Here is a 72,089-nt window from a genome sequence, read left to right on the forward strand (position 1 = left end):
GCTTTCTTTCTGTCTCATCAATGTGATTCTAAAACTGAGATTAATAAAACTACATGGTGATAAAAAAAACCCAATGCTTTTTCAACAATTACCCGGGGACACATATGCAATATAATATTGAAGGTTTATTCCCTGAGGCCTGATTCAGTTAATAATATTCTAGCATTGTACATCATTGCACTAAAGTGAAATGCCCAGCAATGGGATATTTTCCATCATATACCTATTGACACGCCCTCCTTTAAAAAAATATGCAGGATTATGTTTGTGCAGTCTAAAATGAGTCATCCCAATACTTTGAATGCACAAATATAGTTTCCAAATATGCTGCTAACTGGCCTAAGCCTCCCTGATAATCCAGATATATAGACTGAAATAATTACCTAAAAAAGAAAAAAATGCTGAAGATTCAAAACGGCAAATAAACCAAAGGTAGCTTTTCACTATAGAATTAATGAAGTTTGACACAACTTTGACTGCCATGGCTCAGTGCCATGGAATCCTGGGATGTGTAGTTTGGTGAGGCAGCTGCACTCTGGCAGAAAAGGTTAAAGATCTTGTAAAACTACAACTCCCGGGATTCCATAGTATAGAGCCACAACAGTTAATGTGGTGTGATACTGCATTAATTCTACAGTGTAGCTATTTGCTTTTGACTCTAATACTTTATACTAATTTTGGTAATATTATTCATTGTGTGATGTTAAAATCAATACTTCCAGTGGTGTCCATAACCTAATGTAAATCATAGTTTATTTTAATATTCCCTCCTCTGTGGTAATGCTTGGCAGGATTTCTAGTGGACTTTATTTTAACGTGTATCCTATAATTTCCCTGCTTCTTTAATGCATGGGAATTCATTTCATTTGAGACAAGAGAGCCATTAGATGGCACTCTGTGTAAAGTTGAAGAAATTACTTTGCAAGGCTAGTACAATCTCAGTTACTTGGACAAAGCTGAGCAGGGGAAAACCAGTCAAATAAATGTGTCAGCAAATGAAAGGAGGGGGGAGTTGTTGTATTTTTGTCCTTTTTAAACAGGCTGTCTCTTCAAAGTAGATTTTAGATATCATATTTGGAGCCAAGCATTTGCTCCATTTGTAAGGAAATAAAATCAATTAAGAAAACAAAGGAAAGGGTAGGAGGGAACAAAATCAAAAGGATGCTGATGAAAATGCTTATTCTAAGAAGACTGGATCTCTTCACTCTAGATATTTTCCTCTGAAATTTGACAGCTACCAGGATGGGAAATGTGAGATTCATACTGAATGCCAAAAATAAAACAGACTGAACTGGGAATTCTATAATCCTAGAATTGAAAGCGACCCCAAGGACCATCCAGTCCAGTCCTGTTCTGCCACGCAGAAAAACACAATCAAAACACTCCTGACAGAGGCTGTCTTAAAAGCCTCCAAGGAAGGAAACTCCACCAAACTCCAAGGCAACGGATTCCACTGGTTCTCAATGGGCTCTGTTTCCATCCTCCCCTCTTACTGGGGCATGTGCCCATACTAGCATGAGCAGGCACTGAAGGCCAGTATTATAACTAAAAGGGAGACAGTATTAATTCAGTCCTTTCCTGCCTTTCTCCCAGCTCAAGACCCATGGTAGCTTATAACAGTCTGAAGGAAAATTCAGCTAAAATCCTCTCTAGTTAAAAAGTGCATAATTAAAACACTAAAGCATATTCCACAGCCTGAGAACTGCAAATGAGTCTGGTTTCTCTAGTGTCCTCCCCAAGCATGTCTGTGATGGTGGTTTCTCTGACGACCCTTTGCATATCTCCATTAAGACTATCTTAAATATACAGTCAAGGAATGGCTCATGAAGTGTGTCATAGCCTCCAATTCCCTGTCATAGCTCCCAGATGCTGCTGATCACAGTAAGTGTGCAACATAGTGGAAAAAAGCAAGCTTGGTTACAATGGTGAGTTCTGTATAGACAGAGAAGAGTTCAACAATATGACTGCTCATTCTCTATAATATGCATCTCGAAGTATTGTTTTTGCATGTTCTTTCTGAACTGAAGTGAATCTGTCCTAGAATTTCCTTTACTCCACTGAGGTTCTGTAACTGACATGCAAACGTTTCTCAATAGACTTGTCAAAACTTCCCAAAGTTATGTCTGAAAAGTGCTGGTCTGAAAAACCCAAATGAGCTGTTGGCTGTTGTGACTCTCTTTCAAGTACTTTTGTTTTATGGCTCCATCATACAACACAACTGTGGTGCTTTGATTCAATTTCAACTGCCATGACAACATGTAATCCAATCCAATCTTGAGATCTGCAGTTGAGGATGGGATATTCCTAGACTTGGAAGATCTAAAGATGATAGTGCACACACTGGTAACTCAAGGTTGGGCTTCTGCAATGCATTGTACATTGAGCTACCTCTGTATCACGTTTGGAAACTTCAATTAGTACAAATATAGCAGCCAGTTTGGTGACAGGTACCCACAGGAGTGAACACATCACACCAATATTAAAATCACACCACTGGTTAACAATTAGCTTCTGGAAAAAATACAAGGTGTTGGTTATTACCTTTAAAGCGCTACGTAATTTGGGTTCCTGGTTACCTGGGAGCATGTCCCCTCCCGTATAATCTTTCCTGTACACACTCATGTCCTTTGTGAGACATTTAATTCTAACAGCCAAAATTTCACTGGCAACTGTGACCCAGTAGATCTTTTGTCAGCCACTCCATAACTAACATCTTTATTAATGATTTAGATGAAGTGTTAGAAGGCATGATCATCAAGTTTGCAGATAACACCAACTTGGGAGGGATAGCTTATACTCCAGAAGACAGGAGCAGAATTCAAAATGATCTTAATAGATTAGAGAGATGGGCCAAAACTAACAAAATTAAGTTCAACAGGGACAAATGCAAGATACTTCACTTAGGCAGAAAAAAATGGAATGCAAAGATACTGAATGGGGGATGCCTGGCTCGACAGGAGTACGTGTGAAAAAGATCTTGGAGTCCTCATGGACAACAAGTTAAACATGAGCCAACAATGTGATGCGGCAGCGAAAAAAGCCAATGGGATTTTGGCCTGCATAAAAAGGAGTATAGTGTCTAGATCTGTGGAAATCATGCTACCCCTCTATTCTGCCTTGGTCAGACCACACCTGGGATGCTGTGTACAATTCTGGGCACCACAATTGAAAGGAGAGGTTGACAAGCTGGAAAGCATCCAGAAGAGGTTGACTAAAATTTATTATTTATTTATTTACAGTATTTATATTCCGCCCTTCTCACCCCGAAGGGGACTCAGGGCGGATCACATTATAACACACATAGGGCAAACATTCAATGCCCATAAACACATCAAACAGAGACAGAGAGAGACACGCAGAGGCAAGTTAACCTTCTTCTGAGGGGATGTTCGATTCTGGCCACAGGGGGGAGCAGCTGCTTCATCCACACTGACGGCACTTCCTCATACCAGGTCTTAAATTAGTTAATCTTGCCTCCCCACTTTTTATAAGTGGTACCTTATCTCCTACTTGATAGATGCAACTATCTTTCGGGTTGCTAGGTCAGCAACGAGCAGGGGCTATTTTTTATTTTTAATTGACGGGTGCTCACCCCGCCACGGGCTGGCCTCGAACTCATGACCTCATGGTCAGAGTGATTTAAGGCAGCTGCTCAACAGCTGCGCCACAGCCCGGCCCAGATCAAGAGTCTGGAGAACAAGACCTATGATGAGCGGCTTAAAGAACTAGGCATGTTGATGATGATGGCCATGTATAAATATGTGAGGGGAAGTCATAGGGAGGAGGGAGCAAGCTTGTTTTCCTTTGTGTTGGAAACTAGGATGCAGAACAATGGCTTCAGACTACAATAAAGAAGATTCCACCTGAACATGAGGAAGAACTTTGTCAATGTGAGAGCTGTTCAGCAGTGGAACTCTCTGCCCTAGAGTGTGGTGGAGGCTCCTTCTTTGGAGGCTTTAAAGCAGAGGCTGGATGGCCATCTCTTAAGGGTGCTTTGAATGCAATTTTCCTTCATCTTGGCTGGGGGGTTGGACTGGATGGCCCATGAGGTCTCTTCCAACTCTATGATTCTGTGTGGAATGACCTGCTGGAAGAGATTTAGCAGTAAATCGTGCTGTATGAATTTTTAAAAAAATTAAATACCTATCTCTTCCAGCAGACTACCCAATCAAATTTAAATTACAAATATTAAATTGGCATTTGGCATTAATGGTTTAAATCTTATGTATTTTAATCTTTGGGTTTTAAATAGGGGCCAGACTGTGGCGCAGGCTGGTTAGTAGCCAGCTGCAATAAATCACTCTGACCAAGAGGTCATAAGTTCAAGGCCAGCCCATGTCGGAGTGAGCACCAGATAATTAAAATAAAAAATAGCCCTTCTTGTTGTTGACCTAAGCAACGCGAAAGATATTTGCATCTATCAAGTAGGAAATTTAGGTACCACTTATGTAGGGAGGCTAATTTAACTAATTTACGACACCATAAAAATTGGGTTGTTGTATGTCTTTCGGGCTGTGTGGCCATGTTCCAGAAGCATTCTCTCCTGACGTTTCGCCCACATCTATGGCAGGCATCCTCAGAGGTTGTGAGGTATGGATAAACTAAGTAAGGAAAGGAAAGAATATATATCTGTGTCCAAGGTGTGGCAAGAGTCCTTTGTCACTGGGAGCCAGCATTAATGTTTCTGTTAATCACCCTAATTAGCATTGGAGATGTTTTGTCCCTTGCCTGGGGGCATCCTTTGTTCAGTCAAGCCTTCATTGTGTTGGTTCCCATCTACTGTTTTGATTTTGGAGTTTTGTAATACTGGTAGCCAGATTTTGTTCATTTTCATGGTTTCTTCCTTTCTGTTAAAGTTGTCCACATGCTTGTGGATTTCAATGGCTTCATTGAAATCCACAAGCATGTGGACAACTTTAACAGAAAGGAAGAAACCATGAAAATGAACAAAATCTGGCTACCAGTATTACAAAACTCCAAAATCAAAACAGTAGATGGGAACCAACACAATGAAGGCTTGACTGAACAAAGGATGCCCCCAGGCAAGGGACAAAACATCTCCAATGCTAATTAGGGTGATTAACAGAAACATTAATGCTGGCTCCCAGTGACAAAGGACTCTTGCCACACCTTGGACACAGATATATATTCTTTCCTTTCCTTACTTAGTTTATCCATACCTCACAACCTCTGAGGATGCCTGCCATAGATGTGGGCGAAACGTCAGGAGAGAATGCTTCTGGAACATGGCCACACAGCCCGAAAGACATACAACAACCCTGTGATCCCGGCCATGAAAGCCTTCGACAAACCATAAAAATTATCCAGCAGCATTTAGAATGAGGAAGTATCTGTGTCACAGTAGATAATGAAGCAGCTGCTCCCCTGTGGCTGGAATCGAGCATACCCTCAGGAAGCTGGAAGCTGGAGAAGGTTAAATTGTGTCTGTGTCTGTTTTTGTCTCTTTCACTATGTTCATATGGCATTGAATGTTTGCCATGTATGTGCATTGTTATCCGCCCTGAGTCCCCTTCAGGGTGAGAAGGGAGGAATATAAATACTGTAAATAAATAAATAGTTCATCTGTTTTTAGTTGCAATTGTATATTGATTCTTTGTTGTATTCTGCCTTGAACCTTGGAAATGGTAAGAAATGTATTATTATTATTATTATTATTAGAATTGGAATTAGAATTTTCTAGTGTCTCAGCCAATATAGTGAAATGGCTTCAAACTACAGGAAAGGAGATTCCACCTGAACATCAGGAAGAACTTTCTGACTATGAGAGCTGTTCGGCAGTGGAACTCTTCCGTGGAGTCTGGTGGAGGCTCCTTCTTTGGAAGCTTTTAAACAGAGGCTGGATGGCCATCTGTCAGGGGTACTTTGAATGAGATTTTCCTGCTTCTTGCAGGGGGCTGGACTGGATGGCCTGTAAGGTCTCTTCCAACTCTACAATTCTATGATTCTATGAAAGAACTTCAGTGCTAGTGTGTTCAATACACAAAGATTCAGAGGCAGACTTTTCAGAGTAAAGCTTTAGGCATGGATGGTTGGATATGAAGTATAATTTCTCTTATGTGTAAGTTAGGGGGGGGGGGATTTAGTTGTTTCCATTCTGTATATGAATTGGCAAATTTTGGTAAATTCTTATCAAAACTAATGTGAAGTGAATTTCTTGCCCATTCCTAAACATTGCTGGCAAAGATGAGAAGGCTGACAGAAAGAAGGTCTACCGACCTTAATTCAGTACCACAAACATCACTAAAATAAACAGGGGTTCAAGTTTGTTTCTGCTTTGAATATCCCAGTAGCACATATAGTGGAGAGCACACCAGTACATAAGGTTATGCAGATATTGGTCAGACTAATATTCATTAATCAGGATTGTACAAAGAGACGTTTGGAGCCCACAGAAGCCTATCAAGATCTTAGGACCTCATCAGATGGCCGGCGGCAGGCGGTGGTAGGTGGTTGGCAGGTGCTGAGAGGTGGCAGATATTGTGGATTATTTGCCTTGATATTTTGAGCTATATAGCTTTGTGAAAGGGCTCTGAACTGCTACTATCAAATTGCTCATAGATCTTGTATCCTTTTTTGCATTCACATTATCTGTATTGAACTGGATTATCTGTGTCTATACTGCCAGATAATCCAGTTCAAAGCAGATAATCTGGATTTTATACAGCTGTGTAGAAGGGATCTCACTTCCTGTTGTCTCACCCCCATTCTTAACAATGAGTCATTTGTAAGTTGGATGTTTGTAACTCGGGGACTGCCTGTACATTGATACTGGCCAACACTTATTTTGCTACCTCAAATGTTAGCCCTGTTTCTGGGTATATTTGACCTGCTGATTCTAAAAATGTCACCATTTTCCCCTGTCAGCATTAGTTTTTGAGATACCAAACATATGTTATATAGTAGTCATTGTCTGCTTGCCCATGGAAGATCATGATAACCATATCTAAGAAACTAGAATGGATGTGGTCTATTGAATGCAATGTTTTGAATCAGCACCCCAAGTAAACCCAGGAACAGGCCTTAAAACCAACAATTTTTTTGTTGGGCTGTGTAATAATTGTAACCATTGCTTTTCACATATGGCCATTACAAAGAATAAAGCAAATATCATAATCTTATATCAGAAACTTACATAAAGACTTACTCTTATTCTGAGCCATCTTCATCACAAAGCAGATTGGAGTCAAGCCGTACTGGCATATAATGTGATACAATGTTCCAGAAAGTGGTAAAGTGAAGCAAAGAGGACGGCAGAGGGGTGGAGCAGCCTTAAATAGCCTGCAGCTTCGTCCCTGTCATTAGATTGTGGCTGGTTAATTCAACCGACCCTCCCAAGCCAGTGCTCCTTCATGGGGCCCTTCAAATGCCCCCCACACCTTAGGGTTTGCCTACCAATTGCGGGTGGGCCAATGTGATACAATGTTCCAAAAAGTAGTAAATTCAGAATAATGACATGCCACTAACCTACTTAGTAGAGCGATGCTATGCATTTGATGCTTTCAAAAGGCCCGTATTCTCATAAGAATCAAGGCAAAAAAAGAACTGCTCCTGTACTTTTGTAGTGCAGTATATATGTATAGTAGGGCATCCTTTGCACACAAACAAGGCAGATATTTGGATATAGACAAAGAAAAGGCTGCTGTCATCACTTTGACAACAGGCATCTGTTGATACTACTTTGTATGCCACTCCTTGGAGAGTAGCTTTACACACAATGGGTTTACAGATGTTTACAAGCTCAGTTCTTTTCAGATTTTCATTTTCCCATTCTGTCCCAATGCCATATTGAACTGAGATCTCTTTTTAATCTGCACAAATATTTGGTAGATAATTGTGTACGTACTTCAAAATAATCTACGAAATCCGCAGTTTATACATTTTCTTTAAATGTGCACATTTGTATGCAATCTATAAAAGTTATGCATAGTTTAGAGCTTTTTCCTCTACAGAATAAAGCATGGCAAAGTACTTCCCCATAATCAATTCCCTCCCATAAGTGAACAGGCTGGCTACCTCTCTGATTTTCTTTTGCCAAATGAAGACCTTTTTATTTAAATCTGTATTTGGCACTCATTGGTTGTGCAGAATAGTTTTTCTAATGGAATATATATTGTGCATTTTTGTCTTAACTGTCATGCCTTTGAAATGATGTTATACTGTTTTAAATTATAAGTGCTTTAATATATTGTTATTCTGTGCCTTGGAGGCATTTTCAACCTTGGATGACCTTAGGGCAAACTTATTGGGGGGGGGGGATTGTTGGCAAGAATTGTTCAGAAGACATGTTTCTTTGCCTTTCCCTGTTGTTTAAAGAATGTGACTTGTCAAAGGCCACTGAATAGGTTTCATGGCTGGGAGGGGTCCCTAGAGTTATAGTCCAAAACTCAAATCACCACACCATAGACTTCCTTTTCCCCGTGCAGTTGATACCAGTAAAGTAAGTTGTAGGCTGGGGTAGGATTGTGCCAATAGTGTTACAATAATAATTAAGTAGTGATCAGGAGTACATACCAGTTTGTTGTTCTCAACTGTCATTAAGTCACCTTTAGACTTATGACACCCTATGAATGAGATCTCCACATCTCTGCTCAGATTTTACAGATGTAGAATTGTAGCTTCCTTAGTTGAATCTTTCCATCTGAAATTGAGCATTTCTCTTTTCCTACTGTCTTACAAAACATTATTGTATTTTCTAGTGAGCCACATCTTCACATGATATTCCAAAGTACAGTTACAATTGAATAAATTGAGGTACCTGTTCCATATTCATGGTAATCAGTTAGTCACAATTGTAAGACAATTGATGCAGTCATAACTTTCCCATCCCATGGGACGGGCTGTGGTGCAGCTGGTTAGTAGCCAGCTGCAATAAATCACTATGACCAAGAGGTCATGAGTTCGAAACCAGCCCGTGTCGGAGTGAGCACCCAAACATTAAAAAATAGCCCTGCTCGTTGTTGTCTTAAGCAACCTGAAAGATAGTTGCATCTATCAAGTAGGAAATTTAGGTACCGCTTATGCGGGGATGCTAATTTAACTAATTTATGACACCATAAAAAATCATCCAGCAGCGTTTGGAATGAGGAAGTATCCATGAAAAACTTGGTGTCACAGTGGATAATGAAGCAGCTGCTCCACCTGTGGCTGGAATCGAGCATATCCTCAGTAAGCTGGAGAATATTAAATTGCCTCTGTGTCTCTGTCTCTATGTTCATATGCCATTAAATGTTTGCCATATATGTGTACATTGTGATCCGCCCTGAGTTCCCTTCGGGGTGAGAAGGGCGGAATATACACACTGTAAATAAATAAATAAATCCCTGCTACTTTGTAGGGTAGAAGAAGATCCATTCTGTTGGTTAGTGTAGCACATGTAAGTCATGTTTCCATCAGGTTTATGGCTAGATCAGTGGTTCCCAACCAGTGGGTACCCAGATATTTTAGCCTTCAACTCCCAGAAATCCTATCAGCTGGTAAACTGGCTGGGATTTCTGGTAGCTGTAGGCCAAAACACCTGGGGACCAACAGGTTTGAGAACCACTGGGCTAGATTATGTCCAATGCTGGCCAAAAAAAAAAAAACCATGAAAATGAGCATGCTGTGTATATTATTTCCTAGGGCATCAAACTGCTGTGTCTTTGCAAGAATTTATTTGCGGTTTGGCTAGATTCCAAAAGTAGGACTTGGGGAGTCACATTTCGTCAATTATGACTATAAACAGCAGTTATGATATCCATCTTAGACTATATTAAATGCTGAAGAAGATGCCTATCATTGATGCCATGGCCGTTGTCATGTGCTGGGACTCTCCCGGTAACAAGGGCTGAGGTTTATCAAACAAGCACAGGTTAAACCAAGACCATATTTACTTGAATGGAAAACTAAACCCTTGAGTCTTTCAAATGTCTGACTAACAAAACAGAATTGCAGCACACAACTGGAATAACATAAATCAAGTTCAAGGGTTCAATTAATGCAGACAATACTACAAAGCCAGGTCAGGAACAAGAACAAACAGTAACCAAGTTTGAAGTACAAAAGTCAGATGCCAAGAGTTTACTTGTCAGAGTTCCTAAAGCAAGCCCAAAGGCCCAATCTGAAATTCAAGTCCATAAATCAAGTCAGAAAGTTAGTCCAGAGTTCAGAGCCAATGTTTCAGAATGTAACAAGGTTTCAGGATACAACAAGATCCAAAATAGGTTTACAAGAACAAGGTTAGGGTCCAAAATTTTAACTCGGGTAATAGCCAAGATCCAGGACAACAGTACCAAAGTACAATGTTATCTGCTACTGAAGAGCTATCTCTTCCAGACCCCTTTTTATTCTCAGCTGCTGCTCATTTCAGAAACCCTTCCCAGATAATCTGAAGCCTGTGAAGCTTTACTTGGGCAGGAGGTCAGGTTAACCCCTTCCAAGGCCCTAGCAGCAGCCAAGCTAGACCTGGCTCTGTCCTGGTGAAGTGCTTAGGTTCAGGAAGTTTGAATGTGGTAACTAACTTCACATTGAAATGCAAACTGAATAAATATTTAATATATTCCTAAACACACCCAAAGCAAACAAATGCTGTTTTTAAAGAAGGTATCTGGGTTTTGGGATAAATATTCCAGTTTTGCCCTCATGCTCCCCTCAAAGCACTTGAAATAGTGTTTTTCAAGTGATGGTTAAACAAACAGATGGCTCTGTCAAGCTAAATTTTGTTCAGGTTCTCATTTTGCCACTATATGTATTTTTGTGAGCATCCTTCAAAAATCTACATATTTTGGATCCATCCTTAATGATATGTATTTTGTGGATATATTTTCAAAAGTATGTGCTTGTGAAAGGGATTATTTTTGTATGCCATTTACCAAATATGTGAAAATTCCATTTTCCTCAACTTCTGCAACAATATTTAAATATTTCCTCAACTTCTGCAACAAGTGTCCTCTTTGTATTGCAGAATTGCCCAGTTACTTCCCATTCCTTCCAGCTGTCATTTCCTAACCATTTGGTCAATTAGTGAAAACTGCAGCTGGATTTCAGCTCCCAAGCCATGGAGACCTTGGACAAAATGTCTTCTTCAGACGTCTATGAAATCCTTAGAGGTTGTCCTGGCTGCAACAGACAAAAACAGCAGTTATTATATGCAATTGGAGATTACTGTTCTCATTTCCCATGATTTCTTAGAGCCATAGGAGAAATTAAAATGAAACGCAGCTCAATGACCCAGCTTCTCAACATGGAGAAGGAGCACAGCAGTTATCAGCTCAGCATGTAACTAGTGTTCTCCAATTTTCCAATATTAAATGAAATCGGTTATTTTGACACACTGAGACACAATATAAAAGTAATAGTAAAATTATTTATATTAAAAATCAATTTGGTTAAAGAACTTGTGTTTTTTGTACAAATTATCTTTTTTCCAAAAACGAACTTGGCTTTGGAAAGTGACAAGTAGGAGTTGCAGAAAATATAATCGCAGGCAGTGGGGAGAAAATGTTTGAAATTCTTCATTCTTGCATGCTAAAATGAAATAAAATACTGATAAATCAGAGCAGTCATTCCATGTGTACTGGATGTTGTTGTATAGCTTCTATTCTGGGTTTCCCACAGGTGTCAGATCCCACTTCTCTGGGATCCTAGTATTTCTTCTTATTTCATGCTTTAGGGTGCATATTTTGACAGAGGCAATATTTTGTGGGTATATTGTCTTTGACAGGCATGGTGTGCACTGATCATACTGACTGCATGTATCATATTTCACTCCCTTTTGTGACACAATATTGTGACCACGCAGACAATTGAGTAAATTGCTGCCTTGACATCTGCTGTGCCAGTGTAGTGGTTCATGGGCTGAACTACATTTCTGAAGTATGACTACACGGCTTCCTCTAAGAAATAGTAGTGTTTACAAGCCTCCGGATGGATCAGCAATGCCATATATGCCATTCGGCTGCACACAAAACAACCTGCTGTTTTCAGAAATCTGTTAGTACTGAAAATGGTGAGTAGCATTTTGTAAATACAGACCTACATCTCTTGTGGCTTTGCTAAAATGAAAATGACAGGTTGCAGATGGGAAACTTGCTCTTCCTTCACACTGCAGCAGGGATGGAAGATAGGAAGGCAGCATGCTGCAAGTCAAATGATCACTCTCTGAAGAACCTATTTCTGCTGAATGGGAAAAGAACAGGTCACAGCAAGAAGTCTTCTCACCTTTATTTTCTATAAAATAGATGACACAACAGGAGCTTTGGCTTTACTGAAATAAGCTAGAAACGTAATTGCAGTGTCATCTTCATACTTGTGGTAGGATCAGACTAGTTTTCTGGTGCTTTTGCTGGACCATTTTCTGAAGACACGGGAGAAACAAAGGATGGAGTCTTTTTATCTGCTTTATAACCTATTAAAGTATCTAACACTGCTTCTGGCATTGTACTTGATTAGAGATGCCAACCTGCCCAAATGTTTGGTTGCAGGAAACATATATACCACTGTTGAAACAGCTTTACTGACTCCCTCAGTCTGTTTCCAGGCAGAATTCAGAGTACTGTTTGTAATCTTTAAAGTTTTACTCAGCTTTCTCTGATCCATACTATTTAAAATACTGTATCTCTCTGTATGACTCTGTCTGAATTTTAAGATTTTTTTTTTGGGGGGGGGGGCATTTTCTCAATTGCAGACACATTTGACAGAAACAAAAAAGAAAGACATCTTAATGGCTGTTTCCAGATTTTCAATTTTCTTCCAACAGAAGGTTCAATTGGCATCTTCCCTCCTTTTCTTCCATTAGGAAGTAAATACCTTTTTGTTCAGGAAAACCTTTGGCTTGTAATTTATGTGACATATGGGGCTTTTCACATGGTTGTATTATATTTTAATTGCATTTTATAATGTTTTAACTGTCTTTTTAGCTAAACTGTTAATCTTTCACTTTCGTATAAGCATATATATTTTTAGCTATACCGAGTTTTCTGATGCTTATAAGCCATCTTGGATTTTGTATAAGGAGAAAGGCAGGATATAAATTAAATAAATAAAAATAGGTAGCTAGACAGACAGATGTTTAAGATTAGTCTAGTGTGATTCAAAACGGTGGTCCATCAATCAAGGTGGTGGTCCAACAAGTTCTTCTAGGTTTACATTATCTTGGAAATGAAGGGGAAATTTCAAAATTTTCATTAACAAAAGCCTGCTTAATAACAAAATATATATTGGTTTGGAACAGAATAAGTGCATATTATATTTATACATGCTTATCACAAGTCCCACTCAATTCAGCTGCTTTATACCCATCTCAGGAAGCCTTTAAAAATGACAAAACAATAGCTTCAGCATAAGGCTAAAGATATGGAAATATTGCTGTCTTCATTTTGTTATGTTTCTCCAGATCCCACTTCCATTTTATTTCCACCTTTGGACTGCAATGTTTTCATCAAGAGTGTTTTGTCACATGCAAACTTGTATTTTGTTGCACTTTGTCTACTGTATACCATTTATTTTCCTTTGTGTTTTTCCTCCATTGACTAATGTGTGCATTTGCCATAGATATGTGTTTTGATCTGTGGACATTTAATGAGATATAATTCAAGAGGGGAAAGGGGGTGGGAATCTTCTGGTAGCATTTTTTCCTCCTCTGATGAGAAACCAAAAGACATCAACATTCTTTCATAAATTATCTTTCAGAGAATAAATTGGATAGATAATACATTTTTCCCAGGGTACATGAAAACAAGGTCAGGCCAACAACTATAAAAAACATGACTAGAAGAAACAACTTCTTCTTCTTCTTCTTCTTCTTCTTCTTCTTCTTCTTCCTAAATGATATTGCTGCAGCAATTGTCCTGAAACTTAGCTTACTATAGTATGAGAATGCTTTATTTCAGTGACAGCATGCTTCTAAATTACCTGTTGCTTAGATACAAGAGTCAGTGGATGCTATTGCCCCCATGTCCTATTTATGGGGTACAGGAGGGCATCTCAAAATCAGGATGTTAGATTAGACATGCCTTTAGCCTGATACTGTTGGGATCTTCGTAAATTGATTGCACATTTATCTTGTAAATCGCCTAGAGCATCGTGGATGGAGGGCGATTAATAAGTAATTAAATGATGATGATGATGATGATGATTTAGTGTGGAGAATATCACTATTTTTTTCTTTTAAAAAACTCCAATTGATAATCTGAAACTAATTAATAATATAATTCTATTTATGTTCTCTGGAAATGTACTGAATTTTCACTGGACTTTCCTTATCAGTAAATCTGCACTAGTTTGGCTGAATATTGCTAATTTCACATCAATCTCTTTCATAGCTGAATGGGATTTTCACTGTGTCTTACTCTGCATACCAAACACACATGCACACACACAGTGCCACTTGAGACTGACAAACTGTCTGTAAATGTCAAAAATTTATACACCTACGCTACATAACTATTCAAGTATGGCAACTTTTCCCCCGACTCCACTGAAACAAAAGATGTTACTACTATGAGTCATTGGCATTCTTACAAGTAAACATCTTGTATTGTATCTCTTCTACTGTTTCAATGAAAATGGATCCAGAGGTTGATAGCTTTTTGCTGGAATTCATACACTAACAATATGTGTCATAACCCTTTAGGTAGAGTTGCTATTGATTTAACTGGATATGCAAATGCAGCACTTTATACACGTCTAAGAGAAGTAACTTTCCTTCTAAAGAACAAAATAGATCAAGGAGAAATTAAGAATACAACCTCAAACCATGTCTGACCATTGTTCCATCTAGTTATATTACCAGTTCTATCTGGCAGCAAATCTGTAGGTTTCAGACACAGTTCTTCCCCAGCCTACCTTGAGATCCCTCTTACTCTTCTATCTAAACAGAATAACCTGAAAAGGTCATGTGAAGAGGTCATAGGATATCCTGAAGCAGGGTGGGCAGAAAGACAAATTATTATGTTGGGGGGGTGTTATTTTTTGATTGGTTTAATGCCAGTAATATAATAGGACAATTAAAATTGAGTCATAGTATTATAATTGTATAGTGTAAATGGACCTTGGGACATGTGAAACTAAGCAAAGTCAGGCCGTGATAAAAAAAAAAAACTATGACCATACAAGAAGAAGACAAAAATAACTAAAAAGGAACAACGCCATTTAATCAGTGAAAGCCTAAAATTTATCATTAGGTTTTTAAAAAAAAAACCTGAAGAAAAAAGACATACACAGATGAATAAATATAGTACTACCCTGTTTCCCCTAAAATAAGACATCCCCAGAAAATAAGACCTAGTAGAGGTTTTGCTGAATTGCTAAATATAAGGCCTCCCCCGAAAGCAAGACCTAGCAAAGTTTTTGTTTTGAAGCATGCCCAATAAACAGAACACCAGAGCATGCAGGATCAGTAAATGTACCTACCATAGAGTATTGTACATGGAAATAATGGTAGTAACAAGAAATTCTTGATACGATTCAGTTTGTCTGGTTATGCTGGTTTGTGATGACAACTATGTACAGTATATAATAAATGTTCTTTTTTTTTTTTTTTTTTTTTTTTGCTCAACAATAAATGTGAATTCTTCTTCATGGAAAAATAAGACATCCCCTGAAAATAATACCTAGAGCATCTTTGGGAGAAAAAATTAATATAAGACACTGTCTTATTTTCGAGAAAACACAGTATGTGCATGTATACTGACTCAGACTATTTGCACACTCGGAGCGTTGGCTTCCTTGATTGAGTTATTCATCTGAAATACAGTCTTCTTTTTCTACTGTCTTCTAACTAAGGGCTTCTTACGCTTTTCTTCTTGTGACTCCTTTTGACCCAAGAAATGTCTATGTGAAGGGTACATGTCTGTGTGGGTTGGGATCAAGCAATCAGAACAACCCCACCAGGTAGACACATAATTAACAACTCCCAAAGTACTGCTTCTGTGACGCCGTACTTGGATGGAATGTTCAAGGCAATCAGATTGATACAGGTCAAAGGATATGAAGTAGATCTTGTCATTCCTGTCACATGGGCATGACACAGCTTCCTTAGCCAATCCCATTTGCTATATGTCACCACTGACTGAACCCTTTAGTGGATTCCAGTGACCACATGTCCAGAAAGAAGTATTATTCATACACACATTTAAACACACTGAGTTGCATTTAATGCATTTCTAACTAACACAGCATTATCTGACTAACAGTATATAGGTATATAAAATAAGTATAAAATTGAACATCTGCTGATAACAAATAAACATTAGCAAGGTTTGCTAAACAATCTGATTTTCCTTTTTGTGAAGTATAACTGAAGCATCTTCTGTAGAGTTTACTATACATACTGCACAACAGGTTCATGTAAATGTCTGAAACAGCCACTGGGTGACATTCAGAAAACTTCTATTGTTGCCAATTTTTTTGGCACTCCAACATTGAGTTAAGAGAACAACATTCGGATTGGGACCCACAGTTTAAGAAGCGCTGTTCTAGCTTATCAAGCACTATTTGTCTTCTCTATTAATTCATCATATGCTGGAATTGTGACAGTGTTAAATTAGTCATCTTGGCTTCTAGGGAGAATTCAGGCTTGATTTATTGTTGGGCCCATTTATTAAATGGAGTAATATAATGGACACTCTAAAGTGAGATCCCATCGTAGATATTCTGGAAATTTCCTAAATGGTAGTTTTTCAACTTATGAATGCACTGGGGATGTTGAGGAGGAGGACAACACTTTACACCTACATGATTCACTTCAACAGGAACACTCTTCAGGGGACATACACACTGTCTTGCACAAAAGGGACCCTGTCAATCCTCAAAGGAAACAGGTCTTGGTAGTAGGTGACTCCCTCCTTAGAGGAACGGAAGCCATCATTTCCAGACCGGATGGGATGGCTTGAGAAACATGCTGCCTCCCGGGGGCAAAAATACACCATATCACTCAGAGGCTCAGCAGGCTCCTAAAGCCCCATCACCCTCCCCACCTTATGTTGATTCATGTAGGTACCAATGACACCGCTAGGCATACTTTTCAAAAGATCACAAATGATTTTCGAGCTCTGGGAACAAAGCTAAAACTGTATAATGTACATGTGATCTTTTCATCCCTCCTCCCTGTTGTAGGACACGGCTCTACAAGGGCTGGAAAAATAGTACAGGTCAATAACTGGCTCAGAAAATGGTGTCAAGAGGAGCATTTTGGCTTCCTTGACCATGGTCTACTCTTCCAAGAGGATGGACTACTGGCAAGCGATGGGGTGCATCTCACACAAGTAGGAAAACATCTTTTTGCACACAGACTCACAAACCTCATCAGGCGCACTTTAAACTAGATCCACTGGGGGAGGGGAACAACAGCCTGGCGAACACTATATTACCCACGACCACAGGGAACCGCCGAAAGGCTAAACGGAGGGCTGCACAAACACAGCAAGGACCAAGTACAGAGAGCACAATAATCCCAAATAAACAGTTCGAGGGGAGGTCACAGGGGCTTACATGTCTTTACACTAATGCTCAGAGCATGGGAAATAAGCAAGACGAACTCCAACTCCTAGCACAGCACCACACATACGATGTCATAGGCATCACTGAAACCTGGTGGGATGACTCCCATCACTGGAATTTAACCATTGAGGGCTATAACCTCTTTCACAGAAATAGAACAAAGGGGAGAGGAGGGGGAGTAGCTTTATATGTCAAAAACAGTTACGTTGCAGAAGAAATGCAAGACTGTAATCCGGGAAACCAGCTTGAAAGCATCTGGATAAGAATCAAGGGAACCGGGACTCAAAAAGATCTTGTCGTGGGTGTCTACTACAGACCTCCGAGTCAGGATGAAGGACTTGATGAAGCCTTCTCTCAACAGCTGACCAAACAGGCACAAAGAAGAGATATAGTAGTCATGGGCGATTTCAATTATCCCGATATCTGCTGGAAAACAAACTCAGCCAAGAGTACAAAGTCCAACAAATTCCTCACTTGCCTTGCAGATAATTTTATGGTCCAGAAGGTAGAAGAGGCAACAAGGGGATCAGCAACTCTTGATCTAATCTTAACAAATGTGGAAGACCTGATCAATACAGTTGAAGTGGTTGGATCCTTAGGGGCAAGTGACCATGTGCTCCTGCAGTTTGCAATACAAAGGAATGCTGAAACTAAGACAAGTCAAACACGCATTCTGGACTTTGAGAGAGCTGACTTCCAAAAAATGAAGGAATTACTGAGCGGCATTCCATGGACGCCGATATTAAAAAACAAGGGAGTTAAGGATGGATGGGAGTTTTTCAAAAGTGAAATACTCAAGGCGCAAATGCAAACAGTGCCAACAAAGAAGAAAAATAAGACAAGTGCAAAGAAGCCAGAATGGATGTCCAAAGAACTTCTAACTGAGCTAAAGCTCAAAAGTGACATGCACAAGAAGTGGAAAAGGGGAGAAATCACCAAAGAAGAATTCAAACGTATAGCCAACACCTGTAGGGAAAAGGTTCGCAAGGCTAAAGCGCAAAATGAGCTCAGGCTTGCCAGGGACATAAAAAACAACAAAAAAGGCTTTTTTGCTTACGTTGGTAGAAAAAGGAAGAAAAAGGAGGCGATAGGGCCATTGCAAGGAGAAGATGGGGTGATGGCGACAGGGGACAGGGAAAAGGCAGAACTACTTAATACCTTCTTTGCCTCGGTCTTCTCAGAAAAAGAAAGCCATCTTCAACCTCAGCAACACAGAATGGACGAAGGATTGGGGGAAATCCAACCCCAAATAGGGAAACAAGTTGTCCAGGAACACTTGGGCTCTCTAAACGAATTCAAGTCCCCAGGGCCAGATCAGCTACACCCAAGAGTACTGAAGGAACTAGCGGAAGTTATTTCAGAACCACTGGCAATTATCTTCGAGAGTTCTTGGAGAACGGGAGAAGTCCCAGCAGATTGGAGGAGGGCGAATGTGGTCCCTATCTTCAAGAAGGGAAAAAAGAACGACCCAAACAATTACCGTCCGGTCAGCCTCACATCAATACCAGGCAAAATTCTGGAAAAGATCATTAAGGAAGTGGTCTGCGAACACTTAGAAACAAATGCGGTCATTGCTAATAGTCAACACGGATTTACCAAAAACAAGTCATGCCAGACTAATCTGATCTCTTTTTTCGATAGAGTTATGAGTTGGGTCGATACAGGGAATGCTGTGGATGTAGCGTACCTGGATTTCAGTAAGGCCTTCGACAAAGTCCCCCACGACCTTCTGGCAAACAAACTAGTAAAATGTGGGCTAGACAAAACTACGGTTAGGTGGATCTGTAATTGGCTAAGCGAACGAACCCAAAGGGTGCTCACCAATGCGTCGTCTTCATCATGGAAAGAAGTGACAAGTGGAGTGCCGCAGGGCTCCGTCCTGGGCCCGGTTCTGTTCAACATCTTTATTAACGACTTAGACGAAGGGTTAGAAGGCACGATCATCAAGTTTGCAGACGACACAAAACTGGGAGGGATAGCTAACACTCCAGAAGACAGGAGCAGAATTCAAAACAATCTTGACAGACTAGAGAGATGGGCCAAAACTAACAAAATGAAGTTCAACAGGGACAAATGCAAGATACTTCACTTCGGCAGAAAAAATGGAAATCAAAGATACAGAATGGGGGACGCCTGGCTTGACAGCAGTGTGTGCGAAAAAGACCTTGGAGTCCTCGTGGACAACAAGTTAAACATGAGCCAACAATGTGATGCGGCTGCTAAAAAAGCCAATGGGATTCTGGCCTGCATCAATAGGGGTATAGCGTCTAGATCCAGGGAAGTTATGCTCCCCCTCTATTCTGCCTTGGTCAGACCACACCTGGAATACTGTGTCCAATTTTGGGCACCACAGTTGAAGGGAGATGTTGACAAGCTGGAAAGCGTCCAGAGGAGGGCGACTAAAATGATTAAGGGTCTGGAGAACAAGCCCTATGAGGAGCGGCTTAAAGAGCTGGGCATGTTTAGCCTGCAGAAGAGAAGGCTGAGAGGAGACATGATAGCCATGTACAAATATGTGAAGGGAAGTCATAGGGAAGAGGGAGCAAGCTTGTTTTCTGCTGCCCTGCAGACTAGGACACGGAACAATGGCTTCAAACTACAGGAAAGGAGATTCCACCTGAACATCAGGAAGAACTTCCTCACTGTGAGAGCTGTTCGACAGTGGAACTCTCTCCCCGGGGCCGTGGTGGAGGCTCCTTCCTTGGAGGCTTTTAAGCAGAGGCTGGATGGCCATCTGTCGGGGGTGCTTTGAATGCGATTTCCTGCTTCTAAGCAGGGGGTTGGACTAGATGGCCCATGTGGTCTCTGCCAACTCTACTATTCTATGATTCTATGATTCTATGATTATATGTTGTAATTGTACTCACCTTTCTTCAAGGAGCTGGATTTCAGGATTGTGAGATTTTATACTCACAACTGCCCAGTGGGAGAGGTTGAAATCAGTGATATGCACCCAAGAGCCATCATCCAAGTAAGGGAATGGGGATCATGCCACAGTGTCAGGATGAAACACATCCTTTATTGTACAATGGATCATCAGTGATGATTTGCTTAATGCCATTTGTGGTTGAATACAGATTTGCTCTGTTTTCCCGAGTTCTTAGCAAACATTCTGACAGCATTGATTGTCTTTAAGGTCACAAAATCAATGATCATAATGGTAAGCCCCAAATATGCTGTTAAACAATCTCATGACAGACCCAGATAAAATCTGCAGAGGATGAAGAAGTGTAGACAATGACATTCATTCTGAAGCTGATAAATTAGATAGAGGCAGGTAGTCTATGCTTTATCATAGTGCAGGGACAATTTTCATTCATTTTATTAAGGAAAACAAATTTATGTCACCATATTTAAGTGATCTAGTGAATCACCTATGGCATGAGCATCCCTGGCAGTTCTTTCCTATGGACTATAATTCCTTACAATATTTTGCGAGAGGGATAATAAAAAGCTCTAAAAGGGTCACCTAAGGTGTGAACTCAAGATTCATAAACAACATCCCCGAGAGACTTCTCAAAGAGCTTTATGACAAGCTTGCAGTAAGGGACTGCTCAAAAAAATATAACTTTCCCAAAACTTATGAACAAAATTAAAAGTTCTGAAAACTGAGGACTTGGAAACAGAATTAGCAGAAGTTTTAAGGGGTTTTATTCTTTTAAAAGATAACGACGATGGTAATGTAATTTAGTAAATGCAGTTGTACGAACAAAGGATTTTGCCATTTTAGGGGCAAAGCTGGTGATGTTTATGACATGATTCTGGCACTTCTGAACCATTGCAGTTTGAAAGTTGACTCTTACTGTCATTCCTAAAGCATTAATACTGGATCTGAGTCTATACGATACATTAATTTGTTTATTAATGTGTCATATAGATCTAAGTCCCAGTATTATTTCTTTTGAGTAACTCAGTTTATATTAATGTGTTGAACCATGCAGGTCATTTTGAATCTAATTTAGTAACAGCACATCTGCTACCCTGAGTCATTGGTGAACATCAACTGCATCAAGTGAGTCTACCTGACCTGGTTTATTATCTTTTTGTAGTAGCACTATTGTGGGCAATGGCCTTCATTCTTCTGGTGAGCCACTGTGTTGCAGTCATTAGTAGCAGTTGGTTCCATTTAAATAATAATAATAATAATAATAATAATAATAATAATAATAATAATAATAATAATAATAATACACTTTATTTATATTCTGCCCTTCTTCTCTGGGGGACTCAGAGTGGATTACAGCATTTACATACATAGGCAAACATTCAATGCCTTTACAATCACATGAGACACACGAACACAAACAAAGGCAAGGCTTCTCATTTCATTTCTGACTTCTGAAGGTGGTGCTCAACTCTGGCTCTGTGGAGGTGCTTTTCTCTATTTTCAAGTCAAGGAACCTGTGTTGTCACCTCTTTGCCTTTTCCCACCAGCGTGGTACCTATTTATCTACTCAGATTTGCATGTTTTCAAATTGCTCGGTTGACAGGAGCTAGGGCTAACAGACGGGGGCTAACCCTGTCTTGCAGATTCAAACTGCTAACCTTCAGATCAGGAGTTCAGCCAACCTTCAGATCAACAGTTCAGCAGCACAAGGGTTTAACTCATTGTGCAACCATGGCCCCCACAAATTGGAAACTATTTATACATGGACATTGCAACCAAATTGATGTAAACTGGTCCATGCTGAATATGAGCACAGAATAAGTCATTTTTGATCAGCCTCATAATCAATCTGTTATAGCTCAGCAGGGGCTGATGGGTTCACTGATGAATCAGAAAGGATTGTGGGATTTCCTAGGGTTCAGAGCGAGGAAGATTCAAGCCAAGTTCAAAATGTTGATGATTCAGACCAGGGAAATGAAACTGACACAGACAGTGCAGATCTCAAGGATGGAGCCAGAAACAACATCTTCCGATAAGGGGTTGGGTGATGAACTAATTGAAATGGAAAGTTCTCAAGGGAATACACCTGGCATTAAGGAGATTATCAAAGGCCTTCATTTACAGTTCAGAGCTGAGAACTGGTTCCGTAGTTTTGAGAGGTTAAAAGATAGAGAAAATTTGTGGGAAGTGAAATGATTTCATGAGTGCTTATTAACAGCCTGTTGTTTACCTTAGAATTAATTCAGGCAATGTTGGCTTTCAAGGAAGAAGCTAGGCCTGAGCACTTTGGTCCCTGTGTCAAGTCCTGGTTTTGAATTTAAGTATCCTAAACGTTCTTTATTCTTGTTCTATGATTCCTGCTCAAGTTTTCTAAGAATACCTTTTGTTTATGGATTTATGCTGCTCTTGTGATTTTTGGCTATTCTTGGACTGTGTTACCTTTGGATTTTTATGAGACATTTAGATTCCTGTGTAGATATCTTCTATTGCTAAGCCTTTTTTGGATCATACCTTTACTTTCTTCATTCTGCTTTTTTCATATATGTTTCTGTATTTTTACAATAAACTGTTTGATTAAACTCTGGACTCTAGTGTGGTGCTGTGGTTATACGTGGCTCCAGGCCTGGGGTGCAACACAATCTAGTTGAGCACCCAATCAGATGCCTCCAGAGAAGCCTGAACTTGCAGTTTCTATTCAGCTGTTATTAATAGTAATAATTGTTGGACATCTCCTGTGTAATTGTCTGTTTCTTTTTTTGATACATCTATGCAACCTGGTGGTCATAATCTCATCATGTGGTGGTAAATACTTCCTTATTTTTTATCCTTTCCCATTTCTTTCACCTCATGACAAATATGATAAACCTTTCATAGGCATTCCTAATTTTCCTTTTTTCTGTTTTCTGTATTCCTTATCTGAGACCGCATCTAGGTGAGGTATGATAGTATGGGAATTCTAACAACCTTGCCACTTCAATGTTTAGACTTCATTGCTGGTCACAAAAAATGGGGAGGGCTATACTAGTGATAGTGATCCAAGGGTAGATCCAAAGCACCCCCTTTCCTTGTACATACTTTCAGAATGCTTATCCTGCATTTTCCTTTCGATTCCTTCCCTACCTACATATACCCATCAAATTGGTATCAAATTTTATCAGCTAAGAGCCCATATGACCATGCATGCAAACTACTGGCTTTGAGGAACAATTTTTTTCATCATTCAAGTTTCATAGGCTATGCTGGAAAAAGGTGGGGCAGAATCACACTGGGTACTATCATAACAAGACCAAATAGTAGCACTAGTTGTACAGGCATTTGTAATGTTTTCAAAGCACAGTGAAAATACATCCAATGTTTACTTATTTGCACATTTTTCTATCCTCCAATGTATGCTTACATTGTGGTCAGCTGGAATTTTACTTCCCATGGACTAAGGGCCCTTCTACACAGACCCAAATTGAATCAAGCACTGGCACTCCAGAAACATCCTCCTGCTCTATAGTTAGTCCATTGGATGAATGACTGGAGGTGTAAATGAAGGAAAATATATTCTTTCTTTTTTTTTTTTGCTCCTTTTCTGCCATTAAAGAGAAGTGCTAAACATTTGACATATATTTTATGCATTTTTCAAACATTTTTATTTTTAAAGTGCGACCCAGTTATAACATCTTACTTCTTTTCTGTACTTATAAAGTTCCTGCCAAGAATTTTAGAATGTAGTGGAAGAAACAGGGTTGAATAATTGTGGGAAATTTAAATCAGTAACGTGGTTTGACCCAAAGCTGCCATGCTGATACTGCTCTAATCTCTTCTGGGAGTTTATTTCATAACCACTGGCCAATTTCCAAAGGGAAAAAAAATTGTGTCTCTTTTCCTTAACATTTACTCTAGAGACTGACAGTTTCATTCTTCCCAAGGAAATTACTTGCTATGCTAGGTCATGAACTCAGAGGAAGAATGACCTTTCAGGTGTCCTGGGCCAGATCTAAGGAGATATTCAAGAAGAGCAGTCAACTTTTAAAATAATTCAGTGTGGTCCTCCAATGGGGGGAAAAAAACACAAGGGATGAAATGCTGGGAAATATAATGCATTCTGATCAGGCTCCCTTGCGGAGCAAGCAGTCCAGTTGACTTCCAGTTCAGCAGGTTCATTATCAGTAGCATTGCCACTGAGGTCACCAAAGCTATTTGCATAAATAACAATCCACCCTGGTGAGTAAGGCTCGATAGAGCTATGCTTGTCATATTCATGAGTTCACAGTTGAAGAATAAAGGCACTGAATAACACAAATCAACTTTTTTTTTCAGGGAGCCTTTTTTCTCCTTTGATGAATAAAGAAACAAAGTGTCTATCAAGGAAACTCCCACCCATCCACTAACCACTTAAAGTTGTTAATATTCAGTTCTTTTTGTTCTCACAGGTAAGGATGAGTCATTTTTACAGTTTTCTCTCCAACAGTTATTTCCCCATAACCATGCATCCTGAAGTGTTTGGAGAAATTATTCTGTCCAGAAATACACATTTTTGTATGAGAATTCAGGGGGTTTTTTGCATCCACTCACCCAATGTTTCAAAATAGCCACATGTTGTTCATGTACAAAGCTACTGTTTTCAACACAAAAAGCAAATTTGCACAACAAAATTCTTACATAACAAAACAACACCAACATTGTTCAATAGTCAATACCAGGCTTGCAAAACAAAGCCATATGGCTATTTGGTTGTGCAAGGTTATTTTTTCACACCAGATTTTCTGTGTGTAAGATTTTTATTGTGCAGAGTCACTAGTTTTTTTGCAGAGATAAGATACATTTTGCAAAGTTCACATGCTGTCTGGAAACAAAGCCAAATATTTCTCAACATTTCAGAATATGTTTTTGTATGTGTGTGTGTCAGGAGTGACTTGAGAAACTGCAAGTTGCTTCTGGTGTGAGAGAATTGGCCATCTGCAAGGACTTTGCCCATGGGGTGCCTGGATGTTTTGATGTTTAACCATCCTTGTGGGAGGATTCTCTCATGTTCCTGCATGGAGCTGGAGCTGACAGAGAGAACTCATCCATGCTCTCCCCAGGTTGGATTCAAACTGGCAACTTTCAGGTCAGCAACCCAACCATCAAGTCAACAGTCCTGCCAGCACAAGGATTGCTCCACCGGGGGCTCCAGAATATGTTAATATTGGATAAAAATTTGTGCAAAATTCTCACCATTGTTCTTCATAGTTGGGTGTTCTAAGTGGGGGGAATTTTTTTTGGGGGGGGGGGCAGGAATCAAATAACAGAGATGCTTAACTAGGCATTTAAAATAAATTAATACATTTATTTAAATGCAAGGCATTGGCCATGGTGAACAACTGTGGTTTGTTTGCCTGTCTATTTATGGTCCACATACATATGTTTCCACCTTCTTCTTTCTAGTGATCTATGGTGCAGCAATTGCAAGCTGTCACAGCTCCTCCTCACACTAAAAATTGATTGTGAAAGAAAGTTGAGAATGTCAGTTTGCTGCATCCTGATTGACAGATCAGATTCCCATCATTCACAGTGGTTGATGCCTGCTAAGGAAGGACTGGGTGATTTCTAAATAAATCCTGTGTTACAATATGCATAACTCTAGGTTATGTGTTTGTTACTGCAGTTGTGAATTCCAACCGATGTTCTCTCCATCCCTATCCACCATATGCTTGTAAAACAAATCAGGAGCACTTTTTTCTAGGTAATCTTTAGGCCTTTTAAATCCTGCAATAAATGTTATCACCAAAACGATTCTACTGTCTCCAGCTGCCATCTCTGTGACAATTTACTGAGTGCTGGCTATTTTCTTTCAATGTCTGTTAAGTCTGCCAGCCAAAAGCAATTTTCGTAGTAGGGATGAGTAAAAAGATGTTATAGACTTCTCCTCTAATTACTTCCTGACAATATGATTAGTGATGTGGTATTATAAAATTTGAATTAAAAACGAACAACTTTGATGTCTAACTCATGCTTCATGCTCACATTTCCTTTGTACACAGCAAGTGTCAACTTCATCAGTTGCCCTCAAATTGAATCTGTTGTCCACACAACTAGATAACACATTACTGAAATTCTGTATGTGTATGAATCAACTTCAAGTATAAGTAGAAGACAGGTTGGGGTCAAATTTTTGATATGACTCATGACTAGGTTGAGGATCATTCTATAGAGATGAGATAGCAATAGTGCCACTTCAGGGGACCAACACCTCAACCTACTGCCATCACCATTTCCCTGCCTCAGCATTCAAAAAGGCCTTTAGTTACTTCACTCAGAGAAGGGAATGGTTCCTTTCTCAATAAAAGTTAAGGCACAGTATTAATTCTTACCAGAAAGGAACCATCCCCTTCTCTGAATAAAGTGGCAAAAGGTGAGAGCTTAATCCACCCTGGGCGAACCCCCCCAAAAAAGACTAACATCCTTTACTTTCTTGGTGCACTATTGAAGGGAGTATAAATGAGTCACCACTGCCATTTTTCTATTCAAGCATTCAAAAACCAGAAGTGGTACTGCAATGGTAACAATTAGATGGACTGCATTTTTTTTAGGATGGATTAAAGTCTTGCCTTTTGCTGCACCATTTTGACAAAGTAATTATTCCTTTTTAAATAAGAGTTAAACTACAGTTCTGACACTAGACCCATGGACCTAATGTATTTGGGTTATTTTTGACTAAAATGTCTAGGCTTAAATGTATACTCGTATACATGAGCATAGGAAATATTATTCTACCTTGATACAGTGCGTTCAAAAAGGAACTTAGATGCCATGATCTTAGTGACAGAGATATGCCTAGAAACCTGACATTTAAATGTAGATTATGATAAGTTGTTATTTGGAAGTGTCTGAGGAGGAAGGGGAATATGATAATCAAAGGGCATGCTTTATTAGTCACTATGCATGCAAAAGATGGTTGGCTTCATCATTTCTTTCTTTAAGGATAAAATTTGCATTCTTTCCTATTGGTTTTATTAATTCAATCTCCCTGGTGGAAGAATCATTAACAATTCTCTGACATGCCCTGTCAGAGGAAGACTGATATGAACAGCATGGATGCCCTTACAAAGCCACAGAGGTCTTTTATCCTAATATGTCACAGCTCAGCTAAACATATCTTGGTACTAATATTCCAAATATCTCAATTTCTCTTCTAGAAAGCTAGCCTCTTTTGGATAACCTTGACATGGAAATATTTGTGTAAGACAATGCAAGTATATTTTTTATCAATCTGTGGAAATTTGAGAAGTCCATAGTGAGACAAAGTGGCAACATAGAGATCAATTCTAAAAATCTCAGAGACTCCTCCCCACTTTGCGCAAATAATAAAAACCTGAATATTTAATCTGTGTAGGAAAATAATTTTAGCAGTCATAAAAGTAGCAACTCCAATTTGTCCCAACTTGTCATCCTGCTCCCTTGTAGTTCTATCCTTTTCATTCTTCTCTATAAAACTATATGATTTTACCTACTACAGTAGAGTCTCACTTATCCAACGTAAATGGGACAGCAGAACGTTGGATAAGCAAATATGTTGGATAATAAGGAGAGTTTAAGGAAAAGCCTATTAAACATCAAATTAGGTTATGATTTTACAAATTAAGCACCAAAACATCATGTTATACAACAAATTTGACAAAAAAGTAGTTCAATATGCAGTAATGCTATGTAGTAATTACCGTATTTACGAATTTAGCACCAAAATATCACGATGTATTGAAAACATTGACTACAAAAATGTGTTGGATAATCCAGAACGTAGGATACGCGAGTGTTGGATAAGTGAGACTCTACTGTATATATACCCACATTGTCTTCTTCCTTTAGGAGAGGAGGGAAAGCAGCCCACCTTCTCTAAAGTAGTTCTGCTACCTAGAATTTTTCTAGCAAATTATGTGCTCTGCACTGAAAATTAAAGAACTTTAAGCAGACAGTCTGGTCACCATAAAACTTTTTTGTCTACACATCTTCAGAGCAATCAGAAAACTATCCTATAATAATCTGAATACTGTGGCCTAGAAAGATATAAAGACTAGAACAATGGTTCACTGTGGAACAGAAATGTATTGATCAACAGTCACCAGAAGCAAGTTCCAGTGTCTCCAGAGGAAAGTACTTCTTGCTGATGTGCAGACTTGGTGTCGTTGTTGCCGTCTGTTAGAATCATTTGCCATACCTCACAAAATGTTGATTACGGCATTATTTTGAGGAAGTGATTACCAGATTTATAGGGAAACATGCCCACTGAGAATTGAATTACTGGCCCAAACACGGAGAACTGATTTGATTAAACTGTGAGCACTAATTAATCACAAGAAGTTTACCAGGCGTTAGGGACAAAGAAGAAAAAGCGAGAAATAGATAGAAAGAGAAGTTATCCTTTTCAAATCTTCCTAATGGGTTCTTAGAGTTCTTCAGTTAGCTGTTGTTGTAGAAAGCATGTGAGATCCCATGGACATTGGTGTGATGCGTGAGGGCAGAGCTCATTGCAGTTCATTCTCTGCAATGAACTTCTGGGATCAGATTTCATACATTTTGGACTTGTTTGGCATTTTCTGAAATGTAGAAAAACTGCAGAACTGAAAAAATATGTTTAGTTTTAGAAAGCAGGAGTTGTTTAAAAAGCTTTAAATAAAGGCAATTTCCCTCTGGAAATTGTTTCAAAATGAGGTTATAGGGCTCTTTCCTATGTTTGCTATCTAAATATTTATTATAATTCTGAACTTGCATGTTTTTTTTTTGAAGGACAATCACATTGAACTTTGCCTGTTTGTTTCACATCTGAGAGAGTAGAGTGGCAGAGGTTTCTTTCTATATAGGTGTATTTTAATATACTAATGGAAGTACGCCCAATAAGGAATAGTCCTAGAAAACTAGAACAGAAACAATACAGAGTATGAATCTTTATGTTACATGACTTTAATGGTATATTACAGAGCATTGGCATCATACTTGCTGATATGAAATCACATTGGAGCCACTGCTCCTTGGTTTTTTGAGGACCAATGTTACATCATAACAAACTGCACTTAAAATCTTGTCACTATAGTAATACAATTTTCATATACCCAGTTTCCTTACCCCTGTTCAAAAGACATTGTAGGGACCAGGAAATGTAAGGTGGATTTCACAAAGAAAAGGTTTAAGAATGGACTAAAAAGAGTTAAAGGGAGTGAGAAGAAGAAAGAGTGAAGGAATTTGGGATAGATAGTGTTGCTAAGCATTGTCACAATGAGAAATTTGGGTGAGAGGTAGAAGATCAGATTGACCAGACAGAAGATGGGAGGAGAGAAACATGTGCAGGAAATGTTTTCCAAAACAAGATTGTTTTCAGAACACAATAATTGTTTACAAAGAGAGATGCTGAAGAATAGAGCTGAGAGAGAAAAAGTGAGAGGGAAAATTACAGACAGGAAAGAGTGGGGAAAGGAAGTTTGATTTCATGTGTGTGTGTGTGTGTGTGTCAATCTGATAATATTAAACCCACAATGCAGAAACAGTCAAATGTGGCACTTTCTTGATGTTTGCTTGGCTTGACTTGATTATAAACTAACACATAATAGGCTTGTGCATTTTGGCTAAACCTCAAGCCATTTCTGCTTTCTGGATTGCGGGGGACCCATGGATCTATTTTTGCAACCCTCCCAAAAATGGCCGAGTGCCTGAATAGCCATTTCTGATCCACAGTCAGAAAATGTGGCTCGATCCGGCCCATTGACGGCAATGGAGGGGTTCATGGGATCCCCTTCCTGTTATTTTAAAGGCTATCAGGATGAAAATGGCCACACTTGGAGGACATATCTACCACTGCTGGCCCACCAAGTTTCATAAAGTTTTGACAATCCCCCAATTTTTAGAAATTTATTTTCTTTCTTTCCCAAAAAGGTATCCCCACTTGTCCTGTCCTGTAGCTTCTCCAGGTGCAGCAGCAGGGCACAATTCCTTCCTGCCAATGTCAAAGATGCATTTTCACATCACACAGCTTACTATTACACTTTCTTTACTAATAAAAAACCCAGCAGCAACTTCTTTCTAAGCTTTTGCAATTTGCATTTCATGTTTTCACAACCTACTGGAAGAGGCTAGCAGCCCACGATCATAAGCAGCATGTTCCCTTATTAGAAAAACACTTCTGTATGATCCAGAAATTATTAGGTATTGGGGGTAAGTTTAGGTAGGTAGGTAGTAGGTAGTTTTTCTGAGAATGAGGCTTTGCTGATTGCTGGATTTCCTATTATTATTAATAACAATAATATTATAAAAGTACTACTTTGATGAAAGAGAGAAAGGAGGCGAGATAAGAGAAGAAGCTAAAGGCTTTAGTAGAGGCTAAAGGGTGACTCAAAGCTCAGAGCCACCATAAAAGAAGAGCACACCCACAAACGTCGCACACCCATCCACACTTTCCAACTCCCAGTCCCACTAAATAAACAATCCAAAAAATAAAGGAAAATAAAGGAAAATCAAAAACATTCAATGCCAGAGAGAAGCCAAGCCAAAAGCTAAAGCTGAGTGGCAGCAAAACAATCAGACTGAAGCAGCTCTCTGTAGAGCCAGGACACAACTGATTAATGGAGGCACTTGCCCCATTAAATAGACACAGCTTGCGTAAGACATGTCATGGCTGTTTCTTCTATTCTGATTGGCCCAACAAGCAGGGCTCACAGGGAAACCCTGTGCGAGCTCACAGCAGCCTCTATGCATGGCGTGTGCTCTCAATAGAGCAGAAGGAGCCACGACTGCAGCCACATGGTCTGGCTCTGTAAAAAAAAAAAAAAAAAACACGGTCGTGGAGCCCTTGCCATTAAGGGCATCCGAAGAAGCTGAAAACAATCCATGCACAAGTTTACCCCTTAGTTCGTCTGCAGAATTAAACTATTGTAATTTTAATTTCCTCATTTCTAGTCTTTGATTGGGACGTAAAAAGACTAGGGCTAATGGGGAAATGTGCATCAACCTTATAGAAAGAGAATCAGTTTTAATATGCAAAAAAAGCTGAAGGTCTTTGACTCTGGAGAAGGCAACAATAAAGAAAGAGACTTGGTGGAGCATAGAAGAACTGATTCTACAGTTTTAGCTGGGTTGCCAGCTCTCTTTCCTCTAACTTTCCTTTCCTTGAAAAGTGGAGAGAAGAGCAAATCGGGATCAGCTCTTTGCAAGGAACATTCCAAAAGACTATTGCAGTTATGTATATTGGTTTTTATGTCAGTAGGATGGTTAATTAAATTTCCATTTTAATCTAGATTTTAAGAAAGCTCTCCCAGATATTGAAAAATATCCCCTGATTAGATTTAGCACCTTGGATACTTTCTTGGATATTACAAAATAAAAGTCATTGTATATTCACCAACCCCCTTGATGTGGAAGCCATCAGCCACTACCTGACTAAAGCTCTTTTCTAAGGTAGGTTTGATCTTAACTTCATTTTCTTGAAAATCAGGTAAAACTTAAAATTATTTTTTATCTTTTGTAACGGACTTTGGCTTCAGAGGACAAGCCCCATACATAGTCCAGATTGGTTATTCCCCTCAGTCAGTCAACAGATTGGAGGTCATTTATTTATTTGTTGAAATATTGATTTCTTGCTTTAAACAGATTATTTTAAAAATATTTTAAAATAATTTGAAGAGACTAAAATATATCAAACAAGTTAAAGGTAAAACTGTATACACACATATGGAGAAAAGTTCACTGAGTTCAGAGATATTAATTCTCTGATAACTAGGTATCAGATTGCAGTCTTATTTCAGAGTAGACAGGTTAGCAGTTCGAAAATATGCAAATGTGAGTAGGTACCGCTCCGGCGGGAAGGTAACGGCGCTCCATGCAGTCATGCCGGCCACATGACCTTGGAGGTGTCTACGGACAACGCCAGCTCTTTGGCTTAGAAATGGAGATGAGCACCAACCCCCAGAGTTGGTCACGACTGGACTTAACGTCAGGGGAAAACCTTTACCTTTACCTAGGTTCACATTGGCACTCACAGTGACATTTACCAAAAGTAGCTTCCTTGCCAGTGCACAATTCTGCACCAACAGAGAAATTCATGAAATGTGCATGGATAGTGACACCTCTCCAGCAAATCCAGCTCAAAAGATTATCCATGTATGAAAATTGTACTGAAGATGGCACATTATTTTCAGAAGCAACCCCAGCACCCAGCCCAAGAGCACAAAATGTTACATCAAAGCTGTACTTCACAGTCTCCCACCCCAGAGCATCAGATCAGGTTTCAAAGTTTCTAAGAGGTACTATGCCATTCAGGTTTTGACAGCTTCTAATTATCATGAAGGAAATTGTCAGATGTGGCACAGAGAGAGGGCAGCAGGACTGACAGTCTTCAATTGGAAGGAAAAGATCTGTCTTAGAATAAAGCTACAAAGGATCAACAGGCCATCTAAAGTAGTGCCATTTGTTCTGTTTCTTTAGTAGCACTAAATGTATCCGGTTGGAAGGGATGGATAGGTTTCTCTCCCTCACAATGTGTGGAGTTGTTACACAACACAGAAAATGTTATCTTGGCTGAGTAACATTTCATAACATTTCTTTACTCCAGGGTGATCCCGGGCTGTTGATTAATTTGGGACAGTTTATGGACACATGAGGTGATCACCTTTGAAAACACATTTTATTACTAATGAATGTTCAATGTTGATAGATAACATTTCTACCCACATTCTAGCCTGGCCATATCATGACAAACCACATGTGACTCTGGCTAATTAGCGCAATGGTTTTATTATATAGTCCTGTGAAGCACAGAAGAGAGGGAGCATCAGATCCACTGAAGCACGACCATGAAATAACAACACCGGACACAGAAATATCAATGAATAAAGGGCCATTTATTTGACCTGATCTGGGGAACCATCAAGTAACTGGGGAGGAGCAACAAAAAGCAGATCTGATGAGGACTAAATATCAACCCCCATGACTATCTCCTCTTTAGTAAAGGTAAAGGTTTTCCCTGACGTTAAGTCCAGTCGTGACCGACTCTGGGGGTTGGTGTTAATCTCCATTTCTAAGCCGAAGAGCCAGCGTTGTCCATAGACACCTCCAATGTCATGTGGCTGTCATGACTGCATGGAGCGCCGTTACCTTCCCGTTGGAGCGGTACCCATTGATCTCTCGCATTTGCATGTTTTTGAACTGCTAGGTTGGCAGGATCTGGGGCTAACAGCGGGCGCTCATTCTGCTCCCAGGATTTGAACCTGGGACCTTTTGGTCCGCAAGTTCAGCAGCTCAGGGCTTTAACACACTGTGCCACCAGGGGCCCTTTACCCTAGGCAAATCACCAAATCCAGGGAAAAAAAGTATTTTTGTGTGGAAAATAATATTTCAATGCAGAAGTATAAAGTCTCACAGAAAATAAATGCCCGTTCTTATGCAAATTAACTTGAAAAGATTAATGTGGGATTCCTTTTGTTGTATTGGTGTAGCAGTAATACATCCAAGGATCAAGCATATTGATACTATTGTGGTTTACTGCAGTACAACTTATCTAGAAAAATCTTCTCCTACGAATCGCTGCAACAAGCAAAAGGTACAAGTATTCCAGAAATCCAAAAGGCAATAACATTGATGACAAAATTAAACCCTGAACTGTATCCAATGATATAGAGTGAATCTATATTGTACAATTAATGCAGTTTGACACTACTTTAACAGATATGGTGCATTGCTATGGAATTATGGGAGTTTAGTTTGGTGAGACACCAGCACTTTTTGGCAGAAAAGGCTAAAGGCCTTGAAAACCTACAACTCCCACAGTTCTATAGCACGGAGCCATGGCAGCTAAAGTGACATCAAACGTATTCATCTTGCAGTGTAGATACAGGAAGAATTGTTCATCCTTTAAATACCTACGTCTACTTATGTTCACCTATATATGGCCCAGGGGTGTTATTACTTCTTGCATGGAGAAGACTAATTAAATTATTAAATTATACTGATTTAATATAGAGGAGGTAGAGCTCATGTCTCCGTAGCAGCCATTATTGCTATTATCATTATCATCATCATCACGATAATCATCACTATCCACGTATCTCATACATTTAAACCAGTGCATATTATAAAAACAGTTCAAAAACTTCAATAAAACGAAAGAAGGAATGAAATGTTAACTTTTGAAGGATTTCCTCTATCTGTCCTGTTAACAGGAGGATAACTCTCCTTCAGTAAAATGGATGGAATTTCAAAGTCATTCATATCTTTAAAAAATAAACCACATATGATGATTTCTATAAATTATGACTGTGTAAAAGACAGAAAATTGTTTTTGTCTGGCAGGTTGCCAGTCCGACGTAACCTCGTTCGAAGTAAATTGCAGCCACTCCAACACAGTATGAACAGATGCAAAATATATGAAGATTTCTCTATCTTTAATAATGATGTTGCTAAGGGAATTTCAGCAGAAATGTCATCCTCGGCATGCCAGCCTGTGCTATGCTAATTGGGCAGCTGGAGATGCACCAGTGTATTCTTCCTGGTAGAGATGTTTGGTTTAGAATGGTGCCAGGTGGTGGTGAGCAAGCTTTTCAAATGCAGACTCATCTGCTCTTTCAGTTCCCCAAAGAAGTATATCCTAATAACAAACACATTCTTTGAACATCAGTCCTTATCTGGCCAAGGCAGCACCAGCTATGAGTGTGCTCAACAGGCATAGAATGCCAACTGAGTACTGAAGAAAGGAACAGAGAGGCAGAGAAATGTGGGACAATGGGATGAAGAATCCTGGATAATGAAATGGCTGGCTTACTGGAACCATAAACAAAAACTGTACAGTATTTTATTGCAAGTGCCACTCACTTTTAAAAGAGACCAGTCTAAGTGGGAGATATGTAAAAAGATCACAAATCAATCTTATCTGCTCTAGCTCTGCAGAAATATCATATTACCTATTCTGGAAATATTACAACCATTGGGATGAATCCATTGTAATGCTTGAGCAACTCAAAGAAGCCACCGACAAGAATTTCCCTATCTGTCAACTAGGTTTTTGAGGCTTATGGGGAACTGTGGCCTCATCTACGCTGGCCAGTTAATACATTTGGAAGCTAGATAATGAATGTCCCCAAAAATGTTCAAAATAAAACCTTTAAAGTGCATCAGTGGTCTGCGATTTTCGTAATCACCATCTGGACCTCAAAATGATTCCAGGATTTACTTTGTAATTGTCTCAACTGTAAAACTACTTTCATCAATACCAGTTAGAAACTGACTTAAGTGGGCAGTGTAGATTTACCTGCCATATGTTGCAGATTGTTCCACATAGCTTCGGGTGCATCTACACTGTAGAATTAAAGCAATTTGACATCACTCCAACTGCCATGCTTCAATGTTATGAGATCATGGGAGCTGTAATTTGGTGATGCTCTAAAACTATTTAAGAGAGAAAAGACCTTGTAAAATTACAACCCCAATGATTCTGTAACATTGAGCTATGGCAATTAGTGTCAAACTACTAATTCTATACTGTAAGTGCACCTTATGTTGGGTTCTCTTGTGGTGCTCAATGTCCAGAAGTATATGCAGCCTGGAGTGCCAGAAAAGACATAGATAGAGAAGAAAATAATAATCCACCATCTTGCCTACATTCAAAAGCCAAGCAGCATAACAGAGTTTTTGAGCTTTGTGTAAAATTTCCATGGTTAAGAAGTAATGTCATCAAAATTAGTAGTAAGATACATACAGAGTTCATAAAGAAATCTTCTATTATAATAATTCTTGCTAAGACTGCATTTGATAGTCTGCAATAATTTCACAATAATTTAAAAATACTGTATAGAAAGAGAATAATGGTTACAAAGGGCAGCCTAAATGTATCAGGGAATCAGAGTTCTTCTAAGCTGTTAAAGAAACTAGGTCTTTATTTCTTAGAAGGGAAGGCGCTTCAGAGCAGATCTTACAGGTGACACATAATATTCAGAAAGAAAAGATAATGGCACTGGGCAATTAGCTTTGGTAAAATCTCTGGGAATAGACCAGAAGAATGATAACATGTTAGAAAGGGAGTGAAAATTGAATATTGGCAGCCATTTATATAAAAATAGCTCATCTATATGTCAGAAGGCTGCTGTATCTGGATGCCCAAGAGTTGCAATTTATACGTAACCATAATAAGTGCTGCTTCTCATTTTTGCCAAATTATGTAGAAAGATCACAATAGGAACAGGTGAGGGCAGTCAGCCTGAAAATCCACCTCATGAGCAAAGAGAGGGAAAGGTTGAAATCATAGTGCACTCAAGCTTGACTTATTAAATGTGTTTACAAGGTTATTAGGATGTATAAAAGGTGGGCAAGAGTTTTAGGAAATAATAGGCTGACTAAAGGAAAAAACAAGAAAGGAAGGGGTGAAAGTATACTATCCTCCTTCACAGAGACACTGGGCTGAATTATGTCAGTTTCCCCTAAGTAAAATAATTCTATTGTTCCAGAGATTAAAACACAGGTGCAAGAAAAAAATTCTACCTAAAGATTAGGAAAAACTTCCTGGTGGTAAAACCTTTTAGACAAAGGAATATGCAGCCTTGGAGTGTGGTGGAATCTCCATCTTGGTTCTATGAGTCTATCATTCTGTTCTATGATTCTGTGAATCAACTGTGGAATGGTCAATAAATCAATAAATCCCATTGATTCAATGGATCTATTCTAGAGCAGTGGTTCTCAACCTGTGGGTCCCCAAGTGTTTTGGCCTACAACTCCCAGAAATCCCAGCCCTTTTTACCAGCTGTTAGGATTTCTGGGAGTTGAAGGCCAAAACATTTGGGGATCCACAGGTTGAGAACAACTATCTATCTGTCTGTCTGTCTGTCTGTCTGTCTGTCTGTCAATCATCTATCACTTGCACTGGCACTAATACTGTAACTTCTTGAAACATGTCTCCTTCTTCTATGGGAATTGGTATACACATAGGGATATTATATTAGTTGCACAACTGCATGCAGAAAGATTGGCAGTCCAACTATAACTGATTCTTTTTTTAACATATGTTTTCTATGTTATGGTTGCTTTTGATGGCCAAATGATACATGTATCCAAGATGTACACTCTGTTGCACTGCTCTTCTTTTTTATTCTTGAGTGCTCCTTCCAAAGTCAAAATGGTGGCACTGTGGGATAGTCGATCCTTTGCTGATACAAGGGCCATGGTAAATTCTCAGCATCACTAACCATTTGAAACCAACTCTGGTGCAAAAAGGGACACATGACATGAACAAAGAATTAAAAAGTAAGTGAGCAGGAAAAAAAATCCTACTATTGAGTTATTTATTCATTTATATGATTTTAAGCCAGAGTGCATCATTGCTGATACCATAGCAATGTTCAAATATATTTTAAATAGAATATAATAACTTTATTGTACAGCAAGATTAAATGCTTGCTCCAGCACACATCACAAAAACATGTCCATCCCTCCATACTCCAACCACCACCGCACAACCCCCAATGACACATCAATGTGAAACCATGGCGTTCACTATAGTTACAGCTCTAGATAAAAACTATCTCTCAGCGTGTTAGTCCTTGTCATCCTGTACCATCTGCTAGATGATAATTTTTTAAAAAAAATATGCTGGGTGAGATGAATACTTAAGAATGCCCTGGGCTTTCTTAAGGCTGTGGGACTTATAAAGTTCTTCAAAACAGAGGAGAGGTCACTAGTAATTCTCTGTTTAGTAGTAGTAACCCTTTGGAGCAGCTTCCTATCTGCCACTGTGCAGTTACCAAACCATGCACAGATGCTCACTACAGCACAGTGGTAGAAAGTAACCAGTAGTTTTTCCTTCAGTTGTTGGTTACTTAGATGTCTCAGATAGTATAATTTCTGTTGGGTCCTCTTAACCAATGCTGCTGTATGAGTGCCCCAGGTCAGATCCTCCTTAACAGTGATCAGGAACTTAAAACTGGCCACCGGCTCCACTTGGTCTCAATTTATGACCAAGGGCTGGATTTCTCGTCTGTTCTTTCTGTAGTCCACTATGAGCTTTTGGTCTTATTGATGTTAAGAATGAGATTATTGTCCCTATAACGAGAGCAGCCAATCCACCTCATCCTGATAGGCAGACTCATTCTCTTCACAGATAAGCCCCACCACTGTTGTATCATCCATGGATTTGGTAATGATATTACTATGGTGGCTGGGGGTGCAATCATATGTGTACAAAGTGTAAAGCAGAGGACTCAACACACAGCCCTGTGGCGTCCCAGTGTTGAGAATGACAGCTGAAGAGGTATGATTCCCTAACCTTCCAGGGTGAGAAGGGCTGGATATAAGTATGGGAAATAATAAATAAATAAATAAATAAATAAACTCTCTGGGAACATCCAGACAAGAAGGCCATAATCCAGGAACAGATTGAGTATGACAATCCATGATCCATAAGTTTAAACACTAGTCTACAATACAATAAACCTAAAAATATAGGCACATTCGTTTGGACTGAGTATGCAAAGGGATCTTATGGGACCTTGACCTAAATATTAGGAAGACCTTCCTGATGATCAAAGCTATTCAAAAGGAGAGTGTTTTGATTTGAAAGCCAAGCTATATGAGAAACAGCTACAGGGGCTGGGTATGTTTAGCTTGGAGAATAGAAGGCTTTGAGCGGACATGACAGCCATGTTTGAAAGGATGTCACATTGAGGAGGAAGCAAGCTTGTTTTTTTTTTTGTTTTTGTTGTTTTTTGTTTTGCTGCTCTAAAGACCAAGACATGGAGCAATGAATTCAAACTTCAGGATAAAGATTCCTCCTAAACATTAGGAAGAACTTCCTGAAGGTAAGAGATCTTCAGCAGTGTAAAATCCTACCTTGGAGTGTGATGGACTCTCCTTCTCTCTCTCTCTCTCTCTCTCCCTCTCTCTCTCTCTCTCTTTTTTTTTTTTTTACAGAGGATAGATGGCCATTTGTTGGGAATGCTTTGACTATGTTTTTCTGTTTTGCAGGGGGTTAGATTGGATGGTCCTTGATGTCTTTTTCAACTCCCTGGTTCTATGATTCAGTAGGATTCTTTTGCATACTGATGCAGTAAAGACACCCAAAGCTCCAACCCTAAATCAGCAACACCAGTATCATCATCACTGTCATTATCAATATTATAATCCAAAGGAAGACTGAGAATTAAATGGGATAGGTAGAATAAATAAATAAAAATATTTGAGTAAACAACAAGAATTTGCATAGACACTGAACACTGGTGATGTTGGCATCAATCTCACCTCCACAAGTAGAGTGTTCCATACTTGGGGTGCTGTGCTCAGATGCATCACCCCCTTGTTGGCAAGGCATTTGAAGAAGGGGGAAAAATATGGCCATAATCTTTCTCTGCTGAGAATTTTCTGCCAAACATGTTGAGCACAATTATTTCCCATTCCATTATTGGAACAAATAGGATGTTACATTTCTATGGCTTCTTCTCAGCAGGTCACAGTACAGTTTATTGCATCAGTATTTGGGAGCGATTTCTTCACCTACAAGGCAGCAGAAATTATGCAAACAATTACACAGTGCAAATTATGATTATTATTTTTGCTTATTCTAACATGCACAGGCCAAATCTATTCACGATGCCCAGGAGCAGCAAGCCAACTGACTTAATTTGATCTCTTTCTGCTTGGCTGTGAGATGTCCTGAGAGCACCTTGTGCAAAAGCCATTGGGTTCATCTTCAATTTCAATCATCAGTGAAAATAAATAAATGCGCCCGGGAACAAATAGTCATTACTATTCATCACTCTTAGTTAAAATTCAGATTCCTAACTTAATAAATGACATCAAAAAGCGGCTGTCTGTTTCATGTGTACAATTAATTCTGACAGTAGATAATCATAGCCAAATACTGTAAAGGTTTCCTCAATTTCCTCACCTTTAAATTAATAGCATTTCTCATCCATTAAATGATTCATTTATCTATAGGAACTATCTTTTTATTTAGTTGGTAAATTCATAATCATATTTTCCCCCTGTGCGATCAATTTAGCAAAAGATACTATTCTGCACAAAGTGTGAAAAAACTCTCTGGGCAGGTGTGTTGTTGATTGGACAGAGCAGTCAATCACAATATGATTCCAAATTTAACTCTAATAACAGCATCACATGGGGGCTCCAGTTGTGTTAAAGTATTGAGAACAGAGATATGATTACAGATTACATGGTGAATCGATTCACTGCTGAAAGATGTTGCATCTGATGTGACATGAGCCAATATGAAAACTTTTATTTGTTTCCTTTTAAAAGTATAAATCTATTGAAATAGCCTAGAAAAATGGAATAACAACTACTAAAGAAAAAGACCTATATTATGCATCATTGATTTAGTTTCAAATAGATACTATAACTAAGTAACATGTCTTCTCCTAATTACCCCAAACACATTGAGACATAGAGCTGTGTTTGGTATGTGATCAGTGCAGAAGGACGGCCCTTCCATTCTCCTTTCTTCATTGAGTGACACTGTAAGGAATTGTGATTGGGGTCTTACTTCTGATTTCTATAGTATTGATTACTGGAGTGATGATGTGGAAATAAATTCTTTCTGTGTTCCAATCTCTAACCAAACAGGCCTCTATCTCTCAGTTTCACTTGGTATAGTAAAGCGGGGGGGGGGGGGGGGTTATAATTTTGGTGATTATGCCATGACTATATCTATATAGTGTTAGTGAATATGGAACAATTATGATGGTGGCGCAGTGTGTTAAAGCACTGAGCTGCTGAACTTGCGGACCAAAAGGTCTCAGGTTCGAATCCGGGGAGTGGAGTGAGCACCCGCTGTTAGCCCCAGCTTCTGCCAACCTAGCAGTTCGAAAACATGCAAATGTGAGTAGATCAATAGGTGCTGTTCCGGTGGGAAGGTAACGGCACTCCATGCAGTCATGCCAGCCACATGACCTTGGAGATGTCTGTGGACATCGCCGGCTCTTTGGCTTAGAAATGGAGATGAGCACCAACCCCAAGTCAGACACAACTGGACTTAATGTCAGGGGAAAACCTTTGCCTAACTTATGACTCATCACTGTTGGTTAAGAATCTGTAATTGCAATACAGAATGGAAAACATAATGTTAATTGATTTCTAAAGATGTCCCTCAAAGTTGGAATGGCATGAGCAAAAGTTAAATTGATGGTCGAAAATGAAATGAAATTCATAATTTGCACATTGCCACTTCTGGATGTCTCATGATGCTGCTAGCTAATGTATTCAAAATCAAAGTGACTCCCTGTATAATGAGATTAATCTAAAGTGATCCTACATTCCCATATTTTCATTGTTGACTTGATTTTTTTTTCTAACTCTACCTTTCTTTTTAAGAGATTCACAGAATCAAGTTCCATTGTTCAACAGATCTTACATTCAGGAAGTTCTTCCTAAGTTCTTCTGCCCAAAACTGGATACAGTATTTCAAGTAAGGTCTGACCAAGGCGGAATACTTCCCTTGATCTAAACCAGGCAACCTCAAACTGTGACCCTCCAGCTGTTTGGGCCTCCAGCTACCAGAAGTCCTGGTCAGCTTGTTCAGTGGTCAGGAATTCTGGGAGTTGGAGGCCCAAACACCTGGAGGGCCACAGTTTGAGGATGCCTGATCTAGACACTATACATCTTTTGATTCAGCCCAAAACCCCACTGCTTTTTTTAAGCTGCTGCATCACTTTATAAGCTATTTCTCACATGTACTGTTGTAGACCCAGGTGTCACCCATCCTATATCTGTGCATTTTGTTTTTTCTGCCTAAGTGTAGGACTCTACATTTCTCCTTGTTGAAATTCATCTCAAAAAGGAGAGATGGAAAAAAAATAAGATTTTAAAATATATAAACTCTTTTTTAAAAGATGGTGAGGCAATTTAATGGTAGCACAATTTTCAGTAACCCCTCCCCCCCAAAAAAATTGACTCTGATGAGCAAGAAGACACAGAAGACATCTTTTAAAGTTATGAAAATGTGACTGAAGAAAGGCATTTTATTACCTTTAATTCTGTTTTCTTATTATGCCAGTGTGAGATTATAAAGCTCTTGAGGAAGAATTTTCTGTCTTCCTAGTTTAATTTTTAAATGTTAAGATTGCCAAATCTTGTTTTTCATTTCAGCCAAGAACTTGAGGATGGATAGATCTTGGCATTCATTCCTAATTTAATACTTTCTTCTTTGTTTCATAAATAGTATTTAACTTATTCCACTCCAAGACAGCAAAATCCAATACACAGTTTGGAATATATTATATGCATAATTGAGAAGCCACTGAAAATTGGAACCCGACATTATTTCCTCCACCAAAACGTACTTACCACCAAAACGTTTAAGAGTATTTATTCTATTATTATAGCGACTCCTATAAGAGACCCTAAAAGAAGCACTCACACCCAGTATGCACTCCATGGTGGATCTGCTTCTGATTTCTTTTTTTGGAATGCCTTGGTGGGGAAATGGCGGTGGTGGTCAGGGCTGGTTGGCTCCCTGTGATGGCATTGGTGTGTCTCCCTCTCCAAAGAATGAACTTTAGCTTGTAATAAATAATAATAAAACTTTATTTATATACCACCATATCTCCCCAAAAGGACTCAGGATGGCTTATCCATGGGTCATATCAAAATCGATAATTTTGACTCCAAATCCTGCTTTCCATTTATACCTGAGTGGAGTAAACCTATGCATATATATATATATATATATATATATATATATATATGCAATTTATTTGTAAAGCAAACATAGGAAAGGTATCTCATACAGATCAAAGTTGGAAGAAAATTTGGACCAGAAACAAACTGCTTGAGAAGACTGAGTTTGACAGGTTCTCATGTCCCAACTAGAGTATAGATGTCTATATATGCCCCCTGCCTTACTAAAAATACATGAGGAAAATGTTTCAGTCCATGGTTTTATGAGCAGCCTGGAGACAAGGTATATTCTGAAGTCTTCACACTGATAGTTACAAGCTCATCCAAGAAAAAAAATGTATAGATATCAATTGAATGAGAAATGCAGATTAAACTTGCCTTAGTGTAAGAGGGAGTATTTAAGCAATTTCTACTATTAAAAACATGTTCATGTTGGGAAAAAATAACAAAGGAAAGTGATTTGCTAGTGACTGACTTAGTGGATCTCATTCTGTTGAAAAGAGAAAAAAGTGAAACCAGGACATGGGAGTGGGTAAGTGATCAATATAAATTTCCTGTGCATTACATTTTATCTTATGACATTTTATAGGAATTTTATAATGTTTAGACAGCAAATTAACATATGCATTCTGTCAAAGCAATTAATCATTAATTCATGAGGAACTCTAATAAGAAAAATTCTGAAACTGGCAAAAATCTCTGTAACCAAGGACTTGTTCTTTGCAAAATATTCATGTGGTTGTACTGCACAATGCAGACACATTAATTCATGCAGAGAAAAAGCTGTTTCCTGTTCAGATAATGTTGTAGTTATGGATTTATTCTGCAGAAAATTCTCACACTGTTGATGTGCATAAAAAGTCCAGGAATTAATGTTTGCATTGAAATATTATTTTCCATGCAAAAATGCTGTATTCTATGCAGAAAATGCTATTGTGTGTGTGTGTTCAAAATGACATGTCAATTTTGCACAGAATATGACTTGAATTGTAAATAGCCTTTGGAAACGGTGTGGGCTTTTTTCTCACAGTGGGAACAAAATTATTCACCGCTGCAATTGAGAAGAAATTCATTGAAAACCTATTTTTTACTCAATTTCCAACAAATATGCTGAAACCAAAGAGATGGGACTCCCAGAAGATTTTAAAGTCCAGGCAGGTTCATAGAGGAAAATATGGTCCATTTTTCTGGAAACATTGCAACACACTTTTTCCAGGACTTCCTGTGGGTATCTGGGAGGGCCACAGGGATGGCATTGATGAAAGATTGGCCCTACTCTGTCCTTCCAGGTGGGGGACAAAGCTTGGATGAGCCCTGGCACTGGGCAAGAAGTCAAACACAAAACAAACAATAAATTTGGCCAAAGGATCCACCAAGCCCCAACATCTGCTTTCAGTCCAATCTACTCACACCACTAGCGGAAACAGATAAAGTTTATTTCAAGCACCAGTATTTTATAGAACTCTGACAACAACAAAATATACATGAACAATATTTAATGCATATATGGTAATTTTTATCTGAGATTGTGTACATTTTTAGCACAAAATGTGCTAAATCTTGTTTGTTGTTGAAGAAGATGTTCTTATGGCACTGTATGTAAACATAATGTCTGGTTGTTATCACTGAGCATATAATATTGCAGTTACAGCATTTCTTGCAAAGATAAATGACAATACTGGCCATGGGGAGATGTCAGCTATTGTCAAAACGGAGTTGGTTTTTGTGCATGCAGCTAAAGGAAAACAAGTGAATACATCTCTGCTGCTTTTCCTGCTATCCACTGTTATGAAGACTATCTTGGTGGTGCTACCATAGAGAAACAATTGGTTTGGAGGGGCTTTTGGACACTAAGCCATCAAAACAAAATTCTAATCTTTACCACAGCCCAAAAAGGGAGATACAAAAGTGTGCATTGGATTTACAATAGTGTAGCCCATATAAAGTCAGTATTTCATGTGGAAAATTGTAAATGTTAAAATTGATAAGTTCAGTGTTACTAGTCATCATTTGGGAGCTTCACGTGGAGAAGGGGGTTGATTGCTAGCTTGAGCAGACAAAATTCCTGAAGGACATTTGGTTACTTCTTTCAACAGTTCCATGTGAAAACATTCAAATCCTTCTGGGTCTACAAGTCTCTTTCACTGGGCCATAGATGACGGATAAAGTTTATAGTAACTGAGTCTGTCACAGAAAAGTGTCCTTAAAGGAGGAAATGCACAGTTATTGGATATATTCAGTGAAACTATGATGATCTTGAACAAAGGAAACTTCATTATATTCTATGCAGCCAGCATGTCCTATAAAATGTGGCAGCATTTTGAGTAAATGCATTCGTTAAACCAAATGATTCCCTTCCTGCCAACCCTTCTCAGTTAGAGTTCCTGGCTCTTTAACTCACCTGAGGAGGTTTGGTCCCTGGTCTGTCAGCTTAAATGACAGCTGCCACAAGAATGCAAGCAAGCTAGAAAGCTAAAATGATGAGACTAAAAAAATGCCAATCAGTTAAGAAATTTAAAATACCATTGGGGTGGGGGGAGAAAAAAAATGAAGCCATTGTGAATAGTGTCATGCCATTCTGTAGTAATGCAATACATCTGAAGAAATATTTTACAATGGGTGGTTTGCAGGAGAGCAAATGATTTAGGAAATATTATAGAATTCATACCATGTAAAGTTCACATGATATTTATTTATTTATTTATTTAACTATTTCTGTCTCACCATAAATCCAAAGATGTCAGGCTGTCTTGCAATACAATCTATTTCAAACAATAAAAATAATGGAATATTCATTTTAAAAGATGGTCTGAATATGGTATAAATTAAAACTAAATGTTTAAAATGCTCTATCAACCCAAGTCCTTTTGAGGATATGGGATGGGTTATAAATAAAGTTGTATTATTATTATTATTATTATTATTATTATTATTATTATTATTATTATTAAAATCATAAGACATGCACATCCTGTATAAAATTAAATAGGCCCAAGGATTTAATAAAAATTCAAGTTTTGATTTGGCAGTGTAATAATCCCAATGTTGGCACTAATTGGCCACCAGGAAGAAGGAACTCCATGACAGAATAAAGTAGTCTACTGAAAGTTCCAGGAAAATAGAGTTATATCAAGAAGCAACATGCACCACCATTGGTACCCATACCATCCAGATTTCCTGTCTCCAGCACATTTTAAAATCTCATGAAATATGTCTCTGTAGTACTGATTTATTTGATTTTCTTTCCTATTTTTTCATTGGCTGTGATGCAAGGCAGCTTCTGAAATAATTTTAAAAGAAGTTCCACAGAGAATGAGTGGGGCACATGATACATAATGTATATTAATAGAGAAATTAAATTAATTATGCTATTAAAACACATTAAATAAAAACAGCTTACAAACGTCAAACATTGACCATTTGAACAAGCTACCATAATTCCAAGAATTTCACATCTCATGATCAACCTGAAGAAATCCAGTTAAAAGGGGGAAAAGATGCTTTAAAGAGCAGCAACCTCTCTTCTGTTCCAGGTGATTGCAAACTGCCCCCCTCTCTGTTCCCCCTTGTGCCAACAGATATTCAGGTAGTTCTTATACCCAGTTGCAGTGCCTATAATGTCATGATGTTGCATCATTCCACAACATGGATGCAACATTTAGTCCTGAATTTAAAGGAGTTACCCAAAGAGTTGAACCTGTATGTGAGATAAGTTGAGTTCCTTTAAAGTCCAGACTAAAACCTGGAGTAGAATAATTTTCTACTCATTGGTTTTGAATCTGTTGAAGAAAACCGATTACATTATGGACGTTTTGATACACATAAGTACATGGAAGAAGATAAAGGCACTAAACCTGCTTTCATCCAGGAATCCAAATATGCTTTAAAATATCAATAAAGAACAAAATTGCTTACCAAATTTCGTCCAGATCTGCCCCCAATTTATATTAGCTACCAACAATCACATCATAATAAACTTTCCTAAGCAAGAAATGAACTCAATTTTAGTGGGGACTATATAGTGTAGGTCCATACATCTACATTCCTTTCAGTACCCAATGGAATAAAAGAACAATAGAGTTGAAAGGGGTCTCATGGGACATCAAGGCCTAACTCAGAATCATCAGCTAAAACATGCCCAACATGCAAAGCCTCTTCTCAAAGCCATCTAAAGAAGCAGTCCCATCTCTAGGCAATTGGTTCCATTGCTGAACTGCTCCTACTATCAAGAAGATATTCCTAAAGATCAGTCAACTTCTCTCACATATCTTCAAACCACTTGATCTGGTTTTATCTTCATGGGCAGCAGAGAACAGGCCTACACCTCCTCTCTGTGACATTTGTTGAGGTATTTGAAGGCAATTTGTGCATGGAATCAATGTCTGCAGGAAAACGAGTGTCTCTTCCCTTGCTTGGCATGTATAATCTCTTTTGCTGCATACATAATAACCTAAAAGTAGTGTCAGTTCTCACAGCCAAACCAAACCAAGCCCCGTTTTGAAGAACTAAATAAGGCCACCCTCCCTACTTTACCCAATGGATGCTTCAGTTCTGTCAAAGCATCTTTGCTCTGGGCTTAATATCTTTAAGTGGCAACAGAAAACAGATAACATTTAGGAGTGTTATTGTTGTTCCAAGGTTAGCCAAGTGATAAAGCAGATTACTGAGGATATTTTTGCAGATGCTCCTGAACAAAGAGGCTGAATAAGCATCTGCCATGAAAACTTTGAGTACGTATATAAAGCTATGCCTTCAACTGGCAGATAAATTAGACCAGAGCATATCTAAAAATTTCAGAGGAATTCCTTAAGGAAATATGAAAACTGTTCAGTTTTTCAGTAAATTTGCCCATTGGTTTTTGCCTTACTCAACAGTCTAAAAATAGTATCAGAGGAAAAGGGGAAATGATTTTTACCAACAAGTAGGGCAACTCTACCATTAGAAAACACAGTACCTTTCTCAGACAGGAGATGTTTGTTGTCACAAAATGACAGCAAATTGTTTAATTACTGGCTGTTTTTTCTACTCTTGTGTAGATTCCGCTATGGAACTAAATGGATATATATTTTATTCAATGAGGAATATCTACATTCAGTTCAAGGTTGCAGGCATGAGATTGTTCATGCATTGCAATTGGACTAAAGATGTGTTTTGCGTTCTAAGCACATTGTGCATTGGTTATTCATATGTTTGCACATTTGGTGTCTTCAATCTATCAGTTATACAACATTGCCATTAACTACAAGAGAGGCCATAGTATAAATAATGTGGACATTTCTCATGCAAAGGCTTATAATATGCAACCCCATCATTGTATTTTTACTACAATTAAAGGAGAAGCATAAAGGATTTTCTGTCTCATCCACTACAATAGCGTGGCTGGCTTTGGGTAGCAAAATGTATTGGGCCTGAACTGATAGCAGACCAACAAGAGTATTGACGTGTGTGAAGTAGATGGGAAAGATACAGTGTTTACAGAAATGTATAGCCTGAGGAGAGTGCTTCCTTTTAGTTTGCAGTTCAGTGAAAACAGTTCTATTCATCAGTTGCTGAAGAGGCAGATCACTGAAGGCAGATTACCTGGCTAATTTGAGAACAATTTTTTATTGAAGTGTGATGTTGAAGTCAGTATTTCACAATGTTAAACACAGTGGCTATTTTTCACACATAATTCCCGGTGGTATCTAATAGATTCTATATCATTGAGACTGCAGCAGGTTTTGTGCTATTTTCAAGGAGCTATCCACAGTACAAAATTCTGTTCTCAAAACATTTATCACTTTTAAAATTGGACTTGAACCTGGAGTGAAGTTGGCAGTAACACACATGGGACATCCGCTACCAATGTGTTCATCAATTCTCAGGTCTGTAAAAAAAAAAATATTAGAATTTTGCCTCAATTTTATTGCCTTCATATGTATGAATTCTGTATTTCTGTTAAATATGGCATTTTGGGAAATGAGAAAGTTGATTCCTAATTCAAGCATCCCGTTATGTTCATCTTCTCTAAGAACAAAAACCCCTATTTTTAAAGAAGAGATAACAGAAGAATCAGTAGATGTGAACATGTTAATGCAAGAAACATTTGCAAGAAGTTAAAAGGAGCTGTAATGGATACATAATGGGCATGTGCAACTTCACAGATGATATTTCCTTTATTCTGGAACATATAATAATAGTTGAAAGTACCTAAAATCTATTTCCTTCTATGTAAAAAAAAAAACCCAAATAATTTTAAATAAGGCAATGTAATCCATAAACTGATTTCCCAAGCACCTTTCATTTCATTTCTTGGTGAATTCTTCTGTCATCATTCTCATTTAAAATCATTTGCTACTCATCCAGCATGTATGGTCCAGAATACTTGACTTAATTCTGTGGCTGATTCTGCATCTCTAGCTTTCTGGATTGCCCTAATTTCTGCATCAGTCAAAAGTATTAACACTAGAGCAATATGTTGAGACAGGAGTAGGGTTTCACTCCATCTATGCATGTGTGGAGGTCTAAATGAACCTATGACAAATACACACATACATGTAACCACACATAGAAATGTAAGTACATACACGCACAACACAAACACTGATGTAAGGAAGGGACTTTCATTTTATTCTCATTTAGAGAAAGGAATCCCCTCCCCTCTATGAATTTTTCTCTCTGCATGAAATGTTTCTTCCATTTCTAAGTTTCTAGCAGCGAAGTAAATCAAACCTATAATTGAGCCTTTAGAAATAGATTTTAGGCATTCAAATAAAGGGAAATGTGAACACAGAAAATATGAGAGTCCTAGATGTAGATTTTCTTTGAAAAACTGAAATATTGGGAAGTGAAGGAAAAATAATTTAAAGGTAGAAGTTTTTATTAGTAGAGAAATAGCCTCATTTTGGGAATGCATTTGGAAAGTGCCTAAAATATGTTGGGTTAAAAGTAGCAGCTAGTTTTCCGCTAAAGAAAATACAACTCCTCTGTTGCAATAAATGGATAACTAGGCATGTGCGATAAAAAAAGTGGTTCTATACTGTGTTAAGAAGTAGGAGGTGCTGGTGCTTCATTTCTAAAGTCCTTTCCAAATTTTTGGGTTAAAATTTTGGAACTCTAATGAAATTTATGAATCACCATAAGTATTTCATTAATGGTAGTCACGCATGCTCAAAAAAGAAGACATCACTGCCAGTGGGGAATTTTCAGGGGCTCATATTTCCTTCATTTTTAAAACTATTGAGGTGAAACTTGCTACATCGGTAGAACACATTTACCACTGTTAGCTCATTCAGAGCATTTGACTTATCTACCGATATTTGGTGATTTTTTAAAAGTTTTTATTAAAAAACATTTTTAATATTAAAGAAAATCTCTTCCTGGCTTGATAATATTATTTCCTGTTTCATTGTGTGGTCTTTACTTTGAAAGTCATTGTTCTACTTCAGAAACTTTATATTTGTGGCAGAAACTGTGTTAAATTGGTGGAGACACAACAAAGCAAAATGTACTATATGATATATATAGAATGATGTCCCTTGCACAAAGACAAAGATTTTGCAATGTAATAAACTTTTACTAAGTTTTCACTAAGACAGAACCAATGAGGAACTTCCATTTATAACCCAGGAACAGACATCATAGTACAGACATCATCAAGGACATCTACACTGACCCCCTTCTTCTAGGCAAAAAGGCAGAAAGGCACCATCCAGGCTCTCCTGACATCCAATTAATATGTTTCCCCTACTGAAACAGAACTTAGCATAGATTTATACTATTACTTACTAGGCATGTGTAATCCAGGAAAAAAATGGTTCTAAAGTAGGGGGCACTGGCGCTTCCTTTCTAAAGTTATTTCCGAATTTTGAAGCAAAAAGATCAAAACTTTCCGAAGCTTCAAAATCTTTCCAAATTTTCAACGTTTTTATATTTTAAAAAAACATTTTTTAATAATAACAAAAATCTGTTTCTGGTTTGAAAGTGTTATTTCCCGTTTCATTGGTTTTCTGGGGCTGAGAATGTGTGACTTGCCCAAGATCACCCAGTGGTTTTCCATGGCTGAGTAGTTCAACTCTCAAACTACTACACTACACCATTCTGTCTCAAAACCAGCTGCTGCTAGCCCCAGCCAGGAGGGAAAATGTTCAGGACTTGGTTGCTTTCTATGGAGCTGCCATTAAGCCCGTGGCTAGCCCCAACCAGGAGGGAAAATGCTCAGGACTTGGATGCCTTCTATGGAGCTGCCATTAAGCCCGTGGCTAGCCCCAGCCAGGAGGGAAAATGCTCAGGACTTGGTTGCTTTCTATGGAGCTGCCATTAAGCTCGTGGCTAGCCCCAACCAGGAGGGAAAACGCTCAGGACTTGGTTGCTTTCTATTGAGCTGTTATTAAGCCCAGATGAAAAGGCTTTTCCCTTTCTGCCAAGACTAAGCACCAATTGGGCAAGGAGGCAACACCAGATTATGCTGTTCTTCCCTGCAAACAAAGTTTGGTTTGGGAATGTAAGTATGTACAGAGTTTTTGGGGAAAGATCATAGTAGAAATAGAAAGTATCATGAAGGAAAAAAATCAATACAAACTCAGCGACTATACTATTATCTATTTATAATACAGATAAATGGAAAGAAAATGAAAAGAATTTGATAACAATGTTGCTAATGGCTGCAAGGTCATTAATAGCAAGAAATTGGAAAGGGGGTGGAAATTAAAATAGAAGATTGGTACAAGAAAATTTGGAAATTAGCAATAAATGATAAATTAACATGTGATTTAAATGTTAAAAAAGGCCAAAGGAAGAAAAATGATTTTGAAAGTGTATGGAAGAAATGTATCAAAGAAACATTAAGGAAAGAAGAAAACCAAGGCTTAGGAAACAAAGGCTCCAAATTCTTAATATGGGGGTTGGGGCAGCGAGCAGGCATGTCAAAACTCTCTTCAAAAGTGATAAATTTCTGAATTAGATCCAAATTCCAAGAACACCCACACCAAATGCACAACCCTATTGATAACCTATTTTCAGGCACAATGCAAAGTTCTGGTAATGACTTACAAAGCCCTATGTGATTCAAGATCCAGGCTATCTGTAGGATCATATTATTTTCAGGTAAAGATAGACCCTTCTCTAAGGGTGCATTTACACTGAAGAATGAATGCAGTTTTGCACCACTTTAACTGCCATGGCTCAGTACTTTGGGATCATGAGAGTTGTAGTTTTACAAGGTCTTTAGTATTCTCTGCCAAAGAGTGCTCGTCCTCATTAAACTTCAAATCCTAGGGTGCAGCACTTTCCCAGACATTCTTGGTGGGAACATGGAGAAGACCTTTTCATTGGTTGCTCCAAGACATTAGAACTCCCTCTCTTGCTTGTTTTCATTGGCAAATTAAAACCCTTCTATTCTAACAAGATGTTGAACATTGACTGCCATGTGTCATTGCATGGACATTGACTGCAATGACTGGTGTGTCATTTTGTTGATTATTATAGTCTTAATTTTAAAGACTGGTAAATATGTTTTTAAAAATTTTATGTTTTGTCAATGTTTTTGTACAACAACAACAACAACAGTATTTATTACCTATTAATATCTTTGTATGTATTTTGTTGTTGTTTATTCATTCAGTTGCTTCCAACTCATGGAATCTGTGCTTATTTTAATGTTTGTAAGTTTTATTGAGTCCAAGTAGTGTGGAAAAGGTGGGACATAAAAAATACAACATAAATGAAAACAACAACAACAAATGTGTACAGCACAACAGTACATTGTGCTGTACACATCTGATATTTACATTTTCCTCCCAAAGCAGCAATTCATCAGTCTGAGAAAATCAGAATGCAAACCATATAAAGGACATGGTTCAAACCTACTGAACCATTGAAGTGAAACTAGATGCCTTCTGAGCATTTTATCTCCTGACATGAGAACAGAGTAATAACAACCCACCTAGCATGAAAGATAATTCACCCTGCACTATTAATCTTCCACTCCAATGCACAGCCATAGAAACATATTGTGTGAATTGTCCTGATGTCTTCTTTGTGTTGGGCAATGGTAGAGTTCAGCTGGCCTAGCTGGCCTAGCTGGCCCTTTATATACTGAACATGGTCCAGAACCTTTTGCAATAAGGAATCCACTGATTCCAACAGCATTTGGGTGGAATATCTTCTCATAGAACTTGACACACACTTGGCTCCCTTGAGGAAAAAAATGTTTTAAAAACACTGAATGGAATTTATGGAAGCTAGTAAAGCAAAAGGAAGCAAGATGAATGTTCTCCCTTTAGTCTCCCACAATGGATTTTCCTTTTATTCTGCTACAGCTTTTTCTATATAATCATAAACTGATTTCTCTCACCAAGATGTAGAAAACTGGCAGATGGACAAAAATAAAATAAAAGCACACCTTTCAAAATGGAAGAAAATAAATATTATGGATGTCCTTCTGCACACCACACCCCAAAATCTGTATTATTGTTCTTCCATTATCCTGAACAAGGGAAAAACCGTGATAGCATTTTTTGCAAACACATAAGCAGTGCCCCATTTTGAAATTTGGGGAGGAAGGTAGACTTTTTGAGTGAGAATGGGAGACAATGCCCATGCAACTGTAGCAATATGGTGTCAGTTCAGAGGTCATTCCATCGTCTTATTACTTTTTGAATCAGTGGCATATAGCAAATCAGATTTGGTGACCTGATAACAGATAATTCAAAAACCATTTCAGAATGGAGTTAGTGCTATCAGGTCAAAATGTAATGCTATGACCTCAGCTATCTTTCTGATGTTATCATTCAATGAAGGAGATCAAATTAGCTGTACGAACAGTCCAAATTGCAGTAAAAGCTGCAAAAGCAGCAGTTCATGGGAGAAAACATTTACAAAATGTGTTGAAGAGGAAGTGAAGAGAGTGAGCAGAGATTTGGAAATGAGAAGCTTAAACCCCCTCAAAGTCTCCCATTTGTGCCGAACAGACAAAAGCATATCAATTGGTGATGCCTTATGTTGATTCTATGTGCAGTAAATATTGATCAAGGTTGTTTTAAAGAGAGCGATTCAAGCTCATCTTATGTAAGTACAATTGTACCAATGGCTGAATTTTCTATGATGTTTCCAGCCTAAGCATTGCACTAGCCATTGGGTTATAAATGGCTCCATTTCAATAGTCACATAGAAGCTACACTGTTTCACTGCAGACATGCTTGAGCTATTTCCTTCTGTTGTACAATCAGCAGTGTAACAATAAAAATTAGTATAACTTTGGGATAACAAAATGCCATCTTAATGATATTAACACATATTTATACCACTCAGCTGCTAAATAGGATCTTGCAAATGCAAGGGAGGAGAGTGCACTATTACCAAGGACCTTGGAACTGTTTTTGTTTTGGGTGGGAATGATGGTCAACAATGGCAGGCAGAATAATTTTGACTACTTGCCAATATTTTAAGGAGGAGGGCAAATTATTTTTCCTCTCCATTATCATTTAAGCATCCTTAAATATGAAGACCCTTACAAACCTACGTAAAAAAAAAAAAAAAAGGCTACAGGAAGCCTTTATTATTCTGAGAGGGCCTGAGAGCAATAGCTGCCTTTGTATTCTTCTGACCAACAATTCCTGAGGAGGCACAATTACTTAAGAATCTCCAGTATTGTCAAGTTAATTTTGGAGGGAGGCTCAGTATGTAGCAACCCCACCCAACTTCTCAATTCTGGAGTGCATGAACATCACTTCCACTGTTATAAACTTCTTCTCCAGTGACATATAACTGGAGTGCTTCCACTCAATGTAGAAGCTATCCAAATATTCTTGGATTCCAAACTACACGGAAAGCTGCCACAGATAACACTTAACAAATTTCTTGTCCTCTACATACAGAAGATGGCAGACATTATAAACAATAGAACAGGAGTTGTGTGTTTTGCTTTCGTCATGTGTAATATTTACAATAGATATTTTAACAGACCCATGATCCAAGAGGGAGAGAAGAAGAAGCAGGCACAGCTCCATTGTGCCCCAGCACAGAAACAAATGAAAGGCACTCTTTCCATCCCAACTGTCACTGCCCTATGGCAATTATGATGGAGGGAGGGGGGAGAAGAAAAAGATAGACTTAATCCCCTCTCCCACTATCATCCCTTTCCCTTTTATGTCATGTCTTCATTAGGTTGTAAGCCTAAATACAGTTAATTTGGTTTTTTTGTAAAGTGCAACAACAACAACCATAATTATCAGCGACTACTTTTCCCACTTCACCATGCAACCCTGCCACATCTAAAATAAGAGCTTTATCTTCAAAATCTTCTTTTTTAAAACAGAAGAAATTCCAGTTTCAGATACCATTTTATTTTCCTGTCTAAGCTGTGTTATAGGCTTGAGCCCAAATCAGTTTGAATGGAAATTATTTGTTGTTTTTGGTGGGCTGTTTTATATAATAGCCAAAACAGAATGAGGAGTGTGGAGACTTGATGTGGCAGAGGATGGAATCCCCTTTGAATCCCACCGCTGCCATAAATTTATGTGAGGAGCTTATGTGGCAGAGGGTGGAATCCCCTTTGAATCCCTCAGCTTGGCCACCAAATTGCACAGAGGTGAGGTGTCTGACAGGAATGTGAGGCCGGGATGGAACCCTTTTGATCTCACACACGCACACACACAGATACAACCACTTAATAAAGATGTCTTATGAGAGATGATGTTAATTAATTATTTGTTTGATTATCTTCTTCTTCGCTGCCACCAATGGAGAGACGTCAGGCAGATGGTACTGGTTCTTATAAGCTTTCTCTATTTGTTCCACTTCAGGTGTTGATGTTACTTAACTTAATATAAGAGTATGACAGAGGCTTAATTAGAATAAAATCAAAACAAGTTTATTGCAGGTACAGAGCTTGATGGTTTCAGATAACTTATTAAAGGCACTTCGCTTAATGGTTACAAACAGTTATGAGGTGGTTAAACTTTCAAAAATACTTCTTTCTCTGGATTACACTAAACCCTGATCCTCCTGGATCCCCTGGGATTAATGTTCCCTAATCCACAGACTCTACAACTGACCCTAGACAAATCACCTAACTTGCCTAGTCTGGTCTAACCTAAATCTGACTCAAATCCTTCTATTTAAGCCAGCCTGATTCTCCACACAAGAATCAGATCCTTCTCTGAGACTAGAGAATCACCAACTGCTGGGTTTTGAAATATTCCCCCTTTTCCTTTCCAGGCGGCGGTTGGCTCTGCCCCTGTTGCTATGGTAACCTGTTCTAGCACTCTAAGATGGCTACCTTCCCCCATACATATTGTCAATTCAAATACTCACCATTTTAACCTAGCCAAACCTGGCTGTTTAAACAAAATCAAATATACATATCACCTCTAAACAAAATATAATTATACACTTCTTCACAAGGAGGAGGGAGACAAAAAACATGGCAAAATGGATTAAGAGAGCCAGATTATATTGGTTACTGGAGAGGATAGACTGAAGTCTGCAATATACCTGAGGCAGGGATCAGGGAGCAGCAGCGTCCATTTCTTTTTGGAGGTTCCTAGGTTCTTCCTCCAGAGAAGGCTCTGCTGGAAACTTCCTTTCCCAGCAGCACTTTCGTGGCATGGGCATTGAATAGTCTCTGAGTTCCTCTTGGAGCATGATGGGAGTTGAAGTTTTTTTTCTCTCTCTGTTTCTCAGCCAATAAAAGGCCTGGTGGTGTCCATGCTCTGATTGGCTGAGAATGGACACAATCAATGACTACAATTCCCAGAACCCTCACTTATGTTTTTTCTTATTTAAAAATTTTTTTATGGTTAAAACTTAAAATAATTCTTAAAAAATAGAAGATTGATGAATTGTTTTGAAACTTGGCAGGCCTACAGTTATAAATGGGGTCTAAAACTGAGGTTGATTTCATGCAGATAGGCCTTAACATGGTTGAGGATTGAGCCTTTAAAGTTTCCCATTGTAGCCAATGGGCCATTTTTTGCCGAATGAAAGCAGCAAAAACCCTATCCATTCAAGTAATTTCTCGGTAAACAGAATAAGAGGTCAGCTGACAATGGACCCAAAAGTGGCAGACCTTTTGGTCAAATTGCACACCTCAACACTGTTATCCCCAGTATAGATTGGGGACAGAAAGGAATGCATACTTTGTAACTAAATGGAGGCAGCAGATATGCCATGAGTTTCCTTGTATTTGCCATTTTATTTGGTATCTGCTTTGTAATCAGTCTGCATAACTTCCTAACATATTCACTATCCTTGAGGCTGAATTTGGAACATTTGTATTGCCCTTGAGTTAAATCCTTATTACTGATCATAGAGAATGAATTTTCTAAATTAAAATTAGTTTGTTCTTGAATGACTATATTCACGCATGAAAGAGAGGAACAGGGACATTTCATCAGCTAATTCTAATATTTTATTTCCACTCCCTTGGGACTCAGGCCCAACTTGACTGTCAGTAGTAAAATTTGTGACATAGCTTGCTGGTCACTTCTGTTGCCTCTCTAGGCTTTTGATTGCTACACATTCATTATTTCATATGCCTCTTTAGAAGTTTTGTCATTTTCTGGTGATCTAGAAAAAGAAAAGGACATTTTTCAAAGAAGACAGTATAAACCCTGTCTGGTCTAGTTTCATTGTAGATGATTAAAGTTGTTAACAAAGACACATCTGAATGATACCTTTGGTAAATAATGTTTTGGAGTTATGTAAAATTATGTGATAAAGTGTCTTATTCCTTTATATTATAGCCAGGAAGATAAGAATCTTTTTAATATGAAACAATAACAAGAAATGAGATGTTTAGGCACCAAATCACATCTGATCTGGAAGCCAAGCAAGATTACTGCTGGTTAGTAGTTGGATGGGAGACTACTAATGAATATCAGGTGCTGTCGGTTATATTTTAGAGAAAGGAACTAGCAAAACCCAGCTATGGGCATGAAATTCATCAGGTCCTCACAATTCAGCAAGAAACTTAAAAGTACACTCAAGCATAAAACAAATGCACTACACAAGTTTTCAGAGTTTTGACTGGTTGCTTCTATATCAGTGGGAAATGGTTCTGTTCTAGATTCTAGTTTAAATAAGTTATTTATAGTGCTGTTTGATTTTGGGTATTAAGAAGAGGAACTTTCAACAACACTGTCATTTGGGAAGTCTCTGTCAATTTTTTTTCCTATAGTTACTTCGAGAACATCATCTGCAATGACCTCCCAAGGATATCTGGAATTACCAGTTGCTGCCTATTATAGGGTTTTCAGCTATAGAAAAATAATTGGATATGTCTTGCTGATTCCCCCCATTCTCCGATGACATTGAAATTGACATTTTGTGGGAGGAGCACATTACTTAAAATATGGCTTAAGGGCAATAGCTCTGGGATACATAACTACAGAATGAATGGGGAAGAACAAAGGCAACAAATGGTGCTTTGTGGCTCTATCTACCAGTTGCTAAACTCATTACATGCTGATTAGAAGGAACAAGTTGAAGTAAAGATTGGTAAGTATGTTTCTTCCATTTGACTTTATCCAAGATAGAAAGACAAACATTATTATTGTTGTTGTTGTTGTTGTTGTTATCTAGAGCTATTCTCATTCCAGTTTAAATTGTAGCAGGGGCTCCACACAGGGAGTTTCTTGCTAAGTACAATATTCAATTACCCTTAATTGTGCCTGTAGGTTACACAAGGGAAATCTAACATATTGGACACAAAATCCAAGGAATCACAGCCATATTTCAAAAACCGGCAGAGTAGTTTCTTCAATTTCATTAGTTCAATGTAGAAAGTATCTTTCACAGCCAAATTGGACATTATGTTAAATATGTCTTTGCATTTAATTCTTTTTCTAAAAGAATCTTGCTAATGGCACTATAATTTCCTGCCTATATGTATGTGATAATTATCAGGGCACAACAGCCAAAAGAGAGAAATTAATATTTTCCTTTACCTAAGCAAAAAAAACATTCTCCCCTGAAATAGTTGCTAATTTCTGGAAGCATTCCCTTTTCATTTGAGTCAGTAGGGAATATTCTCCTACATATTGTTGTTCAATACTTTTACGATGATATATGGTGACCCTGTTATGGGGGTTTGTGGACATGAGAAGGTTGGTTCTTATTTTTCTCTAAGGCTGAGTAAGTATTTTTAATTCACTTAAACAGAGACGTTGAACGCGCCCTGTAATTCGCTCCAGTTAAAAGCCTGGCTGCCGAACGTTGTACTAGTTGTAATTTCCGGGCCGTCTTCAAAGGCAGCCCCACGTAGAGCGCATTGCAATAGTCCAGTCTAGAGGTAACTAAGGCATGGACCACCATGGTCAGATCAGACTTCTTGAGGTATGGTCGCAGCTGGTGTTTCAGGGAACTCTCTGTAGAAAACATACTGCTTAATGTGAGGAAAAACAGAGTTTTATGTCTGAATGTATGAATCTATGTGGAACAGCTACTCTCTGTGCAGAAAATACTGTTTCCTGTACAGGAAATTTGCTTTCTGTGCATAAAATAGGTTTTTAATGCACAAAGCAGGTTTGCTTTGGACAAACCTCTGCATGTTTCTCCACAGAACAGAATTTCTTTGCAACATATCAAGATATTCAAATACAAAAGTAATACTTCAGAGAATTTTTTTTCTCTTGCAGCAGGAAGAAGACATTTGCAATTATTAACTCTCACATGCAGGGATGAAATATTAATATACATCCCTATTGCTCCAAGGCACCACACCTGGTTCTTGAACTGAAACAGTATGGTCATCCTGCATTGGATGTTTCTATTGGGAAAATTAGGCACCAACAGCATTTGATCCATTGCAGTCACCAACTGCTATTGGCCACTGACAATGGAAGGGAAAATCTTTTTTCTAAAAGGAAAGCATAAGAAAAAAACACATAAGAAAAAATGCTACCTATCTGCCATGGTGCCAGCAGATATTTGGCAGATTGTTGGATATATCAGCTGCTCTGGTTTCATAGAATGCTGATTCTATCCTTAGGATTGCTCTGTTAATGCCATGCCTGGGTTTTCACTCTTGTATTGGAACATAGCAAGAATCCACTAGAGAACTTGGAAGCAAGTTTAATGAGAAAGTTTCAGACACTCAGAATCCAAAGCGCCTGGCTCTTCATTGGCATATAGAGGTAATAAAGACAGATTGCCTGCAATCTTAAAGGTCATTCTGTTTGTTTGGAGGGAATAAAATATTATTTTATTGGTGGATCATCACTTAGCCCTTTTAATGATGTCAAGTTTGCAAAACTCTGTTTACACTCCAACAATAAAGAGGTCAGAGCCACTATAAATAATAGGTTATGACATTTTGATGGTTTTGAACCAGGTGCCAAACAAAAAAGTAGAATGCTTAAAACACAACAGGCTTTTATTTTCTAGAACTGAGATGTGAAGATGGTTGATTGTTAAAGAGGAAGATACTGTTTTCCTAAAAGGGAAAGTAATGTTGACCTAGCGGATATTTTAAGTCAACATTCATTTCCCTTTTTGGGAAGAAATACTTAACTGATATTTTGGGATCCCCATCCCTATGAGTCTCCTTCGGGATAGAGAAAGGCAGGGTATAAACAGGGTAAGCAAATAAATAAATAAATAAGGGTTAACACCCCTTTCCGTCCCTTTCATAATTGGATTTTTTTTTTTTTAAAAAAATAGTTTGTTGTGGAAACAAGGATTGGTGATAATGCTTCAGTTGAGACACCTTTCCCACATGATAACTGTTTCAGAAATGAATTTCCCTTTCTAGGAGTAGATTTCTCTCACTTCCTGTTTTCTTACCCCCATTCTGAACTATGAGTTGTTTTCAAGTTGGATCTTTGCAACTCAGACTGTATGTACTGCCTAAAACTTGTTTGACTATGAGTGTATACTTCTTCCAAATGCTTTAAAAAATGTTGGAACTACAATTGGCAGAATCCAACTCATCTACGCACCCAATTCCTCCTGTCTTGAAAATTATTTTTTCCTAAAACATGTTGTGCCTACTAAGCACATTCAATCATTTTCCACTCCATAGTGATATTCCATCACTGACTTTCAAATCTTTTAGTTTTCTCAGCCTCATTGATATTTCCCTGTTGTGCCTGGAAGGGTGTCTGTTTCAGTAACTAAGAATCAGTACTTCTAAAACTAATTTTAAATATTATTCTATATAATATTTCTTCTTCTACTCTACTTATATAGAAAGCTTTATCTAGGAATCTGATCACATTGCCCCCCCCTTTTGAAGCACTATGGGGATGGGGCCTGCTGAGCACTATTACATGATACTTGGCATGCTCCGCCCCATTTACCCTCCAAGTGCCGAAGAAATGTTGCAAGATACTTCCTTGGCAACTACGGAAAGGTAAGTGTATTTTAGGTATCTCCGATTGATCTACCTGCATTTTTTTGCCCTTTCCTCCATCTGATGGGGGAAAGGAAAATGTGGCAATGTGGCAACATGTGTTGCCACCCATTCCCCCATCATATGGGGACAGGGTACCAATGTCCCTTGTCCCATCCCCACCATGTGATGGTGGAAGGAGGGAGGGTGAGCAGGTCACCACAAAGACCCTGCATGACTGTTGTGAAATAAAACAGGGCAGGGACCATGTGACAAGATCTTGGCGCTCCACTATAGAGCCAAATCCTGTCCTAGTTTTTTTTTATCCTCAAATGAAAAACATTCAAGTACATTTTATCCCAAAGCAACAGCCCTATTGAGGCTGTTTTCATCCATATTGCCATGGCTGCTGTTGTTACTGTGTTCCTTCATTTCCAACTTATAGCTATCTTAAGGTGGAACTATCACGGTGAATTTCAGCAGGAGTTTTCAGAGGAGATTTGCCTTTGCTTTTCTCTAAAATTTCCATGGTAGCCCTACATTCAAAATGCTACACCTTGCTGATTTTCCCATGTTGGCTTTGCTTTTATATCTTCTGTTCTATTTTCCTGGACATTTCTTTATAGATCTTCCTATAGTGCCATAAGTATAGAATTTCTTGATCTCCAATCCTTAAATGAGTAAACAAAACAAAAATGTCTTTGTCATCATATAGTGGGGTGTTTTGATGCTGCTATTATCAGAAACAATCTATGCATTTTAAATAATGCTTTTTTTTTTGCAATGACTATTAAAATGTACCAAGAAAAGGGTCTGGGGGTATAATTGATCAATCAGCATATCCCTTTATGCCTCATCTATCTCATTCTGTCTCTGTATGTATGTTTGTGCTGAGTAAAAAAGGAAGAGAAACTAGTTCTGCAGAGAGACTGTTGTGCAAACTACATAAAATATGATGGAAAAACATGTGATTAGTGTCTCACTATTATGCTGTAAATAAGAACACTTGGGGATTTGGGGAGTCTTGAACAAGCTGTCCTGCCATGGCCTGACTTCACCAAAATCTGAACAGCTGTGAGATTTTCCTTGCATTTCCCACGCATACACAAAACCTTCCTGTTCACCCTTCCTCCCTTTCCCCTTTCCCTTTCTAATTATGAGCTACTCATATTTAATTCAGTTGATGTTTTTCCTTCTCCATCCTCCAGGATTGCCTCATTACTCTGCCCATTTAAAATTGCTGTCATGGTCCTGGTCGTGAGGAAGGAATTTGGCTTGACAGATATGGCTTGGGTTGTGCTTTTTTATTTAGATGTGATTAAAGTCAGTTTAGCATGGATAATTTGGGAAAGGAATGTGACAGGCTCTTACTAAAATTTCAATATGCTCAAGTGTTGCTGGCACAGAGTCCATTTGTTGCTTAAAACAGGATTTCATAGACCATGAAAAAAGGCTAACATCTACCTTCTTCTACCTCAATAGAATCCGTATAATCAATGAACAAAAGGGAACTGCACCATCAGTATGAAGGTGATAAATATATAAAAATATCTTTCCTGCTGTAAATATTTCATAATACCACCACGGGGGATATGATATAAGGATCTGAATATGACAGATCCATTTTAAGTACTATTATTTGGACACAAACTTAGAGCAAATCTACACAGACCCAAAACTGGGGCTGATTTGGTGTGCTAGATATCCCAGATTTACCTCAGGTATAGTTCACACAGGGACTCTTCCAGTTGCTATAGAAGTGGGAGGGAGTCATCACTGCAAATAGGCATCAAACATGGTTCAGTGCTGCTGGGCTGACCACCCAGCCACCTTGCCTCACCAAAGGAGGTTGGAGGGAGAGAGGAGAAACCCCTCACCCACTCTTCCTCTTTTCTAGGCTCCTTGTTGTCCTGGCACATGATGGAGAATAGGTAGGTTACATGTCATAGGCAGAGACCAATGCAAGATGGAGGGCAGAGAGTAAGATGATTGCCATCTCATGTCCCCACGCTACCCAAACACAAGAAACACAGGACAGGAGTGGGAACAGTTGTTCCTGGTTCTAATATTTTAAACTACAATGACAATCATTCCCAATAAAGCAAACCAAAATTACAAAATACTGACAATTGTGAACATTTATATTCACCTTGTATCTAGCTTAACCTTGGAACCATGGAGCTGTTAAGATCAACGACTCTGTGTTAGGCTTTATTATAATCCATCAAAATACATCTGGTTTTTCAAATTTGCAAGACTAGTTATCTCTTGATTTATCCAAAAACACGTACACTGGAGTGAAAAAAAGCAGGGGTTTAGATCATCCCAAGTTCAGACGTCACTGGCCATTACAATTTCCATTTATATAGGTAACTGATTAGCCAGCATTGCTGCTATTCATGTAATCTTCTGATTATGAATTGGGAATCAATCACAGCTGGAGATTAATCAATCAACCACATTCCAATTCAATGTATAATAACAAACAAATCTGTATTCTAGGATTGATGTAAATAAGAACAAATCACATTTAAGCACTAAATAGTCATGCATCACTCTTATTCCCAACTGTTTGACATAAAACTGACAAGAAGGGCTTAAGAAGATGTTGCATTCCTCTATGAGAAAAGAAGTTAAGCTGACAGAAGGCAGAACATGGTGTGACCTTCTGGTGTTCATTTGTTTTTCTGGCAGTTATCGGTTAGCTAGCATACAATGAATAAGATTTTGTGGATAATCCTTCAAGAACTAGGCTGATTTGCCTTATCCAGAGGCATAGCTTTTTCAGAGATTGGTGCTAAGATGTGTAAAGTAAAGGTAAAAGTTTCCCCTGAAGTTAAGTCCAGTCGTGTCCGACTCTGGGGGTTGGTACTCATCTCCATTTCTAAGCCAAAGAGCCGGCGTTGTTCATAGACACCTCCAAGGTCATGTGGCCGACATGACTGCATGGAGCACCGTTAACTTCCCGCCAGAGCGGTACCTATTGATCTACTCACATTTGCATGTTTTCGAACTGCTAGGTTGGCAGAAGCTGGGGCTAACAGCAACCTTCAAAGGAACAGTGCCAGTCACAACACAACTTTGGTTGCCCTAAAAATGGGCTGTTAGAACCCATCATATTAGTAAAGCTTTGAGATGTAGGAGAAACTCTGTTGTGAGATGCACATTTTATATATTACAACAGTGAATTTGTTTTGTAAGGACTAAATTTGAAATTGCGCTTGCAAATAACCTAGCAGTGGCTGAAGAAATAACATTAGAAGGCTGAAAAGAAATGAAAAATGGAAAAATTATATGGCTGATGGGTTGAAACTTTGAACAGGACAATACCCATGGGAATTTGTTGTTGAAACCCCATTTATATATTTAGGGATTGCATTGTGGGTAGCTATTAAGAAGAATACTTGCAAAATGCTTTGTTCTGGAAATGTCAAGACACCCTTATGGTAAGTCTCCTGTGAAATTTTCCACCTCCCGCATGAAGCCTACACTTCTGCTATGCAACACAAGAGCTACTTATTCTGTGCATACTAGTCCGCTTTTTGCATTCTGAGACAAAGCACAAACAAACACGTCAAGCACAAGGACAGGCATATTGATGGAAAGATACAAGCAACCCATCCAGGCTTTCTCTGTTTTCTTTTCTTTCTTTTTTTTAAAAAAGGTCTATGCAACTTGACAACAGCAACTGTACTTTGCACAGACATCATTAGCATGGATTATGGAGAAATAATCTTGAGTATAAAAAAATTCATACATAATTTGCAAAAACAAAAACACAACTCATATATTTTCTTATATAACTTGCTAAGAAAATGAAAAGATATCTCATCCTTATGTTTAAGAATAAGAGTGCCTTCTGCACTATAGATTTAATGCAGTTTGACACCACCTTAGCTGCAATGGCTCAATGGCATGGAATCATGGGAGTTATATTTTCATCTGAGACACTGGAAGTAGCCCAAGAAAGAAGGAAGGCAAAAGGAAACAGTGATAGGGGGAGATATGCCTAATTAAAGGCATAATTCCAGAGGTTAGCCTGGAGAGACAAGGAACTATTTTTGAACAAGCAATGCATGGAAGTGGAAGAAGACAATAGAATAGGAAGGACAAGAGACCTCTTCCAGAAAATCAGAAACATCAGAGGTAAATTTCAGGCAAAAATGGGCATGATCAAAAACAAAGACGGCAGGGACCTAACAGAAGCTGAAGAGATCAAGAAAAGGTGGCAAGAATATACAGAAGATCTGTATAGGAAGGATAATAATTTAGAGGATAGCTTTGACGGCGTGGTGAGTGAACTAGAACCAGACATCTTGAGGAGCAAGGTTGAATGGGCCTTAAGAAGCATTGCTAATAACAAGGCAGCAGGAGACGACAGGATCCCAGCTGAGCTGTTTAAAATCTTGAAAGATGGTGCTGTCAAGGTGATGCATGCCATATGCCAGCAAATATGGAAAACACAAAAATGGCCATCAGATTGGAAAAAATCAATTTATATCCCCATAACAAAAAAAGGGAAATGCTAAAGAATGCTCAAACTTCCGTACAGTGGCACTTATTTCCCATGCCAGTAAGGTAATGCTCAAGATCCTGCAAGGCAAACTCCAGCAATACATGGAGCGAGAGTTGCCAGATGTACAAGCTAGGTTTAGAAAAGGCAGGGGAACGAGAGACCAAATTGCCAATATCCGCTGGATAATGGAGGAAGCCAGGGAGTTTCAGAAAAAACATCTATTTCTGCTTTATTAACTATTCTAAAGCCTTTGACTGTGTGGATCATAATAAGCTGCCATGTTCTTTGCAGTATGGGGATACCAAGTCACCTTGTCTGTCTCCTGAGAAATCTTTATAAAAACCAAGTAGCCACAGTAAGAACAGACCATGGAACAACAGACTGGTTCAAGATTGAGAAAGGAGTACGGCAGGGCTGTATACTTTCACCTTACCTATTCAACTTGTACGCAGAACACATCATGCGATGTACAGGGCTTGACGAATCCAAGGCTGGAGTTAAAATTGCTGGAAGAAACATTAACAATCTTAAGTATGCAGATGATACCACTCTGATGGCCGAAAGTGAGGAGGAGTTGAGGAGCCCTATCACCAAGGTGAAAGAAGAAAGCGCAAAAGCTGGGCTGCAATTAAACATCAAGAAAACCAAGATCATGGCAACCACACCTATTAATAACTGGCAAATAGAGGGAGAAAACGTGGAGGCAGTGACAGACTTTATATTTCTAGGCCCGAAGATCACTGCAGATGCAGACTGCAGACAGGAAATCAGAAGACATTTACTTCTTGGGAGGAGAGCAATGGCCAACCTTGATAAAATAGTGAAGAGCAGAGACATCACACTGGCAATGAAGGTCTGCATAGTGAAAGCAATGGTATTCCCCATAATAACCTATGGATGCGAGAGCTGGACCATAAGGAAGGCTGAGCGAAGGAAGATAGATGGTTTTGAACTTTGGTGCTGGAGGAAATCCTGAGAGTGCCTTGGACCGCAAGAAGATCCAACAAGTCCATCCTCCAGGAAATAATGCCCAACTGCTCACTGGAGGGAAGGATACTAGAGACAAAGATAAGTATTTTGACCACATCATGAGAAGACAGGAAGGCTTGGAAAAGATCATGATGCTGGGGAAAATGGAAGAGAGGCCGACCAAGGGCAAGATGGATGGACGGTATCCTTGAAGTGACTGGGTTGACCTTGAAGGAACTGGGGGCGGCGATGGCCGACAGGGAGCTCTGGCGTGAACTGGTCCATGAGGTCACAAAGAGTCAGAAACAACTATGTGAATGAAGAAGAAGAATAGTTTCAGCCTTTTCTGCCAAATGATGATGGTGACTCACCAAATATTTAATATTTATAAAAACCCCAAACAATCTTGCCTTTCCATTTTTTCCCAACAGCATTGTATATAGCAGTTGCTACCAACCAATATGTTTACCACTAGGTTATAAGTTTGTTTTGTAAATATTATTGAACGGATTTTTCTAAAGTGATGTAATGAAAATAAGTAAAAGAAAACTGATTTAATTCTTGCATATTATTCTAAATGGTAAAGCTTGTTCATGTACTTTTATGTACTTTATGGTGGGTCACTCCACCACAAAACTCATTCATAGATTCATTTTACTTCATTAGATGCAAATGATGCTAAAGATATGACAAATGTCTTGGTAGAGTCATTGGTTTGTTTTTTCAATGGTTTAATGATATATTACTCAAAATATTATTAACAACTTCATACACACACACACACATATATACACACACACACACATACTGTATATACACACACACATGCAAGAATCTTCCATCAAGTTTGGAAAAGTACAATAGATTTTTGTTTACATGAATTATGTACAAGTCTGTCTGAAATTGCACATCAGTTTGTTATTTCCCTTCATAAGAATAATTCTGTCATTCATTTTGTCAGAAATCTAGTTACGATTGCTCTCCTTTGTACAAAAATACTTTCAAATGAACCTTTGCTCATTTTGGCTCATACATAGATGGATGAAATCTATCATAAGCATTGTAACTGTCCAGGTGTTCTAGCAGCTGCATTTGTCACCTAGGACTCATTCGCCAGGAAAAAAACCCAAACACTGCAAAACAAAAATAGACGCCAGTGTATAATTACAAAATACTCTTTTTGGATCAAACTCAGATGTGTTCAGTCAATGCCATTTCTGCAGATTTTTTTTCAATATGTTAGGCATCAGCAAATTTTAAGAAAGGCCTCATGTACATTTTTGGTCTAATTCCCTACAACTGGGAGAGATCAGGGTTTAGTCCCATATAACTGGGAGTAGGGGTGTAGCCATAGATGGTAAAGCCTTAGTTAAAAAGTGAGTCTTGAACTGCTGACCTAGTGGATGGCAGCTTAGGAACTACATGACACTTAGTAAAAAGCAAAGTACAAATTGGACATATTAGCCATTCTTTCTGCAATAATTAATTTAAAATACTAATGATGAACAATTGGTCTCCATGAAAGGACCCAACATTTTGCTCACAGGCAAATAAGATCCTTATAAAGCAGGTATGGGCAAACCTAGGCTCGGGGGCCGGACATGGCCCCATGGGCTCTTTTCTCAGGCCCTCCTCTGTCTCACCATCCTATCCTTTCATCCTTTTCTCTTTCCTTCCTCCTTTCCTTCCTTTCTTACCTCCCTCTTTTTCCCTCTCTTCCCCCTTCCTTCCTTTCCACCCTTTTGTCCTTCTTTCCTTCCCCCTGGGGGATGTTTAACTGGAAGAAGAGAAGGTAGAGAGGGAACATGTGAACCATGTGGCAAGATTTCAAAGGGTGTTCCATTGAGGAGGAGGGAGGTGGAAAATTGACTTTCTCCTGCTCTAGAGACCAGAACATAAGGGAACAATGGGTTCAAATGCCAGGGAAAGAGATTTGACTGAAAAGATTAAGATGAACTTCCTAGAGAGGGACATAGGCTGCCTGGCAGTGTGGTGGGGTCTTCTTCTCTGGAGGCTTTTCCGCAGAGGCTGTCTATCAGGAGTGCTTTGATTGTGCCATCCTGCATGGCAGGAGGTTGAACTGGATGGCCCTTGGGGGTCTCTTCCTACTCTAGGATTTTAGGATTCTATATCAGGAGTAGGCAATATGGGGGTCTCATGGAGACATTTTTCTCTCTCCCGTCCACCATCTCATCCTGACCAAGCCTAACCCCTTTGAGATCCAAACGTTTCTCATCTTTTCTTCAGTTTCTGCTTTCAAAAGAGAAGAGGAAGGGGAGGAAAGGGCAGGGGCAGGGCTTGGGGAGAAACCCCTCTCTCCTGGCCTGCCTACCCTTCTTCAGCCCACAATGAGGCCGCCAAGTTAGAAGGTTTGCCCATGCCTGTAAAGCCTTCAGACTACTTCAGGAGTACCTTCCATCATCACATTCCCAGCTCCAGAATGTTAGGAAATCTTCCAGAAAATGAATCTGGGTGATAAAAATGGTTGCAGAGAGCACAGGATGGGGATTCAATTGCATTAGTGGAATTTTTGCACGGGATTTAGGTGGATTTAGTATCACACCCTTTCTACCAGCCCAAAATAAAATCCCAATTTTAATACAATAAATTATTTTTTCCAAACCTAGACTCCCTGGGGAATTTTGAGAATTTGACACATCTGGAGAAGTCAGTAATAAACAGAAAGCAATTAAGGCAGTTTGAAAATAGCAAAGAAAACCAGAGTACTCTTAACCAAAGATAAAAATAAATTAAAACAGAATTCAGTCAAAATAGGAATGGGAATATATGTCAAGGTCTTGATGTTTGAGCAGAGATAGGAAGATATCTTCCCAAGGTCAATGTAGTACAGCATCCAGAATGTCTCAATGTCATCCAGTCAAAAGCCATAGTGGATGTGGTGGTTATATATAAGAAAATCCAATAATAATTAGATGTATATCATATTGTCTACTAATCTGTGTCTTCAAATACAGAAAAATACATCATTAAACTTGTATATCTGACAACAATATATATGTGCTGCACAACTGTATTTTGGATCTGGACGAAGAAGATAAAAATAATTCTGCTGGATCTGATCAAAGACCTAGCTAGTCTTGATGGCACTTGTTTGGGCAATACTGTCAGTTTATTGTTTTCTGCATCGGCTAGTATTTTACCTCCTCTTACTCCATATTACACATTTCTTTCCTAAACTTTGAGATTCACCTCTCCATTTTGATACAATTCTGTTTCCCCATAGCCCCCTTCACAGCCTCCATGAGCTGTGATTGGCTGCCTTCATGCCAAGTCAACTTAGTGTCTTCTTCACAATACTCATCTATGATATAGCATTCCTACATTCTACATATGATTATGAAAACTGGATATTGCAGAAAGCTCAGAGGAAAATAACAAGCTCATTTGAAATCTCAACTGGAATAGATTTATGTGAACACTATACACTGTCAAAATGACCAATAAATGGGTCTGAGAACTAATTAAGACATAACTCTCTCTAGAAGTCAAAACAAATAAATTGGGGTTATTGTACTTAGTCTGTATTATTAAACAAAATGAAGCATTATAAAGGATAATGGTTGAAATGGGAAGCAACAGGAAAAGAGGAAAACCATGTTGCAAAACCCCTAATTGAATAGACCCAAGCAGGTCTGCTAATACGAGATGTCTTAGAGACCTCTAATTCACATGGTCTTCTTAAATCAAAATTGACTCCATGGCAATTAAGAAAAAAATATTAAAAGTTCTTATTTAAAATAGGGCATCTCTCCTTTTGCAGGTTCTAAACTCCAGTACCAGCATGCAAGAAGGTGAAAACATCCACAGAAATAAAAATACATGTCTCATATATTACTGCTTGCAGTCTTTATTTTCGGTCTATAGGTTTGGTATGCATGTTTAGTTTTTTCCCAACTGATTACAAATTATATTGGCATTAGGACAGTTTAATTGAAAGATAGCATTGATTTACTGCTGGGAGTTAACTTAAAGAGTTTTTTTGTCAATCATTTGCCTGAGGCACTATGCTATCATGCAAGATAAAACCATTGTCTCTTCGAGAAAATCTGTAGGGTTTTCGTTGCAATGCAGATATAACACTGCAATAGAATCTATTTTTCAAAGACTAAAAATTTACACGACATGCATATTTCTTCTCATATGGTTTTATTGATCAAATACATGTTGTTGTGCCGAAATACTCAAAGTGTCATACTGGAAACAAATAATGTAAAACCACTCAAGCAAATAATCTTGCATCTTTAATGAGATGTTTTGATTTTCAGCCCCTAAGGTCTTTTAGGAAATATTACAGTTGTTTGTTTTGTTTCCTGGAATTTTAATAAAGGAGTACTTGAAGTAGAAGAAAACTATATTGTGTTCTTCAGTCATAAGTTCCATTTTGACTACTATTATTAGGGAACTGAACCGGGATCTGATATCAGAGCTGGCCAAAGCCAATCTGATGTCTAAAACAAAGAATAAGATGTAGGAAATAATTCCTCACTACATTTCTTCTCAAAAGTAACAATGACTAATTTTATCAATTTTCTTTCCAATGAAAGAAAATCTTCAAAAACGATGACGTTTTCAAAGGCTACTCACAATTTGAGATCTTTGTTGTCAAAGGCTTTCATGGCTGGGATCACAGGGTGGTTGTATGTTTTCCGGGCTGTATGGCCATGTTCCAGAAGTATTCTCTCCTGATGTTTAGCCTCTTCCTGTCTGGGGGCATCCTTTGTTCAGAGTCATTAGCTGCCCCTGATTGAGGAACTCCTCTGTTTTCAGAGTGTTGCTTCTTATTTACTGTTCTGATTTTTGAGTTTTTTTAATACTGGTAGCCAGATTTTGTTCATTTTCATGGTTTCCTCCTTTCTGTTGAAGTTGTTCACATGCTTGTGGATTTCAATGGCTTCTCTGTGTAGTCTGACATGATAGTTTTTGGAGTGCTTGTGCATTTCTGTGTTCTCAGATAATATACTGTGTCCAGGTTGGTTCAAGTGCTCTGCTATGGCTGATTTCTCTGGTTGAGTTAGTCTGCAGTGCCTTTCATGTTCTTTGACTCGTGTTTGGGTAATGCTGTGTTTAGTGGTCCCTATATAGACTTGTCCACAGCTGCATGGTATCCAGTAGACTCCTGCAGAGGAGAGAGGATCCCTCTTGTCCTTCGCTGACCGTAGCATTTGTTGGTTTTTCTTTGTGGGTCTGTAGATAGTTTGTAGGTTGTGCTTCTTCATCAGTTTGCCTATGCGGTCAGTGGTTCCCTTGATGTATGGTAAGAACACCTT

The 72,089-nt window shown here is 38.6% G+C and overlaps 1 long non-coding RNA gene across 1 annotated transcript; it reads left to right on the forward strand.

Annotated features, from left to right (window-relative positions):
* The first annotated feature begins 11,857 nt into the window (after window positions 1–11,857).
* On the forward strand, window positions 11,858–26,223 carry LOC134298635 (uncharacterized). Its single transcript, XR_010005727.1, has 3 exons — window positions 11,858–12,004; window positions 24,692–24,804; window positions 25,799–26,223. It is a non-coding gene; the product is annotated as an uncharacterized LOC134298635 (long non-coding RNA).
* The last annotated feature ends 45,866 nt before the right edge of the window (window positions 26,224–72,089 follow it).

The sequence above is a fragment of the Anolis carolinensis genome, chromosome 4, assembly GCF_035594765.1.
Source record: "Anolis carolinensis isolate JA03-04 chromosome 4, rAnoCar3.1.pri, whole genome shotgun sequence".
Classification (NCBI taxonomy): Eukaryota; Metazoa; Chordata; class Lepidosauria; order Squamata; family Dactyloidae; genus Anolis; species Anolis carolinensis.